Here is a 72089-nt window from a genome sequence, read left to right as displayed (position 1 = left end):
TTATCATTCGAGTTCATTATTTGGTAAAGATTTTCTTCTGTCCTTTTAAACAAAACATTACAATTGAAAGAGGCTGTACTTTTTTTTTCCTTTTTTTTGTAAAACACTTATTACTGAGAAACTTGTTTTATTTCTCTAAAATAATCATTCTGATGCCTGCATTGCAGAACAAGGAAGAAAATCAGTCAGTCAGTCAGTGTGCAGGTGGAGGTTTTCTTTCCTGTTACACGTATTATTGTTTAAAACACAAAAGTTGTCATTGAACTCACTGGCTCTTCCAGGTGTGTTTTAAACAGCAGTTTCCACTGCGTTGCGTACTGATAGTTCAGAACATAAATGGCTTTAGGGAAGAACTGCTCACCAGGAAGCTGGGACTCTGAATGACATAATGAATGCCTGATGGTGACAGCATGTGAAGTCTTGTAATATCTTAAAATCTGGAAAGGTATTAGTAATGTGCTCCAGACAGAGAAGAATACAACTATTTATTTCCGTGTTGTGTTTTTAATTATCTTGATGGCACGCCTGGCATGCAGCATCACTCTGACTCATATTTTTGATGTATTCTCAGCTTTGATATGCTTCTGTCCAAACCTCTACTAGACTGAATTCATGCAACCTTCAAACATGGTTTTTGTTTATTTTCAGCAATGGACACTTCCACAAAACTTGTGTTTTCAGAGTGTAAAACTTTTTGTTGTCCAGCTCCACTCAGCTCACATTCTCTGCTTCTTCTACCATTAATGACCTCTTTTTTGTTCTTTCATGATTTCTGATCTGCCCTTTCTTGGCAGGTTTCTCATGCCGTCATATTGTTTGTTTGTTAAATTATTGGATTTAATGTGACTCTTATGGATGTTTAGTTTTATGTATTTCTATACCTAAGGGAGTCGGTCAGTGGATGGACTCCAAGCAGATGTGGGGCAGATGGAAAGAGGGCATATCTCATCACAAGGATGCAGGCAGCTTAATCACCTTCTTGCTGCCAGCCTGTCTAAAGACTCTTCGTTTCTGAAGGGAATCTGATCCCTGGTCAGGGAGGGGTTCTTTCAACAGTCTTCTGTACGGACTCTCCACTTGCAACTGATGACTCCTCTCACTAATTTTACTTACTCTAATAAATCCTTTAACTTTTTCCAACTCATCCAGACATACATACACACACACACACACACACACACACACACACACACACACACACACACACACACACACATTTATATATATATATATATATATATATATATATATATATATATATATATATATATATATATATATATATATATATATATGTGTGTGTGTGTGTGGGTTGGTGACATCAGGAAATCATTTAGTTTTGTTTTTATTTTACACAGCGTCCCAACTATTTTATAAATTGGGGTTGTCTACTAATTTGCCCAGATTTGTATTTAGTTGTTGAAAAGTTGTTTAACCTTCCTCTTGTCTTACTTAGTACACAGAAAACAATTATACTCCAGTTTCTTTCTTATCTCTTGTTTACCATGTTAGGCTTCCTTATTCATTAAAATGTAGATTCTAATGTTTTGGTGTGAGCCTTGGGCACATTTTTGTCAGTATGCCCCTCAGTTTTAATAAAAAAAATAAATTAAAAAAAAAGGTTGAATGAACCCCATAAGAATATATTATACTGTAAATAAATGAAAGGTTGGTGTGTTACCTGACTGTTACTGAAACGTTTTAGAACACATTTCTTAAATTTGTTTAATTTATTTTTTGTCTTTTTAATAAACTATAGTAGCATCCATGGTGTTACAGGTCAGTTTTGATCCACATACAAGGGTTTTTCCAGCACATCTTTCTCCTTCAGTTTCTCTTTTTACTGACTGACATGAAACACGTCTTGATGTTGCTGATTCTTGTCAGAGCAAACCTGTGAGTAGGGATGTTATGCTCTAGCCGATCTGCTCGATCACGTGTCGAGCATACGACACGGAAGTGTTGCGAGCATTGTCTCTGAACAGGATTCACAGACATAATGAACACCATCCCACCTCTATATTTCCCTTAAGTGGTTCAGCGCAACAGACAGACAACGAGTAGATGGTTAGAAGGCGGGTTGTCTCAAAAATCTGGAAGTTTAAAAGAAAAAAAAAAAAAAGCAGAGACTGGCGAGAGAACAGAGAGGTGGACAGTATGTCACTCAGTTCTTTCGGAGACGAGGTGGGTCGTCTGATGGAAAGTTGTGGAACATCAGCTTGTTGTCTCTCCTGAACCTTGTCCATTTAAGCTAGCTCACTTTGCTCCCACATTAGCTCATATTTCTGAAGAAAACTCTGGATTTTATTCATTTAACTGTTTTAGTCAAATAATCAAGGCAGGCAAACAATTAGCAAGCTGCTCTGCTAAAAACATCATGCATGACAGGAGAGCAGCCGAAGCAGATGCTGCCATACACCCCCCTTCCCACCGCCACCTGAAAATGTCCAGGTGGCCCCTGAGGAAGGTGAGCAGCGGAGTGTTGAATTAATTGATTATTGGGGTGAAAAACATGATATAATAGAAAAAATCGTTCCGAAATAATAATAATAAATAAAAAATAGTTTGTATCTATTTTAGAACAGTTTGAATGGTTGAGAAAATGCTCAGCTGTCTGTGTAATGTAGGTTAGGTCAGTAGTTCGGGACTCATCCTCCTGCATTGCAGTAGGAACAGAGCACATTTCTTGTGCAGCAGACTGGGTGACTGCTTTCAATTCAATCAGAGAAATATTTACATTTTCTAGATATCAGAAGATCAACTAGCAAGAAACCATATAGCATCATATATGTTTTTTCACACTAATGCCTTAACTTGTGAGTCTACAGATGTGGAGATAAATTAAACTTGTATGTGTTGCTACATGAGGGAGACAATGACGTGAAGGAGTGGTAGTTAGATCAATTTCTCTTGGCATTTTTGGTGAAATCACTGAAAGCACCTTTATTTAAAACAAAATAGTGTGAGGCCACCAGAAACAATGATTGTGATGCTTTTACACATGAGATTACATCATTGGAGATACTATATAATAGAACAGCTGGATAGAATAGAAAGCTGGACTTCAGGGCTTAATAAGTTTGCAGGGAGAAAGCTTCATGTTGGGCTCTGGGTTAAAAAGGCTGAGCGAGTACAGTGACTGTGAATGGGATTGCAAGAGCTTTACTCAGCAATAGTGTACCTTTACCACTCCTTGACATCTTATTACACAAAGTTCTACCTTTTAAAATGTGATTGTTTCATTTTAAAGACGCTCCCAGCCACTGTTTGGCTGTAAATCTCCACAGTAGTTTGCTTGTGACCGTATTACATTCAGTTCATATAATACAATAAACCATGTGAGGTCCTAGTTTATGTTTCTGAGCCTATTTAATTGATTTTACTTCTGATTTTATTTATTAATTTTTGTTGCCTCTTGTGCAGTGATAATGTTCAATGATAATATTCACAATACAATAAATCATAAAAAATGAGCAGCCATTTTGCTTTTGATGTTTTAGCTGAGATTTATTTCTCCACAGATTATAAATGCATTTTATTCTTTTAGCAGTTAATTAATCTAAATTAACTTCATTGTACTTTTAGTGCTTCCCCTACCAAGTAGCCTCACTGTCATGTTTTTCTTTTCACAAATATAGGTATGATGGTCAAAATATCATTAAAATTGCAAATTTATGTGTTACAGTATCACATTTTTCAGAGTGGGGGGGGGGGGGGGGGGGGCACTTCAGTTTCTTTTCATGGGGCCCAAAATCTCTGGCAGCTTCCCTGCCTCCAACAGATTTTACCATCTTTGGGTTTGAATCTTTCAGGGGCTGCAACTTCACTAACAGTAACCTACATCAGACTCATCATATGTGTCCTTTTTTATATATATATAATTTATTTTCCATTTATACTTTACAAGACAATAACAATAACCAATGAAAAGAGAGAGAGAGAGAGAGAGAGAGAGAGAGAGAGAGAGAGAGAGAGAGAGAGAGAGAGAGAGAGAGAGGTGAGTATATTGATTAGAGGTGGTTGCTATGATTGTATTTATATACTGACCTTTTTTCTACAGGTTTTCAAATTTTGACACATCAGATGTGTCTTGACGCTCCACATGATCCAAAACTATTATCCAGAACTTGGCTCACTGAAAATGTTCTTCTAATGTTTGCATGCTGCAAATTAGATATGTACACTGTCCAAGTCGCCAGCTCTCTTAACACTGGGCATGCCCAGCTTTGTTTGGTTTGTGTGGAGGTTTACATGAAAACAAGGCAAAAGAGAATCCTCTGAAGCTCCAGTGATTGGCTGAAGAGCATGTTGTCAGTGTGTTGGATGACAGTGCATGATTTCAGTATCACCTCAGCTTCCAGTTCTACAGAAAATAACCTCTGAGTTATTTTGACTCGCATATAAAACCGGTTTCTAGGGCCACATTTTTTCACCTGTATAATATTGTTAAAATGAGGAGCATTCTGTCTCAGAGTGATGCAAAAAAACTGGTCCATGGATTTGTGACTTCCAGATTGGACAACTATAATTCCTGATTATTCTGTCCCAGAAATGTTCTAAAAAGTCTCCATCTGATCCAAAATGCTGTAGTGAGGGTTCTGATGAGAGCTAGCAGGAGAGATCATATTCATTCTCAGACTGCAGCTTTGCTTGGTTCCTAGAGGGTCTGAAATTTGAATGGGAGGCAGAACCCTCAGTTATCAGGCCCCTTTCAGCGGCTCCAGCTCCCAGATTAGGTTCGGGATGCAGACACCCTCTTGACTTTTAAGATTCGGCTTGTTTTTAGTCTCCTTTCTTATTTCCCTTTTGCTTCTTTTTGCTATTTTCCATAATTTTCTGTCCCCTCAGTTTAGGTCCAGCAAGATTACATAGATTCTGTGATTCAAAGTAAATAAATAAATGAATCAGATTATCAAGAGGAGCCTTACCCATAGGCCTCCCCTTGGCAGAGCAAATTTGTTCAGCACGATACAGCAACCAGATTATCATTTTGCTTGCTATGATGCTGGACAGGACAGGTTAAAAAAAAAAGATTCAGCTTGAAAGTTTCATTTTTGTTAAATCTTACTGTTAGAGGTGGGTTTTCCATCTCATGCTGCCATAAGCTTAGACTGCTGGAGGACATCCCACGCTGCACTGACCACTTCCTTCCATCTTTTATTCTCCATGTGTAAATGCATGACATTAATGGCGTCTTCTTCCCTCTTAGCAGGCCTCCCTGATTTAGAGCTGTGGTCCTCTCCATCCCAACTGGTTGAGGCAGATGGCCGTGCACCCTGGTTCTGGTTCTGCTGGAGGTTTTCCTTCCTGTTGCCAGCCGCCCTGTGTAGCTCAGGATGAGATATTGAATGGAAGAGAAGATTCAATCTGTTGGTTCCCTTCACTAGGCTATTATTTTTTATGAACTGACTTGGATGAGCACAGCTATTATAAATTAGACTAACTTGAATTTGTTTTAATTGGATCACATTGAATCAGCTTAAATTTAAGTTTGTAAAGTGGCCTGAGAGGACTTTTTTGTAAATTGGTGCAATATAAATAAAGATTAATTAATTTGAATTTGAAGTTCTCTCATACATGAGTGTCTTCAAGTCCTGTTGAGCCCTGTTAATTTTTTTAACTGTTTCTGCAAACACACACACACAAACAAAGTGGTATTTCATAATTACAGAAAACTGAAATAAAAAAAAATTGTCCCTTTTAACAGCTAAAATAATTTTTGAGACGTTTGTCTGGTTTTAATGAACATCCCAGTGCTGAAACTTCCTTCTCTGTAACTTATGAGCTTTTAATATCATCTGATTAGGCCCGTGTTCTGTCCTGGTTCTGTTGGAACTCAGTGCTGGTTTTGATCCAGTTTATCCCGACATCCTCTCACACAGATGAAGCACTGAGTTGAATCTTCATGTTCAACATTAACATGGTTCACAATGTGTTTATCAAACAGTAAATCTTGGGTTGGAGTCAGTCGCTACAGATCTAGTATCTCACTGGGAAAATGTGGCAACCCACAGAGGTCAGTTTTAGGACCACTTTAAATTAGTTTTTGCATGTTTTCTGTTAGACATGTTATCCAGAGATTTGGTTTTTCTGTTCCTTGTGTTGATGACACAGGTGTATTTACATTTAGAGCCTCTGAGGGTTGCATAAGGTTTCCACCTTCAGGCCAAAGAAATCCTGCGAAATATTGCCATCTGCTGGTTGATACTGATAGAGGTTCACTGTTTCAAGAGCCATGGAGATGATGTGGGTTAAAACCAACTTTTCCAGACACTTCATGGCAGCGAGTGTGAGTGCCACAGGTCTGAGATCGTTCATTGATGTAATGTTTGTTTTCTATAGACCAACAATATTACAGAGGACTTAAAGGTGCAAGGTACAGTTTCCTGTGAGAGGGAGATATTGAAGGTGTCTGTGTCTGCGTCTGCCAGCTGCTTTGCACATGCACACAATCACATACCTCTCATGTTGTTCTCCCTGTAGCAGCTCTCAAGTCTCTGGGTCCTGTTGGCAGCCCTGCCGGATTTCTGGAGCTTGTAACGGTGTTTATACACCATGATGTCTCCCGACTTGAATGCTGTTGAGGATAATAAATTGTTTTTTAAATTGATTTTGGGAGTTGCATGTGATTGCTTTTCTGTTTTCAGCTTTTATGCATTCACCTTTTGACTTGCAAACACAGAACCACGGGTGGGTCTGTAAAATTTTTGCTGGGAGGGGGCTAGGCAGGGCTTATTTGTTGGGAATAAAAATGGATTATAACAACCAGCATGGTCATCTTACATAAAAAGATAAAGCAAACTTTGTAAAAACCAAACAGCCAATTATATTTTTTAATCAACAATCATTTGCTCAGGATGACCCTGCATCACATGGCTTTAATCACTGCTGCAGTGACTCTTAAACGTCATTGATAAGGAAAAAAACTTGCTTTTAGCCAAATCAGCAGTTTAATCAGTTTTTCTACAGCTTTATTGGCTGTTTTACTTAAATCGTCACATGTGGTGGTTTAATGGTTTAATAACTACTTGGTTAGAGTAATTAAAATGTCTCAGTTTGAGTTAAAAGAGACATTCTCAAATTTAAAATGAAAAACTATCTCATTCTGGCTGGTGAATACAGCTTCATGTGCAAAAACAGTGACAGGAAACAGAAACAGGATTTTATTTTGTGTCTGTCTCCTACGTTATAATGAAAGGTATTGTCATAAACAGCCTTACGGATAAAAATAATTCCCTGTGATAATAACCAGTCAGGTCTCACGGAAAACCTTGATTAACCAAGAAACAAAACCAAAAGATTAGAAATAGTAATGTGCATGTAAAGAAAAAAAAATCTCAACCAGCACAGGAACCCAGAAAAATGTTCAATATTTCTTAAACTCCTTCCACCAACAACTGAAAGCCTTAATACAATGATCAAATACATTTACTGAAAACTGATTTATTTGTTGTCTGATAAATATGATAAAAAGCCCTTTAATAACAATCTAACAAAATGGCTTTAGATTTTATTCCTTCTAGGTGGCTCATTTTTATTATGAAAAACCTGAGAAACAACTGTTTGAATAGCTGATGGATGACTTTTAAAGAGCAAAACCTAAAATAAACTGTTATTTAACACAAACTTGTTTCCTTTGCCGTGTCAACAGAAACCCTTCTGTTACCACGGCAGCATGATGTTCATCATGTGTGTGAAATAGGTGTGAGTTTGACACATCCTGTGAAATTAGGCTATGACTGATTATCTACAGCCTTTCATTCGGATAAGACCAGATGATGTCGCTGAATGGCAGGTGTGGTGAAGAGCATTAAGAACAACACTGGTCCAAAAATATGCATGAATAATATTGTTTAAATCCTTGAAGGCATGTTATTTTGTGTTTTTCCTCACAGCTGCTGGAGAAACGGAATAAAACTGAAAAACAGAAGGAAAAGTTTGAGAATCCCACCGAATGGCAGTAGGTGGGCTTCAGGACTGATAACATTACATCCACCATCTGACGTTCCGACAGCCGACAGATTTTTTTCAAATATATTTTATATCTACAGACAGGTAAACTGGTGTTTTATTTTTAATCCTATTTGTTTATAATTAAGCTTTTTTTTTGTTATTTTGTAAAAAATAAATTTGTAATATAATATTGTCACATTTAACTAAAACAAATATTTTTTTAAAACAAAATTGTGTCATTTTATTTTCCTGTTCAACACAGAAAAATTTTTTTTATTAAAATGTTTGTCAGGCAACATGTGGTAGCAGCAGCTGGATATGATGTGGAGATAGGACCCAAACACAGAATTGACGACACCAGAGGCAGGAAGTAACAAGTCTTTATAAAGTAAAACACAGCTGATGACGACCAGATGCCTGAATAAACTGTAAAACTATGGACAGGACAAGACCAACCAGCAACTAAAACACACACGATGAACTGGCAATGAAAAAAGCTAAACCTGGAGCACATACACAGAGGGTCTGATTTCAAAAGGAGAAGCAGGTATGACAATTAAAGACCAGAAGCAGGAAACAGGAAGTAAATGTAACAGAATAAACAAGGAGAAACAACTCCTCAAAATAAAACAGGAAGCAAGACAGAAAACTAAGTAGCAACAGAACAAGAATAAAATCCCATAGATCATGACAGTTTATGCATTGCATATATATATATATATATATGTATATATTTGTTTCATTTACCGTTTTTTTCTTTGTATTGTCAGAGAGGTTGGTCTTATGTAGGCTATAACTGTCTTTGTCTATTTGTTGAAAAATGATAACGTTCAAGTAAAAATAAAGAAAAGAAAAGAAAATGAGTTCACTGGACTCCAACGGCCTTCACAGTCCTTAGATCTACCTGAGTATTGTTGCTGACCATGTCCATCCCTTCATGACCACAGTGTAGCATCTTCTGATGGCTACTTCCAACAGGATAATGTACCATGTCACAAAGCTCAGATCATCTCCACCTGTTTTCTAGAACATGACAATGAGTTCACTGGACTCCAACGGCCTCCACAGTCACCAGGTCTCAGTCCAGTAGAGCAGCTTTGGGATGTGGTGGAACGGGGGATTCTCATCATGGATGTAGCCGACAAACCTGCAGCAGCTGTGTGATGCTGTCATGTCAATATGGAGCAAAACCTCTAAGGAAGGTTTCCAATACCTGCTTCCATCTATCACACTAAGAATTAAGGCATTTCTGGAGGACAAAGGGGATTCAACCAGGTTTGAGAAGGTGTTCCTAACAAAGTTGCCAGTGAGTGTGAAACTGTATGAACCAAATTGTTGTTAGGAACAGTGGCTGAGTATATATGACTGATTTCAGGCAGCAGTAGTGGATCTACCTGAACTGGATAAAGGAAAAACCAGTTTGTGGACATTCCAGACAGCAAAACGAGACTCACGTGCGAAACAAGTTGTCATATTATGATGTAAGCATAATGAATAATGGGATCGCTTTCAGCATTACTCAGGTAGTTTCCTCAAGCTCGGAACACATGACCACAGCATATTACATAAAAGAAAATCTTATTTGTTGATCTTATGGGGCTTAAAAATACTTGACACAAAACAAACTGGATTAAAATAGCTTCTGTAAGAGTTATGAAAGGTCAGAGTAACTGGCTTGCATAGAACTGTGAAAAACATGACCTTTAACTTATTTCCATAGGCATTGCTCCAGTATACAGTTATCTCACACAGGAGTTAACCATCCAGATGTGAAGGAAAAGGTGATATACTGTCACAAAAATAAAAGCTCCTGTAAACTTAAATTTGCTCTGAAAATTGCATTAACAATAATTATAGGTGTTCTTTATAAGCCCTCCTCCCTCCTTTAAAATGGCACAAAATTAAGTGAAGAGAGTTAGCCTGTGTATGGATTGATTAGATGCCCACAGAAGTCATGTCCTTCCCCAAGTAACAAAAATCAGGCAACCAAAAAAAAAAAAAAAAAAAAAGAAAGGAGAGGAGAGGAGAGGAGAGGGAAAGGAAATAAAGAGATGAGAAGCAGCTGCTTCATCATTTTTTTGAGAAGAGGGGTGCTCAGCACCTGAACCAACACACCTGATAGCAGGCATGCTTGGGCCGAATACAGGCCACTAATGGTTCAGTTACGGCACTGGCAGGTGTTAGGCCAAAAGTGGACCAGATGTTAGTTGCCTGCCAGGCTTGGATTATGGCAAGTCTCCTGTTGGCCACGTGTGGTCCAGATGTCAGTTGTTGGCCTGGATGTGGATTACAGCAAGTATTTTGTGAGCTAGAAGTGGTAGTAATACAGGAAGCCTTCCTTATGGTAATTTCCTTGTGGGCTACATGCAATGGTCACGTGACTGAGTTTTGCCAGCAATGCTTGTTACTCAAGACTACATTTGGGCCAAATTTGGGGCTAAAAAACATTTGATATTCAAAGTTAATGCTGCCACTAAGATGTAGCGGACCTCCCTATGAAAACAGTTCAAATCTGTATCTATATTTTAGCCCTTTCCCAGGGATCAATCATGACATATATAGTATCAATGGATTTGTTGTAATCTCAGGATTGTGAAGGTGCCACTGTCATCAGACTAACTGAAAAATAAACTGCAACAGACTTTGAAAACCATAATGTTAAAATCTATTATCTCCCACCATTTTACAGAGGGTTAGATTAAAAAGAGACTGGAGAATATTCCAACTTTAACGTCATAATGAACCACGAATAAAGCAAAGCGTGATTATGATATGACCTAATGTTAGTGCATTGTGTCAGATTCAATGCCTTATAAAAGTTATATGAGCTGACCTAGAATTACTTAATTCAATGCATTATCTAGACAAAATAAAGTTTTCAGGCAAAACCATTAATCATAAAAGTTCCCAGCCTTCATGTTTTCAGATACATACAGTAGTAGATTAATCTCAGTAAGACGTTTACAGGGGAATACATTCCAACACCTTTGTTTTAAACAACACATTTTTAAAAACTCATTTCCAGCAATTTTTTTTATATCTGAAAGCGAGAAAAAAAAGTTGGCCATTTTATATTCTGTTATATTCTGTCTGCTGATTTTTTTTTTTTGTTTGTTTTTTTTTTTAAGTTAACCTTCAAATTCAGGAATCAAAATGACTTTATCTGACAGCATAAACCAAAGAGGTATTTTCAACCTTGAATCCATATTCATTTATTACACATCCCTACTAGTTGTCCCTAGTAGGGATGTGAATCCCCACCACAGAGGCCAATCCGATACATATCTCGATAGCTCAACTGATGGGTCCAAGGGGCATCCCAGTATAGAGCTGTACACGTACTGGGATGCCTCAGTGCAGTCAAGCCAGCAACAGAAGCAACCTGACGTCAGATGGACGAACATCCATCACTGATCATGACCCCGGTTGTCATGGGCTCTATTTGGATCAATGAAATCAGGTGTAACACTTACTTTTGAACATTAACAATGCAGTCACACACTGTTTTAAACTATGAAACTGAATTTTAGTTTTTATTTTAAATCCATACAACTTCATTATTTCCCCGCTCATCCTGAGAGCTTGAAAAAAGTCAGCTGAATTTATTTTTCAATGATCTTAAAAAGACCTCTTTCAGAGGAGCGATTAAACCTTTATGAGGTAGTTTAAGTTTAAGATAAACTGGTTAGTTTGTGGGAAGTTTCTGGTTATAATCGCTAATCGAAAACTGAGGTTTTGAAGGTTCTCAGCGAAATATAAAAATATTCCTGATGATCAGCTCTCAGTCAGAGAACACAGGATAACGCAAAGTAGCGTACGTAGAAAACTCACACAAGACTACAAATAAACTAAGGACCACGACAACCGGAGTGGGACGAACCGAAAAAACAGTAAATTCGACAGCTTGTACCACCGACATGTTTACTCGGGCAACGCCGCAGCAAATGACTCCTGCGTGCGGCAGGAAAAGCCAGTGTGATATGCAGCATATACACACACATGTAAATAGTTATTTTTGCTTTGCTGTATTCACTATAAAAAAATAAATGACTTTGTAAAGAGTCTGAAGTATTCAGTTTGTGTCTGTTAGATGTGCTGTGGCCACATCTATAAAATATTAGCTAATAAAAATATTGAGTAGTTATTAACTTATCACAGCTATGAAATATTAAATAATCCATCTTTTGTCGCTACATTTTAAGTCTTATCCCTGGGTGTAAATTACATTAGTTTATCAACTTTATAATATACTCCATATCACAGAACGAAGTTTATCATGTTTAACCAAGATCTGGCATCAAATACTTGTGGACACAAATTACACACCTGTAAACATTTCACCACCCTTCTTATATTTTACCTTCATATACGCTAAATCTGTGTATGTCCTCATAATTCTAAACCGTAACTCAGTCACAACAAACCCTCCAGTGACGGATTTCTCCTTCACCTTTCTACTGATGATTCCATAAAACACACAAAGCTTAAAGCAGATGATGAGATCTTTATTTTGCACATAACACACAAAAAAAATGAAAAAAAAAATGAAATGATGCATTTTCTATGGAACATTTTCTTTCTAAATGTGTAAATCATGTATACATGTATGTTCTGTCTGTCGAACTTCCAGAACATGATGCTTATTATGAAGAGATGTGTTGTGATTAGCTGGAAGGCAGCAGGTAAAGCATCCAGGCTGTTCTCCATCTCCTTCAGTATCTGCAGCAGGTGGTTGTGTCCATCCTCTCCAGTGCAGCTTCAGGCGGCCACAGATGTATTGAAATGTCTCCCTGGACATACAGAAATGCTCTATCCACTGCTCATCGGTAGAATTGAGAACAACCTTTTCCCACTAGTTATCAGCTTTGCTCCGGACCAGCCGGACGGTGAGGAGGTTCAATGAGCTGCAGCAACGTCTGAAACGCAGAACACGAGTTACAATAAACCCGCCGTCTGAAATATTTACTTATTGTAATCTGCTCAACACAGACAGTAGAAAACCGTCTGAAATGTTTACTCATAAGACACGCATAAATACGGCGCATGTTTAATAAGTTAAACTTACACGTCGTCTCCTTTGTCTGCGGCGGATCTCCTGCCGCTGGATTCTTCATCTTCTGACTTTCAGGAGCCTTCCAGCCTCGACGTGAGACGCCTGATTTTATAGTCCATCAGTAACATCTCCATCAAGCAGAGCATGAACACTACGATCTCTTCGTTCTCCACATTAGCTTGCAGCGTTGTTTTGTTTTTAGCGGGTTTTGTTTTGTTGTTATGTGGCGCTAAAGTTACACGCCACTGTCGCAGACGTATGCGTCACATCGGTCCCGCTACCGCCCCCAACTCATGTGTGAATGCAACATGAAACAGTTCCCCTGGAGAAGAGCCGTTCTTAGAACTATTAGAACTGCGTTCTTAGAACTTCTCTGTCGGAATGCGCCTTTTAAGATCCTTTTTATTTCAGTCAGATGTATTGAAACAGGAAGCATTAAAACCTGCAGGACCTCCAGGTCCAAACCCTCCAGGACCGGATTTTGACATCTGTGATTTAAGATGAGGAGAAAAAACTGAAAACAATCATAGAGATGGTAAATCTAATGGTAGTTAAGCTAATCAGAATCAGGTTTATTGCCAAGCAGGTTTGAAAGTACAAGGAATTTGTTTTGGTGCGTGTGTGCCAACAAGAGCAGACAAAAAAATTAAAACCATTAATAGGAAAATTTACAACAAAAATATAAAGAAAAGCTGCACAAGTGAGTGAAATGTAAATGTAAGTACAATCTGAACTGAGGATGTGCGACATTCAGATTGTGGCAGCATTTATACAATGTTAATATAACATGTAGTTAAGGGATCATAGATAAGAGTGTTAACAAGATAATTACTATAAATTATAATAATAGCAAGAAGAAGAAAGATGATAAAATGCTTTTTTCCTGTTCGCTTTCTAAATTACATAAATTATTATTTTTTTACAGTTTGTTGCAACGATTCTAGTTTCCTGAGAAAAAAAACGCTCTCTAATCATTTTGGTGGGATTTTACTCAGACGAGATTTATTATTACTTTTTATGTACAACCTGAGATGAATATCTGTACTTGTACATACGTCTTAACCCTTTGGTGCATAGTGTCCACTACAGTGGACACATATTTAAAGGCTGTTTTTAAATGTATGCATGGGTGTGGATCATACATTAGCAACTTCTTTGGACATTAGTGAGTTACCAGTACTCTGCCACATATAAAGAATAACTACATTTGATATAGTATATATACATACATTGTAATTACCAATTTTGCCTCAGTGATAAACAGGACAAGAAAATGATCCAGGTGTTTTTATAGGAAATTTATATTATACTAATATGACAAGATATTATTTTATAAATATTTTTTCATAGATAAAGTAGAAAAATCTGAGTAAAAGTTAAAATAAGATTAAAAAACAGAAAAGCATCAATGTGCATGTCTGTAGAAGAAAAATATTTTATTTAAAAAAATGTGGTACAGTTTTGTAATAATTCATACACCAGAGGGTTAACTAATCATTGTCTTACCCCATATTAATGCTGCATACAATTCATTAGCTGTGGATCAGCATAGAGACAGTAACTCCACCTGATTTTAAACCATGAAGTTATTTATTAACGTTTTTTAGTCTGTGTCTAATGAGAGAAGAGCAGCCGGCGTGCTGCTTCTATTTCAGATCACAGTCATTAACACAAACATTGATTGCTGAATACTTACAGCAACTTGCAGGTTGCTGACTTTTTTTCAAATTCAATAAACTCTATCTTTATTTATAAAGCACTTTCCATAGTACAAGTAGCACAAAGTGCTTTCCACTACCAAAACAGGGCATCACACATTCAAGTTAGAACAGCTTAGGAAACTTTCACATGCAATCATACTTTCTCTCTCTCTCTTTCACTAAGCACACATTGAGCCCACCCCCACCTTCCACCCCATTCTAAGCAGACTGCCCATAACACTATATGTCTATGAAAATAAGATTAACAAGTAAATGTCTTGGCATCAATGAACCAGGTGAGGAAACTATATCATAGGGATCCTAAGAAATCCATCCACATTGAAAGCCACCCCACCCATGACCACAGAGGTTATCACCACAGACACTGTCTGGATCAGAGCTGACAGGGGCCCAGACCACAACCATAAGGCTGCAGCACAGGCCCCCAGCCACCCAGGCAAGGACCAGGACTCCTATGATGGATGGATGGATGGATGGATGGATGGATGGATGGATGGATGGATGGATGGATGGATGGATGGATGGATGGATGGATGGATGGATGGATGGATGGATAATCAACCTTCAAACATTAACAATAACTAAAACAGCATTGTCTAAAAACATGGTTAAAACTGTTCATATTGAGCATCCACTTGGGTAAAATAGATAAAAAATAAAAACAGTAGAAAAAGATCAATAAATTAGTAGCAATTAGACTGAATAAATAAATAAGTGGTTGCATCTGTTTTTGTTCATAGAACAGCTGTTTTATATTTAACTGTCTGAATGAACTCCGTTAGAAAGGTACATTTTCATTTATTAAGTATTTTGTATTAAATCAGAAATTAATATCATCTCACACTGATCGCTGAATCCTGACTCCAGTTCAACTGGAATAATGTTGTGGCACAATTTATAATATTGACAAAGACTTAATTGTTTGTATCACCATTAAACATAATTTACACCCTACCAAAAACATATGCTTGTTGATGATGGTGTGGATGAAAATGTAAAAAAAAACAATAAATACATTTTATTCATCAGAATTTTAAAAACTATTTAATAAATATTTAGCTTTTATTATTTTAATCCTCGATCCTGAACAAACCATTTAAAAAATAGGCGTGCTGTAGGTGTGTTGAATTGTTACCATAATGCTTGGAAACACACCCAGGCAGTGAGGTCACTTGAGTGAGATATATAGTTAAGCTCCAGCTATGGCATGTAACATCTCTGCTCAGAGATATTACTCAGAAGTGCTCACCAGTTCATCATGAAAAACCAAATCTTTTCTCTGTATTTCGTCTGGACGCTAACCAGCACAGGTAACTTCTTTTTTACGGAATTTATGTTTTTCTTAGAAAAACCTTAAAACTAATTAAATACCCAAATTAATCCTAAATATTTGGAGACTGAGAAGATTTATTTTCATGTCACAGTAGAAGTGACAGCTGAGACTTGTGAAACTGATGCAGGGCAATGCAAATTACATAAGTTATTGTAATAATTATGTAATAAATTACAACATTAAAAAAATCTCACTCTTTATTATTCTCTTGATTGCAGCTGGAGCTTTGGACTGTACATCCTGCACAGATCAGCTGTGTTCAAGCACAACAACTAAGACATGCGGCTCAGAGACGATGTGTATAACAGCGTCCATTCGAGGTATTCTTCTACTTATGTCATATATTATTTTAGGATTAATCACTGTCAATATATTATGAGGCAATTAATGATTTCCATTAACATTAAACTGTGTTTTGACTCTGCAGCCACTTCATCTGGAACTACAAGCCAGCAAATCTACAAGGACTGTGCATCGTCCTCACTGTGTCCAAACACAGGGAATCAGACATTTTCAGTAAATGTTGGCTTTGGATATATCACAGCTTCTGCTCAGTGCTGCAACAACAGCAACTGCAACGCAGTAAATCTACCATGTAAGTGGACTCAGTGAAGACCAGAAAACATGAGGCTGATAAGAGACAGAATTTGACGCTCTGCTTTCTGTCTGCTGAGTTTAAAATGTCTCTCGATCACAGATAAAATGTGTTCTGTTGTGTTTCAGTTCCTGGTTCTCAGCAAATTAACAGCTTGGAGTGTGTTGTTTGTGACCCTTCCACCTCTGAATGCACCTCTACGATACCATGTTTGGGAGAGGAGAGCAACTGTTTCCAGGCAACTGGTGAGTTTGATGTGAAATTTTACAGCACTTCATCTCTGAACCTGATTTTCCACTTAAAAACATTAGGTTAAGGTCAGTAAAATCAATGACTGGCTACTCTTAAATATCAAATGTTTATGTCAACTTGAATTTCTGGTATTCAGATTCAAGTTAATTATTAAATGGAGTGTTACAATTTGACCCTTAACAGATCAATAATAATTCATATTTAAATGCATGGTTAGTAAGATTTCAAGTTCTTAATTATTATTTTGTGTAACCTACCAGTGGGCTGAAAGGATTTGGTTTCTTCTTCTTCATTTGTGTGTAATGACTCAGAAATGGAAATGTTACCACACCTGACGTTGTTGTCACAGGGATCTAATTTATTATAAATGGTTAAGCTTTCACACTTAAAAAGGGCGTAAATGCAACGTCTGAATCATGCATAAACCAATAAACATGCACGTTTAAAACAGTACATGTTGCCTTTGATCCTGCACGCACTTTCTCTTGAATATTCCAGTTAATGATGAAACTAATCGCAATATCATGAATCAGAAACGCCACCCGTGAGCTCCTCCCAAATATAACTGTGCAAAGTACAAAACAATAATAACAGACCCCTCCTGTCACTTTTGTTCAGTTAAGAAAAGAAAATCCTCCTGCAAAGAAAACAAGAAACCTCACAAAGTGTGAGATCAAAGTGTCGATCAGATTTATCACTCAGCTTCTGCATCAATAATAAAGTGAGGAGTGCCATCTTTGCAGCTAATGCAGCCAGCTCACAGACATGTTAGATAGAGACAAATAATACAGACTTAAGTGGATTTAAATAAGGGATTAATTGTGCAGTGTTGATGACGCAGGTTAAATCACAGGAAAGCCGAGGTTGATTAGAGAGAGACAGACACCATGAAGTAGCAGGAGTCCATAGTACAAAGTAACCAGAACCCGAACTCGATCATGTGTCTGCATTCCACTGGATCATCTATGCCTGAATGACTGCTGAAGACCAGACTTTAGTCTGGATTAGCTGAATGTTCTGGGCGATTGGAGGGTGATCCTCAGTTTCCACATACTTACACCACCATAAGCCTTCAGCTATGAAAGTCACGTTGAGAGGGAGAGCTGGTTATTTCCCTTCATGATGATGGTAAAGTGATGCTTGTACTATAAAAACTGCTGAGCCATCAGCAGGGTAAATTATTTTGAGATTAATTCATGCTCTTCTCCTACTCTGTCAGTTGAGGCTACCTTTCCACTCTGGCTCACGCAAAATTTCCCTGAAATTGGAATCTATCTTTGGAGATGAATATTTTGGAAATCATTAAAGATGAAAAACATCAGCATGTCAGATTCATCAGTCCAATGTCTTGTTTTTAAAGTTTGAATCACATCTTTAGGGCTTTTGAAAGTTCCATACATTTATATTAATGTAAAAAGTTTTGAACAAAGTTGAATATTTCTGAAATTATTGGAAGATCATTTGTAGGCACTCATTTCCGAAATGAGCTGAAGCTTTTGGTGTTTTAATGGTTTTAATATGTTTACTGTTTACTGTTTTTTACATCCAAACAAACTTCTATCAGGCTAAAAATGCACAGAAACTTTGCATCAAACCTCATTTTGTGAAAAAATTAAAACTCCTGTTGTGAATTTCACAGCTCAGGAACCACAAGGCTTTGCTGAACAGATCAGTGTGTGATTTGTTTCTCTGTGACAGAAACTGTTGACATTACAGTGAGTTAAAAAGAAGATGCTCTGTACTGTTTGTTTAGACACTGGGGTCTAAGTTAACATTGCGTCCAATGAGATAGCTGCTGGGTGCTCCTTGGCTCAGCTTCTGGAAAAGAAGCTTCAGTCGGACAGTTCTGAAAGTCAGGTTGTGAGAAAGATGTGCCATTTTTCCTACATTTTGATGTTAAAAATGATGCTTGTGCTCCAAAAGTTCTGGACAAAGCGGCAGGTTAAAACAGTTTTTGCTGGTTAATTTTTGGAATTCTTGCACTAGTTGAACCCTCCTCTCTGGCTCTGAGAGTTCATCTCCATAGCAACGCATTATAAACTCTGAATTTAACTGAATCTGAAGTCCAGCTTTGGATGTTTTTTCAGAAACCGTTGAAGATATTAAAAAATCTGAATGTCAGTTCTATAGTCCAACATCTGGGAACATAATAGTAATAATACCAAAAATAATAATAAACAATATATAGTTTCGACGGACACTATTAATTAAAGCCATAACATCAAAATGAATTTCATGTTGTTTGTTGTGTAGATGTTAAAAAATCTTGTAGTGTAGTTATGTGAATGTTTATTTGTATATGCTCATATCGATGTGTTAATGTAGGTTTTTAATTGGCATGTTTGCGCTTGGATAAATGTACTGGAACCAGGAAAGGTCGTTCCTAATGTTAGAATGGTTTAAAAGGGTTTCCAGTTTCCTAGGACGGTATGTCACTTGCCATTGAAAGCTGGATTATTGTCATTGTGATGTTTTCTATGAGTTATAGTTTCAGAGATTCAGGTTAAGTAGGTTTTTAGATTTCCACTTTTGCAGAATTCCTCTCTTGGCGATAAAGAGATCAGTAAGTGGATTTTCTGTTTGGTATGTATATTTATAGTTTGAAGCTTTCCTAGAAGACACAAAGATGGAAAGAGGGAGATTATGCAGCTCAGAATATTAGAAAGTTTTCTGTGATTGTTAAAATTTATGAACTGGTGTACAAGCTGAAAGTGCATGAAAGTAATGACCAGTTACACCCACAGTGCTCCGCATGCACGTCCGTGGCAGCAAATCCTATTTTGTACTTTTTATGTTGAGTGAGATGTGTTCTACAGATGGTTTTATATTGGATTAGCTGTAAATTGGTGTTTGTTGTCTGTGATGGGTTGGTGACCTATCCAGGTGTACTCCCACGCAACCCTGAATGGGACTAAATGGTACAGAGAAAGGGACAGACGGTCAGATGGTGTTTGTGTAATGATGACTATATCAGGAGTGAGAGGGGAGGATAAAGCTAGATTCACTGGGTGTGTGGTACATTTACTGACGTATCTAGTTTAGTTAGTAATTTATATAATTTAGAATTTTAATTCTGTTCTCTGACTTGCATTAGTTCATCTATTATCTTAGGTTGGTTGAGTAGATTATTTTTTTGGTGCTTCCAAATGGCCTTGATATTTTTTTTTTTTTTTTTGGCAGAGTTGAGTTGTTTTATTTTTCCAATAGAACTGTGATACTGAGTTGAGTGTTTGAAACCATTTTTCTGTTGGTAAGATCAGAAATATTGAAAAATAATCATTTATTTGTGGGGGAATTTTCATTTTGACTGTTGATGTATATCCTATGAGTGAAAGTGGAACATTTAAGATTATTTTGAACTGTTTTGAAAAGTGGAGAGAAATTAAGTGAGAACAACTGAGAGTCTGGAAGAAATGTTGATTTCCAGATATGTATTATTAGCAACCCTTAGTGTGAGAAGTGAAGTCTGAGCTGCTAGTTGGATTTTCTAATGATTAATGACTGACTCCTGCAACTGCTTCTCCTCCTACCAACTCCAACCAACTCCCCGATCCCTATTCTCATACTTTAGGCAGGATCTGCAAATATGTTCAATGCTAATATCGGTATCAGCCTAACTCTAATTGATCTAGTTAAAAACCCACAGCATGGCAAAGTATAAAAGCACTTTTGTCTTTAGTCATATCCATTTGTTGTTCTAACCAGTTCTTAAAAAAACTAGGATGCTGTGCAAGATGTAAATAAAACCAGAATCTAATATTTTATTCCCAGTGGAAGATAAACAACATGTCAAATGGTGAAGCTGAGACATTTTACCATGTGATGGAAAATATGAGCTGATAGTGAAACTGATGGCAGCAATACGTCTGGAAAATGTTGGAACAAAAAGCTGGAAAAGTAACTGGTACAAACCAGAAACTCCTGGAGGAGCATTTAACAGCTAATCAGGCTAATTGGCAACAGGTCAGTAACCTGACTGGGTATAGGCCAGTTCAGCAGCCGGACTCTTCTCCTGTGAAGCCATGCTGTTGTGATTGATGCAGGATGTGGTTCAACATTGTCTTGCTGAAATCTGCAAGGCCTTCCCTGAAAGAGACATCGTCTGGATGGGAGCAGATTTGCTCTAAAACCTCCATGTACTTTTCACCCTGAGAAATTTTAAATAATGACTGATGGACGGAAAACAGACAGACAGACAGACAGATCATTTTATTCATCCCCATGGGGAAATTAAGTTGTCATAGTAGTCCGGTATAGTACACAAAATACACAAAAACGCACAAAAATGCACTAAGATGAAATACTGAAGTAGAAAAACAGAATAAAATACACTTAAGGGCACTTGTGAAATTATAATAATAATAGTAAAAGCAACAGTGTAATAAAAACAGTATATAATGGTAGCAGCAACGGTATGTGCTAAAAATATTAATAATAAATATAGACATTAGGGCTGTCAAACGATTAAATTTTTAATCTGATTAATCACAGATTTCAGATTAATTAATCACGACTAATCAACATTCGCGACTATGCCTGAAATTTGCCTGTTTTTCTTTTGGGTAAACGTCAGATGTCCAATGGTCGGTAAATGTAGCATGCAATGCAGGTACTACATGCTGTTCCAAAACATCTCTACCATGTTCTAGATCATAATTCTGAATATGTGACGGTGTGAACCATGAACCACTAGTTTCCTCCTTCTCAGCTGATCCATAAACACATGCAACAAAAGAAAAATGTCGATCAGCAGATCACCGACAGCCGTCGTAATTCATGGAGTAACATGAGAGAAGAGGGAAAAAGCAGCTGTTGCACAAACGCGAACACAAACAGAGATCCTCTAGAGCTGGTACGTTGGTGCAAAATGCAGGATCAATTTTAAAAAAGAATGCGGGACCCTACCAGGGGCATGCGCCCCCGACAGCATAGCTGCTAGGATCGTCAGGACACACAAACTCCACCACCACAATAAGGTGGCGGCTCATGGAGGAGAGGGTTGTCTGAGCCGCGCTTCGTCTGGTCCCTCCCCTAGACACCGAAGACGACGACAGACGAAGCGCGGCTCAGACAACCCTTATGATGATGAAAAAACAAGGACCAAAGTTTCCCTTGCCCGGACGTGGGTCACCGGGGCCCCCCCTCTGGAGCCAGGCCTGGAGGTGGGGCACAGAGGTGAGCGCCTGGTGGCCGGGCCTTTGCCCATGGGGCCCAGTCGGGCTCAGCCCGAAAGGGAGACATGGGCCTCTCCTCCCTTGGGCTCACCACCTACAGGAGCGGCCATAGGGGTCAGGTGCATTGTGAGCTGGGCGGCTGCCAGAGGCGGGGACCCTGGCGGTCTGATCCTCGGCTGCAAAAGCTAGCTCTAGGGACGTGGAATGTCATCTCTCTGGCGAGGAAGGAGCCTGAGCTGGTGCGCGAGGTTGAGCGGTTCCGGCTAGATATAGTTGGACTCACCTCGACACATGGCTTGGGCTCTGGAACAACTGCCCTCGAGAGGGCCTGGACCCTCTTCCATTCTGGAGTTGCTCCCGGAGAGGCGCCGAGCAGGTGTAGGCCTGCTCATTGCCCCCCAACTTGGCGCCTGTACGTTGGGGTTTACCCTGGTGGACGAAAGGGTAGCCTCCCTCCGCCTTAGGGTGGGGGGACGGGTCCTGACTGTTGTTTGTGCCTATGCACCAAATAGCAGTTCAGAGTACCCACCCTTTTTGGAGTCCTTGGGGGGGTGTTGGAGAGCACTCCTTCTGGGGACTCCCTCGTTCTGCTGGGGGACTTCAGTGCTCACGTGGGCAATAACAGCGAGACCTGGAGGGGCGTGATTGGGAGGAACGGCCCCCCTGATCTGAATCCGTGTGGTGTTTTGTTGTTGGACTTCTGTGCTCGTCATGGATTGTCCATAACGAACACCTTGTTCAGACATAAGAGTGTCCACATGTGCACTTGGCACCAGGACACTCTTGGCCACAGTTCGATGATCGACTTTGTAGTTGTGTTGTCGGACTTGCAGCCGCATGTCCTGGACACTTAGGTGAAGAGAGGGGCGGAGCTGTCAATTGATCACCACCTGGTGGCGAGTTGGCTCAGATGGTGGGGGAGGATGACGGTCAGGCCTGGCAGGCCCAAACGTGTTGTGAGGGTCTGCTGGGAACGTCTGGCAGAGTCCCCTGTCAGAAGAGTTTCATCTCCCATCTCCGGCAGAGCTTCAACCATGTCCCGGGTGAGGTGGGGGACATTGAGTCCGAATGGGCTGTGTTCTGTGCCTCTATTGCCGAGGCGGCTTGCCGCAGCTGTGGCCGTAAGGCCGTCGGTGCCTGTCGTGGAGGTAACCCCCGAACTCGTTGGTGGACACCGGCAGTAAGGGATGCCGTCAAGCTGAAGAAGGAGTCCTATCGGGCCTTTTTGGCCTGTGGGACTCCAGAGGCAGCTGATGGGTATCGGCGGGCTAAGCGGAGCGTGGCTTCGGCGGTCGCTAAGGCAAAAGCTCGGGCATGGGTGGAGTTTGGAGAGGCCATGGAGAATGACTTCCGGATGGCTTCGAGGAGATTCTGGTCCACCATCCGGCGGCTCAGGAGGGGAAAGCCGTGCTCCGTCAACACTGTGTACAGTGGGGATGGGGGGCTGCTGACCTCGACTCGAGACGGTGTGAGGCGGTGGAGGGAATACTTCGAAGACCTCCTCAATCCCACTAACACGTCTTCTGATGAGGAAGCAGAGTCTGGGGTAGCTGGTGCTGGCTCGCCTATCTCTGGGGCTGAGGTGGTTAAAAATCTCCTTGGTGGCAAGGCCCCGGGGGTGGATGAGGTCCGCCCAGAGTTCCTTAAGGCTCTGGATGCTGTAGGGCTGTCTTGGTTGACACTCCTCTGCAGCATCGCGTGGACATCGGGGACAGTCCCCCTGGACTGGCAGACTGGGGTGGTGGTCCCCCTCTTCAAAAAGGGGGACCGGAGGGTGTGCTCCAACTACAGGGGGATCACACTTCTCAGCCTCCCCGGTAAGGTCTGTTCAGGGGTGCTGCAGTGGAGGGTCCGTCGGATAGTCGAACCTCGGATTGAGGAGGAGCAGTGTGGTTTTCGTCCCGGTCGTGGAACCGGTTCGGTGGCCTCAGGATTGGGTCTCTGCTCTTTGCGGATGACGTGGTTCTGTTGGCTTCATCGGGACGTGATCTTCAGCTCTCACTGGGGTGATTCGCAGCCGAGTGTGAAGTGGCTGGGATGAGAATCAGCACCTCCAAGTCCGAGACCATGGTCCTCAGCCGGAAAAGGGTGGAGTGCTCTCTCCGGGTCTGCGATGGGGTCCTGCCCCAAGTGGAGGAGTTTACATATCTCGGGGTCTTGTTCACGAGTGAGGGAAGGATGGAGCGGGAGATCGACTGGCGGATCGGTGCAGCGTCCGCAGTGATGCGGGCTCTGCATCGGTCTGTCGTGGTGAAGAGAGAGCTGAGCCAAAAGGCAAAGCTCTCGATTTACCGGTCGATCTACGTTCCTACCCTCACCTATGGTCATGAGCTGTGGGTAATGACCGAAAGAACGAGATCTCAAATACAAGCGGCCGAAATGAGTTTCCTCCACAGGGTGGCCGGGCTCTCCCTTAGAGATAGGGTGAGAAGCTCGGTGATCCGGGAGGGGCTCAGAGTAGAGCCGCTTCTCCTCCACATTGAGAGAAGCCAGATGAGGTGGCTCGGGCATCTGGTTAGGATGCCTCCTGGACGCCTCCCTGGTGAGGTGTTCCGGGCACGTCCCACCGGAAGGAGGCCCTGGGGCAGACCCAGGACACGCTGGACAGACTACATCTCTCGGCTGGCCTGGGAACGCCTCGGGATCCCTTCGGATGAGCTGGTGAGAGGGAAGTCTGGGTTTCCCTGCTTAGGCAGCTGCCCCCGCGACCCGACTCCGGATAAGCGGAAGAAAATGGATGGATGGATGGATGCAGGAAAACTGCAGGTGTGGGAATTTCTCACCGGGAAAAGAGTGTGTGTTAATACATCCACATTGTTCACAGAGGCGACGTCCATTGGTCGCTCCATTAATGCTGTTTATTCTCAAATCCATCCATAGAACCCCACCGGCTGATCTTTTACATGGCATCTCTCATTAGAGCAGCTGGTTGATTGAGTTTGTTGCTGAAGCTGCTCTTTAGCTTGTCCAGTGTTTTGTGGAGGGGGTGAGAGGGATTGCCCATCATTGCCAGCAGCTTTGCCAGCATCCTCTCCTCCACCACCTCCTCCATGGTGATCAGTTTACTGCCAACAACAGACTGTGTGTTTCTGATCCATTTGTTCAGTCTGTTGGAGTCCTTTGCCTTGATGCCCGCACCCCAGCAAAGAAGATAGCACTTGCCACAACAGACTGATAAAACATCTGCAGCATCTTGTTGCAGACATGAAAGGACCTGAGCCTCCTCAGGAAGTAAAGCCAGCTCATGCCCTTCTTGTAGATGGCCTATGTGCTGGTGGACCAGTCTAGTCTAGCCTAATCTTAAAGCTCCAGTGTGTAAGATCATCTAGTGGTGCGCTAATGTAATGCAAGCAACTGAGTAGTGCTCTACTGGAACCTCGCCGTTTAAGGGCGTTATTACAACTACGGAAGCCATGGAGAGTCATGAATGTGAAAATGTCAACATCTGACAGAAGTTCGAGTGTCCCATCACGTGGTGAGGTACAGAATGATACATAATAATGTTTTTTTATGCTGATAAGTTACAAGCATGCCCTCCATGTATTTGGTACCAAGCTACTGCTAATAGCTAATGTTATCGTGTGAAATCGTTTTTCGTGACTCAGAGATCATTTGATGAAGGGAGAGAAAGAGGAAGCAGGGGCAGTGAATCTGTTGGCGCTGCAAGAGGAAGACCCCATGGTGTAACATTACCATGTGTTTAATAACATGTATTTCAGCTGATTTATCAAGGGAGGTGGGCAACGTATTGATTCAAAATAATTATCTGAGATATTTTTGCGTTAGAATGCTTGCGGTTCTAGTGATTAAACCACGATGAGAAACTGGTATTACTTTGGTCTATTTTGTCTTATTAGGAGGACAACTAGCCCCACCCCCACTGACAAATCAGCTGAAATAAATTACGAAACACAAGGTAAAGCTCTTGGAAAATACGTCTGAAAGAAGCGCACGGTCACCTACTGGTATGACTTCTGTGAAGAGTAGCAACTGAAAACTGTTGCAACGGAGCTTTTCTGCTGTAGGCTAACTAACAAATTAGCTGTTTCTGCCCTTTTTTATAGAGCAAGTAACAGTAAATGAGCCGACTTAAACGAGAGGATGAAGTAGGTGCTGGACTACCCTGCCCTGTTTCTTACATAACGCCAAAATAAACTTCACTATTAGATTGAATTAACTTACCTATCCAGCAGAAAGCCTGCAACCTCCGCATCAGTTTTAAAGTCCCTCTCCTTCATCAGTTGCCTTCATCTGGTAAATGCTTCACCGATGTACACTCACGTTTGCTCCCGGTTATAATTTCTTTTTTCGTTTTTTGGCTATTCCACCGTCTCGTGGGGCAAAGATATGGATGGTCCTCCATTTCAATGTAAACTGGCAAGTTAAATGGTTGTCTTGGCTTGTTTACATCACCCCGCCCCCTCCCCTGGGGAACAGCGGAGATTCGCAGGTAAAATGCATAAGGCCAACAACTTTGTCCCCTTCCGTCTAGTGTATTCAAAAATGGCGATGCAACATGACAGCCTCCAGTTGGGTGTGCTGCCACCTATGTATTTATAAACAACTCATTCTAAGCTACAAGAATGCTTTCATTTAGATACGATTGTGATTAGGCTTTGGTAAAATACGTATTTATGAAAGCAATACTTGATTTTTGCTAACAAAAAGCCAAATAAGCTACACACTGTACCTTTAATAATGGTAGAGAGGGTGTCTGCTTCCTGAAGCCAAATTGGAAGCTGGTTCCACAGAGAGGGGTCTAATAACTGAATGTTCTACCTCACACATGCTGATTACTCTTGACTTAAACAACCTGAATGCAGTTCCTTTAATCCCAATAACATGTTCAAGCCTCTAAGGTCCACCAGAACAGGTAACTTTCACCAGTGTTATTTCTGTTAACGCTGATCCCTGACTGAAACTCTTGAAATAGATAATTTCTATGAAAATGTGTGCATTTTAGCATTAAATGGCAGGTTTGACATGGATCAATGATATTGTTATGTTATTCTCAAATCAGGATCCAGACATGCCATTAAAGCTTCTGTATGAGACATCACCAATAGTGTGAAGGATATGGAATTTCTCCTTAATAAGGTTTTCTTAGCAAAAAAACTCATGAAGCCATCACAGCTAAAGGCGGATACACACTACACGATCATCAGGCTAATTCTTGTCCCGATCTCTTTATTACTATCAAAGCCAGCAAGGGTCCGATTGTCAGATATTTGCAAACAACACTGTGCCTTTCCTGTGGTGTGGAGTGTGTTAAGAGTTTATTTGTTCAGTCTGATCCACTTGACAGGCCTCGGAAAGAGAGATCATAGATAATGAACATGTTAATATTTGCGACTAGAAGTGCTGTGTGGGGGTGCTATGAGAGGAGCCAAGCATGCACAGTGTGTAATGTTACATTTACTGGAACAAAAACCAATCACGAAGCGAGATGGCTCAGCTGACTGTCGTAAGAGGAAGTAATAACAAACAAAAACCTGCCCCTTGGCTAGAGATCAAGATGGTTGGATGAAAAAACAGCTTCAATTATAGTAATGCCCCGCATTTTCAGCACTAATGGTAACGGCATTATAATGATGGGAAGGGTAATCAATTGGATTACTCGTTACTAAACAAAGGAACACCGTAAGCAACATCGATATTTATAATGATGGTATTCCCATCACTAATTGTTTGCAGAAACTTTATCCATAGTCGTTTTTTTTTTTTTTTTTTTTTTTTTTTGTATGTTAGTAAGTAAGAGGCAAAAAAACAACCATTGTTGCTGCTTCCTGTTTATCCGCCTTGTTCGTTTACACTGAAGTCTTGTTTGACTATGTGAGATTTAGAATACTGGCCGTGAATAAGCACATACTCTGCTGAAGAATGTGTGGTCTGCTCTGTAGTGCACACATCATTAGATCAGAAGACAGAAATCTTGTGCAATCTGCCTTTTCTTATCATCAAGTGTGTGGTCTCTAAATCTGTAAAGATTTGAAGAATTATGTAATGTGTGCCAGCCTTAAAAGTAAAATTACAGCATGGCTCAATAGAGCTATGGCTTTAGTCAACATGGAAAAAGATGTATCCATTAATAATTAATAATAAGATTTACGTAGAGCGTTCTTATACTGTTAAACTTTCTTTTCAAAATAAGTGAAATTCTTCTGCATCATATTAAGCTAATTTTATTTTCTATTCATTTTGAGGTCTGCTTCAAAGTTCATAACTGTGAATTAATTTAATTCAATTCAGCTTTATTTTTATAACACCAATTCACATTATCAAGTAAACCACGGAGCAGCCCTCTTTCGATTATCTTTTGTTTCAGGGATTCAAAATTGCCTCATGTTGTACTCACCTAAACTGTTCGGTAAATGAAATGATTAGTCTTTCTAATAGAAAATCTAAAATGGCTGCTTTCTGCTTTATTAGTACATTATAGAAAATAATGATGAAGTTGAATCTTTAATCTTGGTAACATTACTATCTGATAGACAAATACTAGTATGAAATTTTTCTTGGCCATTGTGTAAAGTAATGTAAATTTAAGTTATTAAGAAATGATTGAACAGGGTTATGAGGAAATACTGCAACTTCTCAACTTTTGATACCATACCAGAACAAGTGGAAGAGTGAGTCTATGGACAATGCTTCTTTTATACCCAGTCGTGTTACTAAACTATTGTCAGTTAACCAAATTAGTTGTCAAATGCATCTCCAGATGTTTTTGATTTGTCTCTTATTACTTTTCCAACTTTCTATTGCCCCCGTTCAAACATTTATTAGATGTATTGCTGCCATTAAATAAAAATGAGCTAATATTTTAAATTAAAAGATAAAATATGGCATGTTCAATATTGGAAATGGAAATATGAGATTTTAAGATTTTATTTCCGTTTTGCATAGTGTCCTAACTTTTCTGGAATTTGAATTATTTGTCAGAAAGATCCTGTAACAGCTGCAGCTGGTTTTCAGTGTGATTTCAGTGTTACAAATCTACTCATGTAACATAGTCCAAGAAGAACATTTAATAAAAAAAAAACGAAAAACAAACCATTCAACGGTTAAATTTGTATTCACTTGGGAAATTAATAGAGAATGAAATATGAACTGGAAAACTTTTTATTAAAGTTTTATGATAAAAGAAAAGAGAAAAACGTTAAAAACTAGATTTTACTACCTTACCATATGCTATGTTTCTGTTCAACTGAGTATTCATTGGTATAATAAATATTTTAAATCTTAATATTAAATCAAGTTATTTTTGTTTTAACATTTGGTAAAACTGTTTGACAGTGATGAAAGGATCAACCACCTATCCTGCATGGGGATGTATAACTCAAAATGCTTGTGAAGCAGCTACAGTACTACAGACTCTACCATTAATGGATAGCATCGGTAAAATCAGCAGTGGTCCTGAATGTTGTGACAGCAGTAGGTGCAACAGTTTACCAATTACCACCGCAGCAACAGAAACCACATCAGCAAGAGAAAAAGATGAAACAACGGCAACCACAACTGCACAGACCACAACCACAGAAGAGTCTGCCACAACTACAGTTGCAAGACCAACCACGGGTGAACCAACCACAACCACAGCTCAAACAAGCACAACCATAGCTGAACCAACCACAACTACAGCTGAACCAACAACATCCACAGCTGAACCAAACACATCTACACCTGAAGCAACAACAACCACAGCTGAAGCAACCACAACCACAGCTGGGCAAACCACAACCACAGCTGAACCGACCTCAACCACAGTTGTACCAACAACAACCACAGCTGAGCCAACCACAACCACAGCTCAAACAAGCACAACCATAGCTGAACCAACCACAACTACAGCTGAACCAACAACATCCACAGCTGAACCAAACACATCTACACCTGAAGCAACAACAACCACAGCTGAAGCAACCACAACCACAGCTGGGCAAACCACAACCACAGCTGAACCGACCTCAACCACAGTTGTACCAACAACAACCACAGCTGCGCTAACCACAAACACAGCTGAACCGACCACAACGACAGCTGCTACAACCACAACTACAGCTGAATCGACCACGACCACAGCTGAGCCAAACACAACCACAACTGCTCCAACCACAATAACAGCTGAACTGACCACAACCACAGCTGAACCGTCCACAACCACAACTGCTCCAACCACAACAACAGCTGATCTGACCACAAACACAGGTGAACCGACCACAGCTGCGCCAACCACAACTACAGCTGAACCGACCACGACCACAGCTGAACCAACCACAACCACAGCTGAACCGACCACGACCACAGCTGAACCAATCACAACCACAGCTGAACAAACCAAAACCACAGCTACACCAACCACAACTACAGCTGAACCGACCACAACCACAGCTGCGCCAACCACGACCACAACTGAAACAACCACAACCACAACTGATCTGACCACAACCACAAGTGAACCGACCACAACCAAAGCTGCGCCAACCACAACTACACCTGAACCGACTACGACCACAGCTGAACCAACCACAACCACAGCTGAACCGACCACAAACACAGCTGCGCCAACCACGACCACAACTGAAACAGCCACAACCACAACTGATCTTACCACAACCAAAAGTGAACCGACCACAACCAAAGCTGCGCCAACCACAACTACACCTGAACCGACTACGACCACACCTGAACTGACTACAAACACAGCTGAACCAACCACAACCACAGCTGAACCGACCACGAACACAGCTGAGCCAACCACAACGCCAGCAGAACCAACAACTACTGCAGTTGTACCAACAACAACTACAGCTGAACTGACCACAACCACAGCTGAACCGTCCACAACCACAACTACTCCAACCACAACAACAGCTGAATCGACCACGACCACAGCTGAGCCAACAACAACTACAGCGGAAACAACCACAACCAAAGCTGAACCGACCACGACCACAGCTGAACCAACCACAACCACAGCCGATTCGACCACAACCACAGCTGAACCGTCTACAACCACAACTGCTCCGACCACAACCGCAGCTGCGCCAACCACGACCACAGCTGAGCCAACCACAACGACAGTGGAACCAACCACAACCACAGCTGAACCGACCACAACCACAGCTGCGCCAACCACAACTACAGCTGAACCGACCACGACCACAGCTGAACCGACCACAACCACAACTGAAACAACCACAACCACAACTGATCTGACCACAACCACAGGTGAACCGACCACAACCACAGCTGCTCCAACGACAACAAAAGCTGAAGCGACCACGACCAAAGCTGAACCAACCACAACCACAGCTGAAACGACCACGACCACAGCTGAGCCAACCACAACGCCTGCAGAACCAACAACTACTACAGTTGTACCAAGAACACCTACAGCTGAGCAGACCGCAACCACAGCTGAACCGTCCACAACCACAGCTGCTCCAACCACAACAACCGCTGAACCGACCACGACCACAGCTGAACCAACCACAACCACAGCTGAACCGACCACGACCACCGCTGAGCCAACCACAACGCCAGCAGAACCAACAACTACTACAGTTGTACCAACAACAACTACAGCTGAACCGACCACGACCACATCTGAACCAACCACAACCACAGCTGAACCGACCACGACCACAGTTGAGCCAACCACAACCACAGCTGGACCAACCACAACCACAGCTGGACCAACCACAACCACAGCTACACCAACAACATCTACAGGTAAATCAGCCACAACCACAGCTGGAACAACAACAACTACAGCTGATCTGACCACAACCACAGGTGAACCGACCACAACCACAGCTGAACCAACAACAACTACAGCGGAACCAACCACAACTACAGCTGAACCGACCATGACCACAGCTGAACTGACCACGACCCTAACTGAAACAACCACAACCACAGCTGAAGCGACCACAACCACAGCTGCGCCAACAACAACTACAGCTGAACTGACCACAACCACAGTTGAACCGTCCACAAACACAACTGCTCCAACCACAACAACACCTGAACCGACCGCGACCACAGCTGAGCCAACCACAACGACAGAGGAACCAACAACTACTACAGCTGAACCAACAACAACCACAGCGGAAACAACAACTACTACAGCTGAAACAAAAATAAACACAGCTGAACCAACCACAGCCACAGCTACTCCAACCACAACTACAGCTGAACCGAGCACAACTACAACTGATCCAACCACAACCACAGCTAAGCCGACCACAACCACAGCTGAAACGACCTCAACCACAGTTGTACCACCAACAACCACAGCTGAACAAACCACAATCACAGCTGAACCGACCACAACCACACCTGCGCCAACCACAACTACAGCTGAACCGACCACGACCACAGCTGAACCGATCACGACCACAGCTGAACCGACCACGACCACAACTGAAACAACCACAACCACAACTGATCTGACCACAACCACAGGTGAACCGACCACAACCACAGCTGCTCCAACGACAACAAAAGCTGAAGCGACCACGACCACAGCTGAACCAACCACAACCACAGCTGAACCGACCACGACCACAGCTGAGCCAACCACAACGCCAACAGAACCAACAACTACTACAGTTGTACCAAGAACAACTACAGCTGAGCCGACCACAACCACAGCTGAACCGTCCACAACCACAACTGCTCCAACCACAACAACAGCTGAACCAACCACGACCACAGCTGAGCCAACCACAACGACAGTGGAACCAACAACTACTACAGCTGAACCAAAAACAACTACAGTTGATCCAACAACAACTACAGCTGAACCAACAACAACCACAGCGGAAACAACAACTACTACAGCTGAAACAAAAATAAACACAGCTGAACCAACCACAGCCACAGCTACTCCAACCACAACTACAGCTGAACCGAGCACAACTACAACTGATCCAACCACAACCACAGCTAAGCCGACCACAACCACAGCTGAAACGACCTCAACCACAGTTGTACCACCAACAACCACAGCTGAACAAACCACAATCACAGCTGAACCGACCACAACCACACCTGCGCCAACCACAACTACAGCTGAACCGACCACGACCACAGCTGAACCGATCACGACCACAGCTGAACCGACCACGACCACAACTGAAACAACCACAACCACAACTGATCTGACCACAACCACAGGTGAACCGACCACAACCACAGCTGCTCCAACGACAACAAAAGCTGAAGCGACCACGACCACAGCTGAACCAACCACAACCACAGCTGAACCGACCACGACCACAGCTGAGCCAACCACAACGCCAACAGAACCAACAACTACTACAGTTGTACCAAGAACAACTACAGCTGAGCCGACCACAACCACAGCTGAACCGTCCACAACCACAACTGCTCCAACCACAACAACAGCTGAACCAACCACGACCACAGCTGAGCCAACCACAACGACAGTGGAACCAACAACTACTACAGCTGAACCAAAAACAACTACAGTTGATCCAACAACAACTACAGCTGAACCAACCACAACCACAGCTAAACCAAAAACAACTACAGTAGAACCAACAACAACTACAACTGATCTAACCACAATCACAGCTGAGCCGACCACAACCACAGCTGAAACGACCTCAACCACAGTTGTACCACCAACAACCACAGCTGAACAAACCACAACCACAGCTACACCAACAACAACTACAGGTGAATCAACCACAACCACAACTGCTCCAACCACAACAACAGCTGAACCGACCACGACCACAGCTGCTCCAACGACAACAAAAGCTGAAGCGACCACGACCACAGCTGAACCAACCACAACCACAGCTGAACCGACCACGACCACAGCTGAGCCAACCACAATGCCAACAGAACCAACAACTACTACAGTTGTACCAAGAACAACTACAGCTGAGCCGACCACAACCACAGCTGAACCGTCCACAACCACAACTGCTCCAACCACAACAGCAGCTGAACCAACCACGACCACAGCTGAGCCAACCACAACGACAGTGGAACCAACAACTACTACAGCTGAACCAAAAACAACTACAGTTGAACCAACAACAACTACAGCTGATCCAACCACAACCACAGCTGAGCCGACCACAACCACAGCTGAAACGACCTCAACCACAGTTGTACCACCAACAACCACAGCTGAACAAACCACAACCACAGCTACACCAACAACAACTACAGGTGAATCAACCACAACCACAACTTCTCCAACCACAACAACAGCTGAACCGACCACGACCACAGCTGAGCCGACCACAACAACAGAGGAACCAACAACAACCACAGCTGAACCAACCACAGCCACAGCTGCTCCAACCACAACGACAGTGGAACCAACAACTACTACAGCTGAACCAAAAACAACTACAGCTGAACCGACCCCAACTACAACTGATCCAACCACAACCACAGCTGAGCCGACCACAACCACAGCTGAAACGACCTCAACCACAGTTGTACCACCAACAACCACAGCTGAACAAACCACAACCACAGCTACACCAACAACAACTACAGGTGAATCAACCACAACCACAGCTGAAACGACCACAACCACAGCTGAACCAACAACAACTACAGCGGAACCAACCACAACCACAGCTGAACCGACCACGACCACAGCTGAACCGACCAAGACCACAACTGAAACAATCACAACCACAACTGATCTGACCACAACCACAGGTGAACAGACCTCAACCACAGCTGAACCAACAACAACTACAGTGGAACCAACCACAACCACAGCTGAACCGACCGCAACCACAGCTGCGCCAACCACAACTACAGCTGAACCGACCACGACCACAGCTGACCTGACCACGACCACAACTGAAACAACCACAACCACAACTGATCTGACCACAACAACAGGTGAACCGACCACAACCACAGCTGCTCCAACGACAACAAAAGCTGAAGCGACCACGACCACAGCTGAACCAACCACAACCACAGCTGAACCAACCACGACCACAGCTGAGCCAACCACAACGACAGTGGAACCAACAACTACTACAGCTGAACCAAAAACAACTATAGTTGAACCAAAAACAAGTACAACTGATCCAAGCACAACCACAGCTGAGCCGACCAAACCCACAGCTGAAACGACCTCAACCACAGTTGTACCACCAACAACCACAGCTGAACAAACCACAACCACAGCTACACCAACAACAACTACAGGTGAATCAACCACAACCACAGCTGAACCGACCACGACCACAGCTGAGTCAACCACAACGCCAGCAGAACCAACAACTACTACAATTGTACCAACAACAACTACAGCTGAACTGACCACAACCACAGCTGAACCGTCCACAACCACAACTGCTCCTACCACAACAACAGCTGAACCGACCAAAACCACAGCTGAACCGACCACAACGATAGTGGAACCAACCACAACTACACCTGAACCGACCACGACCACAGCTGAACCGACAACGACCACAACTGAAACAACCGCAACCACAACCACAACTGATCTGAACACAACCACAACCACAGCTGAATCAACAACAACTACAGCTGAACCGTCAACAACCACAACTGCTCCAACCACAACCACAGCTGAGCAGACCACAACCACAGTTCAACCAACCACAACCACAAATGCTCCAACCACAACAACAGCTGAACCGACCACGACCACAGCTGAACCGACCACGACCACAACTGAAACAACCACAACTGATCTGACCACAACCACAGGTGAGCCGAACACAACCACAGCTGAACCAACAACAACTACACCGGAACCAACCACAACCACAGCTGAACCGACCACAACCACAGCTGCGCCAACCACAACTACAGCTGAACCGACCACGACCACAGCTGAACCGACCACGACCACAAATGAAACAACCACAACCACAACTGATCTGACCACAACCACAGGTGAACAGACCACAACCACAGCTGCACCAACGACAACAAAAGCTGAAGCGACCACGACCACAGCTGAACCAACCACAACGACAGTGGAACCAACAACTACTACAGCTGAACCAAAAACAACTACAGTTGAACCAACAACAACTACAGCTGAACCAACCACAACTACAGCTACACCAACAACAACTACAGCTGAACCGTCCACAACCACAACTGCTCCAACCACAGCTGAGCAGACCACAACCACAGTTCAACCAACCACAACCACAGCTAAACCAACCACAACCACAGCTGAACCGACCACGACCACAGCTGAGCCAACCACAACGCCAGCAGAACCAACAACCACTACAATTGTACCAACAACAACTACAGCTGAACTGACCACAACCAGAGCTGAACCGTCCACAACCACAACTGCTCCAACCACAACAACAGCTGAACCGACCACAACCACAGCTGAGCCGACCACAACGACAGTAGAACCAACCACAACTACAGCTGAACCAACCACAACCACAGCTGAACCAACAACAACTACAGCTGAACCAACCACAACCACAGATGAACCAACAACAACCACAGCTGAACCCACCACAACCACAGTTGTACGAACAACAACTATTACTAATCTGACCACAACCACAGCTGAACCGACCACAACCACAGCTGAGCCAACCACAACTACAGCTGAACCGACCACGACCACAGCTGAACCAACCACAACTACAGCTGAACCGACCACGACCACAGCTGAACCAACCACAACCACAGCTACACCAACAACATCTACAGGTGAATCAACCACAACCACAGCTGAAACAACAACAACTACAGCTGAACCGACCACAACCACAGCTGCGCCAACCACAACTACAGCTGAAGCGACCACGACCACAGCTGAACTGACCACGACCACAACTGAAACAACCACAACCACAACTGATCTGACCACAACCACAGCTGAACCAACCACAACCACAGCTGAACCGACCACGACCACAGCTGAGCCAACCACAACGCCAACAGAACCAACAACTACTACAGTTGTACCAAGAACAACTACAGCTGAGCCGACCACAACCACAGCTGAACCGTCCACAACCACAACTGCTCCAACCACAACAACAGCTGAACCAACCACGACCACAGCTGAGCCAACCACAACGACAGTGGAACCAACAACTACTACAGCTGAACCAAAAACAACTACAGTTGAACCAACAACAACTACAGCTGAACCAACCACAACCACAGCTGAGCCGACCACAACCACAGTTCAACCAACCACAACCACAGCTGATCCGACCACAACCACAGCTGAACCAACAATAACCACAGCTGAACCGACCACGACCACGGCTGGGCCAACCACAATGCCAGCAGAACCAACAACTACTACAGTTGTACCAACAACAACTACAGCTGAACCGACCACAACCACAGCTGAACCGTCCACAACCACAACTGCTCCAACCACAACAACAGCTGAACCAACCATGACCACAGCTGAGCCAACCACAACGACAGAGGAACCAACAACTACTACAGCTGAACCAACAACAACCACAGCGGAAACAACAACTACTACAGCTGAACCAAAAATAAACACAGCTGAACCAACCACAACTACAGCTGAACCAAAAACAACCTCAGCTCAACAAACCACAACCACAGTTGAACCAACAGCAACTACAGCTGAGCCAACCACAACCACAGCTGGACCAACAACAACGACAGCTGAACCAACCACAACCATAGCTGAACCAACAACAACTACAACTGAACCGACCACAACCGCAGTTGTACCAACAACAACTGTGACTGATCTGACCACAACCACAGCTGAACCGACCACAACCACAGCTGGGCCAACCACAACTACAGCTGAACCGACCACGACCACATCTGAACCAACCACAACCACAGCTGAACCGACCACGACCACAGCTGAGCCAACCACAACGCCAACAGAACCAACAACTACTACAGTTGTACCAAGAACAACTACAGCTGAGCCGACCACAACCACAGCTGAACCGTCCACAACCACAACTGCTCCAACCACAACAACAGCTGAACCAAGCACGACCACAGCTGAGCCGACTACAACGACAGTGGAACCAACCACAACTACAGCTGAACCGACCATGACCACAGCTGAACCGACCACGACCACAACTGCAACCACCACAACCACAACTGATCTGACCACAACCACAGGTGAACCGACCACAACCACAGCTGAACCAACAACAACTACAGCGGAACCAACCACAACCACAGCTGAACCGACCACAACCACAGCTGCGCCAACCACAACTACAGCTGAACCGACCACGACCACAGCTGAACTGACCACGACCACAACTGAAACAACCACAACCACAACTGATCGGACCACAACCACAGGTAAACCGACCACAACCACAGCTGCGCCAACCACAACTACAGCTGAACCGACCACGACCACAGCTGAACCAACCACAACCACAGCTGAACCGACCACAACCACAGTTGAACCGTCCACAAACACAACTGCTCCAACCACAACAACACCTGAACCGACCGCGACCACAGCTGAGCCAACCACAACGACAGAGGAACCAACAACTACTACAGCTGAACCAACAACAACCACAGCGGAAACAACAACTACTACAGCTGAAACAAAAATAAACACAGCTGAACCAACCACAGCCACAGCTACTCCAACCACAACTACAGCTGACCCGAGCACAACTACAACTGATCCAACCACAACCACAGCTAAGCCGACCACAACCACAGCTGAAACGACCTCAACCACAGTTGTACCACCAACAACCACAGCTGAACAAACCACAATCACAGCTGAACCGACCACAACCACACCTGCGCCAACCACAACTACAGCTGAACCGACCACGACCACAGCTGAACCGATCACGACCACAGCTGAACCGACCACGACCACAACTGAAACAACCACAACCACGACTGATCTGACCACAACCACAGGTGAACCGACCACAACCACAGCTGCTCCAACGACAACAAAAGCTGAAGCGACCACGACCACAGCTGAACCAACCACAACCACAGCTGAACCGACCACGACCACAGCTGAGCCAACCACAACGCCAACCGAACCAACATCTACTACAGTTGTACCAAGAACAACTACAGCTGAGCCAACCACAACCACAGCTGAACCGTCCACAACCACAACTGCTCCAACCACAACAACAGCTGGACCAACCACAACCACAGCTACACCAACAACATCTACAGGTGAATCAACCACAACCACAGCTGAACTGACCACGACCACAACTGAAACAAGCACAACGACAACTGATCTGACCACAACCACAGGTGAACCGACCACAACCACAGCTGCTCCACCGACAACAAAAACTGAAGCGACCACGACCACAGCTGAACCAACCACAACCACAGCTGAACCGACCACGACCACAGCTGAGCCAACCACAACGCCAACAGAACCAACAACTACTACAGTTGTACCAAGAACAACTACAGCTGAGCCGACCACAAACACAGCTGTACCGTCCACGACCACAACTGCTCCAACCACAACAACAGCTGAACCAACCACGACCACAGTTGAGCCAACCACAACGACAGTGGAACCAACAACAACTACAGTTGAACCAACAACAACCACAGCTGAACCGACCACGACCACAGCTGAGCCAACCACAACGCCAACAGAACCAACAACTACTACAGTTGTACCAAGAACAACCACAGCTGAAACGACGTCAACCACAGTTGTACCACCAACAACCACAGCTGAACAAACCACAACCACAGCTACACCGACAACAACTACAGGTGAATCAACCACAACCACAACTGCTCCAACCACAACAACAGCTGAACCAACCACGACCACAGCTGAGTTGACCACAACGAGAGAGGAACCAACAACTACTACAGCTGAACCAACAACAACCACAGCGGAAACAACAACTACTACAGCTGAACCAAAAATAAAAACAGCTGAACCAACCACAGCCACAGCTGCTCCAACCACAACGACAGTGGAACCAACAACAACTACAGGTGAATCAACCACAACCACAACTGCTCCAACCACAACAACAGCTGAACCGACCACGACCACAGCTGAGCCGACCACAACTACAGCTGAACCAACCACAACCACAGCTGAACCAACAACAACTACAGCTGAACCGTCAACAACCACAACTGCTCCAACCCCAACCACAGCTGAGCAGACCACAACCACAGTTCAACCAACCACAACCACAACTGCTACAACCACAACAACAGCTGAACCGACCACGACCACAGATGAAAAGACCACGACCACAACTGAAACAACCACAACCACAACTGATCTGACCACAACCACAGGTGAACCGACCACAACCACAGCTGAACCAACAACAACTACACCGGAACCAACCACAACCACAGCTGAACCGACCATGACCACAACTGAAACAACCACAACCACAACAGATCTGACCACAACCACAGGTAAACCGACCACAACCACAGCTGCGCCAACCACAACTACAGCTGAACCGTCCACAACCACAACTGCTCCAACCACAACAACAGCTGAACCGACCACGACCACAGCTGAGCCGACCACAACGACAGAGGAAACAACAACTACTACAGCTGAACCAACAACAACTACAGCAGAAACAACAACTACTACAGCTGAACCAAAAATGAACACAGCTGAACCAACCACAGCCACAGCTGCTCCAACCACAACTACAGCTGAACCGACCACAACTACAACTGATCCAACCACAACCATAGCTGAGCTAACCACAACCACAGCTGAAACGACCTCAACCACAGTTGTACCACCAACAACCACAGCTGAACAACCGACAACCACAGCTGAACCAACAACAACTACAGCAGAACCGACCACAACCACAGCTGAACCATCCACAACCACAACTGCTCCAACCACAACAACAGCTGAACCGACCACGACCACAGCTGAGCCGACCACAACGACAGAGGAACCAACAACTACTACAGCTGAAGCAACAACAACCACAGTAGAACCAACAACTACTACAGTTGTACCAACAACAACTACAGCTGAACCGACCACAACCACAGCTGAACCATCCACAACCGCAACTGCTCCAACCACAACAACAGCTGAACCGACCACGACCACAGCTGAGCCGACCACAACGACAGAGGAACCAACAACTACTACAGCTGAACCAAAAACAACCACAGCGGAAACAACAACTACTACAGCTGTACCAAAAATAAACACAGCTGAACCAACCACAGCCAATGCTGCTCCAAACACAACTACAGCTGAACCGACCACAACTACAACTGATCCAACCACAACCACAACTTCTCCAACCACAACAACAGCTGAAGCGACCACAACCACAGCTGAACCGACCACAACGACAGTGGAACCAACCACAACTACACCTGAACCGACCACGACCACAGCTGAACCGACCACGACCACAACTGAAACAACCACAACCACAACTGATCTGACCACAACCACAGGTGAACCGACCACTACCACAGCTGCTCCAACGACAACAAAAGCTGAAGCGACCACGACCACAGCTGAACCAACCACAACCACAGCTGAACCGACCACGACCACAGCTGAGCCAACCACAACGCCAACAGAACCAACATCTACTACAGTTGTACCAAGAACAACTACAGCTGAGCCGGCCACAACCACAGCTGAACAGTCCACAACCACAACTGCTCCAACCACAACAACAGCTGAACCAACCACGACCACAGTTGAACCAACAACAACTACAGCTGAACCAACCACAACCACAGCTGAACCAACAACAACTACTGCTGAACCGTCCACAACCACAACTGCTCCAACCACAGCTGAGCAGACCACAACCACAGTTCAACCAACCACAACCACAGCTAAACCAACCACAACCACAGCTGAACCGACCACGACCACAGCTGAGCCAACCACAACGCCAGCAGAACCAACAACCACTACAATTGTACCAACAACAACTACAGCTGAACTGACCACAACCACAGCTGAACCGTCCACAACCACAACTGCTCCAACCACAACAACAGCTGAACCGACCACAACCACAGCTGAGCCGACCACAACGACAGTAGAACCAACCACAACTACAGCTGAACCAACCACAACCACAGCTGAACCAACAACAACTACAGCTGAACCAACCACAACCACAGCTGAACCAACCACAACCACAGCTAAACCAACCACAACCACAGCTGAACCGACCACGACCACAGCTGAGCCAACCACAACGCCAGCAGAACCAACAACCACTACAATTGTACCAACAACAACTACAGCTGAACTGACCACAACCACAGCTGAACCGTCCACAACCACAACTGCTCCAACCACAACAACAGCTGAACCGACCACAACCACAGCTGAGCCGACCACAACGACAGTAGAACCAACCACAACTACAGCTGAACCAACCACAACCACAGCTGAGCCGACCACAACGACAGTAGAACCAACCACAACTACAGCTGAACCAACCACAACCACAGCTGAACCAACAACAACTACAGCTGAACCAACCACAACCACAGCTGAACCAACAACAACTACAGCTGAAACGACCACAACCACAGTTTTACCAACAACAACTATGACTGATCTGACCACAACCACAGCTGAACCGACCACAACCACAGCTGCGCCAACCACAACCACAGCTGAACCTACCACGACCACTGCTGAACCAACCACAACTACAGCTGAACCGACCACGACCACAGCTGAACCAACCACAACCACAGCTGGACCAACCACAACCACAGCTACACCAACAACATCTACAGGTGAATCAACCACAACCACAGCGGAAACAACAACTACTACAGCTGAACCAAAAATAAACACAGCTGAACCAACCACAGCCACAGCTGCTCCAACCACAACTACAGCTGAACCGACCACAACTACAACTGATCCAACCACAACCATAGCTGAGCCAACCACAACCACAGCTGAAACGACCTCAACCACAGTTGTACCACCAACAACCACAGCTGAACAAACCACAACCACAGCTACACCAACAACAACTACAGGTGAATCAACCACAACCACAGCTGAACCGACCACGACCACAGCTGAGCCAACCACAACGCCAGCAGAACCAACAACTACTACAATTGTACCAACAACAACTACAGCTGAACTGACCACAACCACAGCTGAACCGTCCACAACCACAACTGCTCCAACCACAACAACAGCTGAAGCGACCACAACCACAGCTGAACCGACCACAACGACAGTGGAACCAACCACAACTACGCCTGTAACGACCACAACCACAGCTGAACCGACCGCGACCACAACTGAAACAACCACAACCACAACTGATCTGACCACAACCACAGGTGAACCGACCACAACCACAGCTGAACCAACAACAACTACACCGGAACCAACCACAACCACAGCTGAACCGACCACAACCACAGCTGCGCCAACCACAACTACAGCTGATCCGACCACGACCACAGCTGAACCGACCATGACCACAGCTGCGCCAACCACAACTCCAGCTGAACCGTCCACAACCACAACTGCTCCAACCACAACAACAGCTGAGCAGACCACAACCACAGTTCAACCAACCACAACCACAACTGCTCCAACCACAACAAGAGCTGAACCCACCACAACCACAGCTGAGCCGACCACAACGACAGTGGAACCAACAACTACTACAGCTGAAACAACCACAGCCACAGCTGAACCAACAACAACTACAGCTGAACCGACCACAACCACAACTGCTCCAACCACAACCACAGTTGTACCAACCACAACAACGACTGATCTGACCACAACCACAGCTGAACCGACCACGACCACAGCTGAATCAACCAGAACCACAGCTGAACAGACCACGACCACAGCTGCTCCAACCACAACGACAGGTGAACCGACCACAAACACAGCTGCGCCAACCACAACTACAGCTGATCCGACCACGACCACAGCTGAACCAACCACAACCACAGCTGAACCGACCACGACCACAGCTGAGCCAACCACAACGCCAGCAGAACTAACAACTACTACAGTTGTACCACCAACAACCACAGCTGAACACAACACAACCACAGCTACACCAACAACAACTACAGGTGAATCAACCACAACCACAGCTGAACCGACCACGACCACAGCTGAACCAACTACAACCACAGCTGAACCGACCACAAACACAGCTGATGAAACAACAGCCACAACTGAACCAACCACAAGCACAGCTGCGCCAACCACAACTACAGCTGAACCGAGAACGACCACAGCTGAACCGACCACGACCACAACAGAAACAACCACATCCACAAATGATCTGACCACAACCACAGCTGAACCAACAACATCCACAGCTGAACCAACCACAACCACGGCTGAACCAACAACATCCACGGCTGAACCGACCACAACCACAGCTAAACCCACCACAGCCACAGCTGCACCAACCACAATTACAGCTGAAGAAACACCAACCACAGCTGAGCCAACCACAGACACAGCTACACCAACCACAATCACAACTGATCAGACCACAACTACAGCTGAACAAACTACGACCACAGCTGAACCAACCACAGCCACAACTGAACCAACCACAGCCACAGTTGAACCAAGAACAACTACAACTGATCAGACCAGAACCACAGCTGAACCGACCACGACCACAGCTGAGCCATCCACAACCACAGCTGAAGAGAAAAGAACTACAGCAGAACCAACTACAACCACAGCTGAATCAACAAAAACTACAGCTGAACCAACCTCAAACACAGCTGAACTGACCACAACCACAGCTGTACACACCACAACCACAGCTGAACCGACCACAACCAGAGCTGAGCCAACCACAACCACGGCTGAACCAACCACAACCACAGCTGAAACCACCACAGCCACAGCTGAACCAACAACAACTACAACTGATCAGACCACAGCTGAACCAACCACAACCAAAGCTGAGCCTACCACAACCAGAGCTGTACCAACAACAAGTACCACTCATCTGACCACAACCACAGCTGAACCGACCACAACAACAGGTGAACCAACCACGACCACAGCTGAACCAACCACAACCCCAGCTGAGCCGACAACAGCCATGTCTGAACCGACCACAACCACAGCTGAACCGTCCACAAACAAAGCTGTACTGACCACAACCACAGCTGAGCCAACCACAACCACGGCTGAACCACCCACAACCACAGCTGAGCCAACCACAACCACAGCTGAACCATCCGCAACCACAAAAGAAACGACCTCTACCACAGTTGTTCCAACAACAACCACAGCTGACCCGACCACAACCACAGCTGCTCAAGCCACAACTGCAGCAGAGCCAACAACAACCACAGCTGAACCAACCACAACCACAGCTAAACCAACAACATCCACGGCTGAACCGACCACAACCACAGCTAAACCCACCACAGCCACAGCTGCACCAACCACAATAACAGCTGAAGAAACACCAACCACAGCTGAGCCAACCACAGACCAAGCTACATCAACCACAATCACAGCTGATGAAACAACAACTACAGCTGGACCAACCACAAACACAGCTGAACCGACCACAACCACAGCTGAGCCAACCATAACGCCAGCGGAACCAACAACTACTACAGTTGTACCAACCACAACTACATCACAACCAAACACAACCACAGTTGAACCAACAACAACTACAGCTGAACCAACCACAACCACATTTGAACCAACAACAACTACAAATGAACCGAAAACAACCACAACTGTTCCAACCACAACCAAAGCTGAGCCGACCACAACCACAGTTCAACAAACCACAACCAAAGCTGAACCAACAACAACTACAGCGGAACCAACCACAACCACAGCTGAACCGACCACAGCCACAGCTGCGCCAACCACAACAACAGCTGAGCCAACCACAACGACAGTGGAACCAACAACTACTACAGCTGAACCAAAAACAACTACAGTTGAACCAACAACAACTACAACTAATCCAACCACAACCACAGCTGAGCCGACCACAATCACAGCTGAAACGACCTCAACCACAGTTGTACCACCAACAACCACAGCTGAACAAACCACAACCACAGCTACACCAACAACAACTACAGGTGAATCAACCACAACCACAGCTGAACCGACCACTGCCACAGCTGAGCCAACCACAACGCCAGCAGAACCAACAACTACTACAATTGTACCAACAAAAACTACAGCTGAACTGACCACAACCACAGCTGAACCGTCCACAACCACAACTGCTCCAACCACAACAACAGCTGAAGCGACCACAACCACAGCTGAACCGACCACAACGACAGTGGAACCAACCACAACTACACCTGAACCGACCAAAACCACAGCTGAACCGACCACGACCACAACTGAAACAACCACAACCACAACTGATCTGACCACAACCACAGGTGAACCGACCACAACCACAGCTGAACCAACAACAACTACACCGGAACCAACCACAACCACAGCTGAACCGACCACAACCACAGCTGCGCCAACCACAACTACAGCTGAACCGCACACGACCACAGCTGAACCGACCACGACCACAACTGAAACAACCACAACCACAACTGATCTGACCACAACCACAGGTGAACCGACCACAACCACAGCTGCGCCAACCACAACTACAGCTGAACCGTCCACAACCACGACTGCTCCAACCACAACAACAGCTGAACCGACCACGACCACAGCTGAGCCAACCACAATGCCAGCAGAACCAACAACTACTACATTTGTAACAACAACAACTACAGCTGAAATGACCACGACCACAGCTGAACCGACCACGACCACAACTGAAACAACCACAACCACAATTGATCTGACCATGACCACAGGTGAACTGACCACAACCACAGCTGCTCCAACGACAACAAAACCTAAAGCGACCACGACCACAGCTGCGCCAACCACAACCACAGCTGAACCGACCACGACCACAGATGAGCCGACCACGACCACAGCTGAGCCAACCACAACGACAGTGGAACCAACAACTACTACAGCTGAACCAAAAACAACTACAGTTGAACCAACAACAACTACAGATGAACCAACCACAACCACAGCTGAACCAACAACAACTACAGCTGAACCGTCAACAACCACAACTGCTCCAACCACAACCACAGCTGAGCAGACCACAACCACAGTTCAACCAACCACAACCACAACTGCTCCAACCACAACAAGAGCTGAACCGACCACAACCACAGCTGAGCCGACCACAACGACAGTGGAACCAACAACTACTACAGCTGAACCAACCACAACCACAACTGCTCCAACCACAACCACAGTTGTACCAACCACAACTACGACTGATCTGACCACAACCACAGCTGCGCCAACCACAACTACAGCGGAACCGACCACGACCACAGCTGAACCAACCACAACCACATCTGAACCGGCCACGACCACAGCTGAGCCAACCACAACGCCAGCAGAACTAACAACTACTACAGTTGTACCACCAACAACCACAGCTGAACAAAACACAACCACAGCTACACCAACAACAACTACAGGTGAATCAACCACAAACACAGCTGCGCCAACCACAACTACAGCTGAACCGACCTCAACTACAACTGATCAGACCAGAACCACAGCTGAACAAACCACAACCACAGCTGAACCGACCACGACGACAGCTGAGCCAACCACAACTACAGCTGAAGAGAAAACAACTACAGCAGAACCAACCACAGCCACAACTGAACCAACCACAACCACAGCTGCGCCAACCACAATCACAGCTGATGAAACAACAACTACAGCTGAACCAACCACAACCACAGCTGAACCAACCACAGCCACAGCTGAACAAACAACAACTACAACTGATCAGACCACAACCACAGCTGAACCAACAACAACCACAGCTGAACCAACCACAAACACAGCTGAACCGACCACAACCACAGCTGAACCGTCCACGACCACAGCTGAGCCACCCACAACTACAGCTGAAGAGAAAACAACTACAGCAGAACCAACTACAACCACAGCTGAATCAACAAAAACTACAGCTGCACCAACCACAATGACAGCTGATGAAACAACAGCCACAACTGAACCAACCACAACCACAGCTGCGCCAACCACAACTACAGCTGAACCGACAACGACCACAGCTGAACCGAGCACGACCACAACTGAAACAACCACAACCACAAATGATCTGACCACAACCACAGCTGATCCGACCACAGCTGCGCCAACCACAACTACAGCTGAACCGACCACGACCACAGCTGAACCAACCACAGCTGAACCGACCACAAGCACAGTTGTACCAACAACAACTATAGCTGAACTGACCACAACCACAGCAGAACCAGCCACAGCGACAGCTGAACCAAGAACAACTACAACTGATCTGACCACAACCACAGCTGAACCGAACACAACCACAGCTGAGCCAACCACAACTACAGCTGAAACGAGCACGACCACAGCTGAGCCAACCACAACCACAGCTGAGCCAAGCACAACTACCGCTGAACCAACCACAACCACAGCTGAACCGACCACAACTACAGCGCAACCGACCACGACCACAGCTGAACCGACCACTACCACAACTGAAATAACCACAACCACAACTAATCTGACCACAACCACAGGTGAACCGACCACAACCACAGCTGAACCAACAACAACTACACCGGAACCAACCACAACCACAGCTGAACCGACCACAACCACAGCTGCGCCAACCACAACTACAGCTGAACCGACCGCGACCAAAGCTGAACCGACCACAACCACAGCTGAGCCAACCATAACGCCAGCAGAACCAACAACTACTACAGTTGTACCAACCACAACTACATCACAACCAAACACAACCACAGTTGAACCAACAACAACTACAGCTGAACCAACCACAACCACATTTGAACCAACAACAACTACAAATGAACCGAAAACAACCACAACTGTTCCAACCACAACCACAGCTGAGCCGACCACAACCACAGTTCAACAAACCACAACCAAAGCTGAACCAACAACAACTACAGCGGAACCAACCACAACCACAGCTGAACCGACCACAGCCACAGCTGCGCCAACCACAACAACAGCTGAGCCAACCACAACGACAGTGGAACCAACAACTACTACAGCTGAACCAAAAACAACTACAGTTGAACCAACAACAACTACAACTAATCCAACCACAACCACAGCTGAGCCGACCACAACCACAGCTGAAACGACCTCAACCACAGTTGTACCACCAACAACCACAGCTGAACAAACCACAACCACAGCTACACCAACAACAACTACAGGTGAATCAACCACAACCACAGCTGAAACAACCACTGCCACAGCTGAGCCAACCACAACGCCAGCAGAACCAACAACTACTACAATTGTACCAACAAAAACTACAGCTGAGCTGACCACAACCACAGCTGAACCGTCCACAACCACAACTGCTCCAACCACAACTACACCTGAACCGACCACAACCACAGCTGAACCGACCACGACCACAACTGAAACAACCACAACCACAACTGATCTCACCACAACCACAGGTGAACCGACCACAACCACGGCTGAACCAACAACAACTACACCGGAACCAACCACAACCACAGCTGAACCGACCACAACCACAGCTACGCCAACCACAACTACAGCTGAACCGACCACGACCACAGCTGAACCGACCACGACCACAACTGAAACAACCACAACCACAACTGATCTGACCACAAACACAGCTGAACCGACCACAACCACAGCTGCGCCAACCACAACTACAGCTGAACCGTCCACAACCACGACTGCTCCAACCACAACAACAGCTGAACCGACCACGACCACAGCTGAGCCAACCACAATGCCAGCAGAACCAACAACTACTACATTTGTAACAACAACAACTACAGCTGAAATGACCACGACCACAGCTGAACCGACCACGACCACAACTGAAACAACCACAACCACAATTGATCTGACCATGACCACAGGTGAACTGACCACAACCACAGCTGCTCCAACGAAAACAAAACCTGAAGCGACCACGACCACAGCTGCGCCAACCACAACCACAGCTGAACCGACCACGACCACAGATGAGCCGACCACGACCACAGCTGAGCCAACCACAACGACAGTGGAACCAACAACTACTACAGCTGAACCAAAAACAACTACAGTTGAACCAACAACAACTACAGATGAACCAACCACAACCACAGCTGAACCAACAACAACTACAGCTGAACCGTCAACAACCACAACTGCTCCAACCACAACCACAGCTAACCCGACCACGACCACAACTGAAACGACCTCTACCACAGTTGTTCCAACAACAACCACAGCTGAACAGACCACAACCACAACTGATCAGACCACAACCACAGCTGAACCGACCACGACCACAGCTAACCCGACCACGACCACAACTGAAACAACCACAACTGATCTGACCACAACCACAGCTGAACCGACCACAACCACAGCTAAACCCACCACAGCCACAGCTGCACCACCCACAATAACAGCTGAAGAAACAACAACCATAGCTGAACCAACCACAGACACAGCTACACCAACCACAATCACAGCTGATGAAACAACAACTACAGATGAACCAACCACAACCACAGCTGAACCAACCACAGCCACAACTGAACCAACCACAGCCACAGCTGGACAAACAACAACTACAACTGATCAGACAACAACCTCAGCTGAACCAACAACAACCCCAGCTGAACCAACCAGAACCACAGCTGAAACAACCACAGCCATAACTGAACCAACCACAGCCACAGCTGAACAAACAACAACTACAACTGATCAGACCACAAACACAGCTGAGCCGAACACAGCCACAGCTGCACCAATCACAATCACAGCTGAAGAAACAACAACCATAGCTGAACCAACCACAGACACAGCTGAACTGACCACAACCACAGCTGTACACACCACAACCACAGCTGAACCGACCACAACCAGAGCTGAGCCAACCACAACCACGGCTGAACCAACCACAACCACAGCTGAACCAACCACAGCCACAGCTGAACCAACAACAACTACAATTGATCAGACCACAACCACAGCTCAACCAACCACAACCAAAGCTGAGCCTACAATAACCAGAGCTGAACCAACAACAAGTACCACTGATCTCACCACAACCACAGCTGAACCGACCACAACAACAGGTGAACCAACCACGACCACAGCTGAACCAACCACAACCCCAGCTGAGCCGACAACAGTCACGGCTGAACCGACCACAACCACAGCTGAACCGTCCACAAACAAAGCTGTACTGACCACAACCACAGCTGAGCCAACCACAACCACGGCTGAACCACCCACAACCACAGCTGAGCCAACCACAACCACAGCTGAACCAACCACAACCACAAAAGAAACGACCTCTACCACAGTTGTTCCAACAACAACCACAGCTGAACCGACCACAACCACAGCTGCTCAAGCCACAACTACAGCAGAACCAACAACAACCACAGCTGAACCAACCACATCCACAGCTCAAACAACCACAGCTGAACCCACCACGACCACAGCTGGACCAACTACAACCAAATCTGAACCAACCACAACCACAGCTGCACCAACAACATCCACAGCTGAGCCAACCACAGCCACAGCTGAACCGACCACAACCACAGCTGAACCAACTACGACCACAGCTGAGCCATGCACAACCACAGCTGAAGAGAAAACAACTACAGCAGAACCAACTACAACCACAGCTGAATCAACAAAAACTACAGCTGAACCAACCTCAAACACAGCTGAACTGACCACAACCACAGCTGTACACACCACAACCACAGCTGAACCGACCACAACTACAGCTGAGCACACCACAACCACGGCTGTACCAACCACAACCACAGCTGAACCAACAACAGCCACAGCTGAACCAACAACAACTACAACTGATCAGACCACAACCACAGCTGAACCAACCACAACCAAAGCTGAGCCTACCACAACCAGAGCTCTACCAACAACAAGTACCACTGATCTGACCACAACCACAGCTGAACCGACCACAACAACAGGTGAACCAACCACGACCACAGCTGAACCAATCACAACCCCAGCTGAGCCGGCAACAGCCATGTCTGAACCGACCACAACCACAGCTGAACCGTCCACAAACAAAGCTGTACTGACCACAACCACAGCTGAGCCAACCACAACCACGGCTGAACCACCCACAACCACAGCTGAGCCAACCACAACCACAGCTGAACCAACCACAACCACAAAAGAAACGACCTCTACCACAGTTGTTCCAACAACAACCACAGCTGAACTGACCACAACCACAGCTGCTCAAGCCACAACTACAGCAGAACCAACAACAACCACAGCTGAACCAACCACAACCACAGCTGAACCAACAACATCCACGGCTGAACCGACCACAACGACAGCTAAACCCACCACAGCCACAGCTGCACCAACCACAATAACAGCTGAAGAAACACCAACCACAGCTGAGCCAACCACAGACACAGCTACACCAACCACAATCACAGCTGATGAAACAACAACTACAGCTGAACCAACCACAACCACAGCTGAACCAACCACAGCCACAACTGAACCAACCACAGCCACAGCTGAACAAACAACAACTACAACTGATCAGACCACAACCACAGCTGAACCAACAACAACCACAGCTGAACCAACCACAAACACAGCTGACCCGACCACAACCACAGCTGAACCGACCACGACCACAGCTGAGCCAACCACAACTACAGCTGAAGAGAAAACAACTACAGGAGAACCAACTACAACCACAGCTAAATCAACAAAAACTACAGCTGCACCAACCACAATGACAGCTGATGAAACAACAGCCACAACTGAACCAACCACAACCACAGCTGAACCAAACACAACCACAAAAGAAACGACCTCTACCACAGTTGTTCCAACAACAACCACGGCTGAACTGACCACAACCACAGCTGCTCAAGCCACAACTACAGCAGAACCAACAACAACCATAGCTGAACTAACCACAACCACAGCTGAACCAACAACATCCACGGCTGAACCGACCACAACGACAACTAAACCCACCACAGCCACAGCTGCACCAACCACAATAACAGCTGAAGAAACACCAACCACAGCTGAGCCAACCACAGACACAGCTACAACAACCACAATCACAGCTGATGAAACAACAACTACAGCTGAACCAACCACAACCACAGCTGAACCAACCACAGCCACAACTGAACCAACCACAGCCACAGCTGAACAAACAACAACTACAACTGATCAGACCACAACCACAGCTGAACCAACAACAACCACAACTGAAACAACCACAACCACAACTGATCTGACCACAACCACAGGTGAACCAACCACAACCACAGCTAAACCAACAACAACTACACCGGAACAAACCACAACCACCGCTGAACCGACCACAACCACAGCTGCGCCAACCACAACTACAGCTGAACCGACCACGACCACAGCTGAACCGACCACGACCACAACTGAAAAAACAAACACAACTGATCTGACCACAACCACAGGTGAACCGACCACAACCACAGCTGCGCCAACCACAACTACAGCTGAACCGTCCACAACCACGACTGCTCCAACCACAACAACAGCTGAACCGACCACGACCACAGCTGAGCCAACCACAATGCCAGCAGAACCAACAACTACTACATTTGTAACAACAACAACTACAGCTGAAATGACCACGACCACAGCTGAACCGACCACGACCACAACTGAAACAACCACAACCACAATTGATCTGACCATGACCACAGGTGAACTGACCACAACCACAGCTGCTCCAACGAAAACAAAACCTGAAGCGACCACGACCACAGCTGCGCCAACCACAACCACAGCTGAACCGACCACGACCACAGATGAGCCGACCACGACCACAGCTGAGCCAACCACAACGACAGTGGAACCAACAACTACTACAGCTGAACCAAAAACAACTACAGTTGAACCAACAACAACTACAGATGAACCAACCACAACCACAGCTGAACCAACAACAACTACAGCTGAACCGTCAACAACCACAACTGCTCCAACCACAACCACAGCTAACCCGACCACGACCACAACTGAAACGACCTCTACCACAGTTGTTCCAACAACAACCACAGCTGAACAGACCACAACCACAACTGATCAGACCACAACCACAGCTGAACCGACCACGACCACAGCTAACCCGACCACGACCACAACTGAAACAACCACAACCACAAATGATCTGACCACAACCACAGCTGATCCGACCACGGCTGAACCACCCACAACCACATCTGAGCCAACCACAACCACAGCTGAACCAACCACAACCACAAAAGAAACGACCTCTACCACAGTTGTTCCAACAACAACCACAGCTGACCCGACCACAACCACAGCTGCTCAAGCCACAACTACAGCAGAACCAACAACAACCACAGCTGAACCAACCACAACCACAGCTGAACCAACAACATCCACGGCTGAACCGACCACAACCACAGCTAAACCCACCACAGCCACAGCTGCACCAACCACAATAACAGCTGAAGAAACACCAACCACAGCTGAGCCAACCACAGACACAGCTACACCAACCACAATCACAGCTGATGAAACAACAACTACAGCTGAACCACCCACAACCACTGCTGAACCAACCACAGCCACAGCTGAACAAACAACAACTGCAACTGATCAGACCACAACCACAGCTGAACCAACAACAACCACAGCTGAACCAACCACAAACACAGCTGAACCGACCACAACCACAGCTGAACCGACCACGACCACAGCTGAGCCAACCACAACTACAGCTGAAGAGAAAACAACTACAGCAGAACCAACTACAACCACAGCTGAATCAAGAAAAACTACAGCTGCACCAACCACAATGACAGCTGATGAAACAACAGCCACAACTGAACCAACCACAACCACAGCTGGGCCAACCACAACTACAGCTGAACCGACAACGACCACAGCTGAACCGACCACGACCACAACTGAAACAACCACAACCACAAATGATCTGACCACAACCACAGCTGATCCGACCACAGCTGCGCCAACCACAACTACAGCTGAACCGACCACGACCACAGCTGAACCAACCACAGCTGAACCGACCACAAGCACAGTTGTACCAACAACAACTATAGCTGATCTGACCCCAACCACAGCGGAACAAGCCACAGTGACAGCTGAACCAAGAACAACTACAACTGATCTGACCACAACCACAGCTGACCCGAACACAACCACAGCCGTGCCAACCACAACCACAGCTGAGCCAAGCACAACTACAGCTGGTCTGACCCCAAACACAGCTGAGCCGAACACAGCCACAGCTGCACCAACCACAATCACAGCTGAAGAAACAACAACCATAGCTGAACCAACCACAGACACAGCTACACCAATTACAATCACAGCTGATGAAACAACAACTACAGCTGAACAAACCACGACCACAGCTGAACCAACCACAGCCACAGCTGAACCGACCACAACCACAGCTGAACCGACCACGACCACAGCTGAGCCATCCACAACCACAGCTGAAGAGAAAACAACTACAGCAGAACCAACTACAACCACAGCTGAATCAACAAAAACTACAGCTGAACCAACCTCAAACACAGCTGAACTGACCACAACCACAGCTGAACCGAACACAACCAGAGCTGAGCCAACCACAACCACGGCTGAACCAACCACAACCACAGCTGAAACAACCACAGCCACAGCTGAACCAGCAACAACTACAACTGATCAGACCACAACCACAGCTGAACCAACCACAACCAAAGCTGAGCCTACCACAACCAGAGCTGTACCAACAACAAGTACCACTGATCTGACCACAACCACAGCTGAACCGACCACAACAACAGGTCAATCAACCACGACCACAGCTGAACCAACCACAACCCCAGCTGAGCCGGCAACAGCCATGTCTGAACCGACCACAACCACAGCTGAACCGTCCACAAACAAAGCTGTACTGACCACGACCACAGCTGAGCCAACCACAACCACGGCTGAACCACACACAACCACAGCTGAGCCAACCACAACCACAGCTGAACCAACCACAACCACAAAAGAAACGACCTCTACCACAGTTGTTCCAACAACAACCACAGCTCAACCAACCACAAGCACAGTTGAATCAACAACAACTACAGCTGAACCAACCACAACCACAGTTGAACCGACCACAACGACAGCTGCTCCAGCCACAACTGCAGCAGAGCCAACGACAACCACAGCTGAACCAACCACATCCACAGCTCAAACAACCACAACCCCAGCTGAACCGACCACGACCACAGCTGAGCCAACCACAACTACAGCTGAAGAGAAAACAACTACAGCAGAACAAACTACAACCACAGCTGAATCAACAAAAACTACAGCTACACCAACCACAATGACATCTGATGAAACAACAGCCACAACTGAACCAACCACAAGCACAGCTGCGCCAACCACAACTACAGCTGAACCGATAACGACCACAGCTGAACCGACCACGACCACAACTGAAACAACCACAACCACAAATGATCTGACCACAACCACAGCTGAACCAAGAACATCCACAGCTGAACCAACCACAACCACGGCTGAACCAACAACATCCACGGCTGAACCGACCACAACCACAGCTAAACCCACTACAGCCACAGCTGCACCAACCACAATAACAGCTGAAGAAACACCAACCACAGCTGAGCCAACCACAGACACAGCTACACCAACCACAATCACAACTGATCAGACCACAACTACAGCTGAACAAACCACGACCACAGCTGAACCAACCACAGCCACAACTGAACCAACCACAGCCACAGTTGAACCAAGAACAACTACAACTGATCAGACCACAACCACAGCTGAACTAACAACAACCACAGCTGAACCAACCACAATGACAGCTGATGAAACAACAGCCACAACTGAACCAACCACAACCACAGCTGCGCCAACCACAACTACAGCTGAACCGACAACGACCACAGCTGAACCGACCACGACCACAACTGAAACAACCACAACCACAAATGATCTGACCACAACCACAGCTGATCCGACCACAGCTGCGCCAACGGCAACTACAGCTGAACCGACCACGACCACAGCTGAACCAACCACAACCACAGCTGAACCGACCACGACCACAGCTGAGCCAACCACAACGCCAGCAGAACCAACAACTGCTACAGTTGTAACAACAACAACTACAGCTGAACCGACCACAACCACAGCTGAACCGTCCACAACCACAACTGCTCCAACCACAACAACAGCTGAACCGACCACGACCACAGCTGAGCCAACCACAACGACAGTAGAACCAACAACCACTACAGCAGAACCAAAAACAACCACAGCTCAACCAACCACAAGCACAGTTGAATCAACAACAACTACAGCTGAACCAACCACAACCACAGTTGAACCGACCACAACCACAGCTGCTCCAGCCACAACTGCAGCAGAGCCAACGACAACCACAGCTGAACCAACCACATCCACAGCTCAAACAACCACAACCCCAGCTGAACCGACCACGACCACAGCTACACCAACCACAATGACATCTGATGAAACAACAGCCACAACTGAACCAACCACAAGCACAGCTGCGCCAACCACAACTACAGCTGAACCGACCACAACCACAGCTAAACCCACCACAGCCACAGCTGCACCAACCACAATAACAGCTGAAGAAACACCGACCACAGCTGAGCCAACCACAGACACAGCTACAACAACCACAATCACAACTGATCAGACCACAACTACAGCTGAACAAACCACGACCACAGCTGAACCAACCACAGCCACAACTGAACCAACCACAGCCACAGTTCAACCAAGAACAACTACAACTGATCAGACCAGAACCACAGCTGAACTAACAACAACCACAGCTGAACCAACCACAAACACAGCTGAACCGACCACAACCACAGCTGAACCGACCACGACCACAGCTGAGCCATCCACAAACACAGCTGAAGAGAAAAGAACTACAGCAGAACCAACTACAACCACAGCTGTACACTCCACAACCACAGCTGAACCGACCACAACCAGAGCTGAGCCAACCACAACCACGGCTGAACCAACCACAACCACAGCTGAAACAACCACAGCCACAGCTGAACCAACAACAACTACAACTGATCAGACCACAGCTGAACCAAGCACAACCAAAGCTGAGCCTACCACAACCAGAGCTGTACCAACAACAAGTACCACTGATCTGACCACAACCACAGCTGAACCGACCAGAACAACAGGTGAACCAACCACGACCACAGCTGAACCAACCACAACCCCAGCTGAGCCGACAACAGCCATGTCTGAACCGACCACAACCACAGCTGAACCGTCCACAAACAAAGCTGTACTGACCACAACCACAGCTGAGCCAACCACAACCACGGCTGAACCACCCACAACCACAGCTGAGCCAACCACAACCACAGCAGAACCAACCACAACCACAAAAGAAACAACCTCTACCACAGTTGTTCCAACAACAACCACAGCTGACCCGACCACAACCACAGCTGCTCAAGCCACAACTACAGCAGAACCAACAACAACCACAGCTGAACCAACCACAACCACAGCTGAACCAACAACATCCACGGCTGAACCGACAACAACGACAGCTGAACCAACCACAGCCACAACTGAACCAACCACAGCCACAGTTGAACCAAGAACAACTACAACTGATCAGACCAGAACCACAGCTGAACTAACAACAACCACAGCTGAACCAACCACAATGACAGCTGATGAAACAACAGCCACAACTGAACCAACCACAACAACAGCTGCGCCAACCACAACTACAGCTGAACCGACAACGACCACAGCTGAACCGACCACGACCACAACTGAAACAACCACAACCACAAATGATCTGACCACAACCACAGCTGATCCGACCACAGCTGCGCCAACTGCAACTACAGCTGAACCGACCACGACCACAGCTGAACCAACCACAACCACAGCTGAACCGACCACGACCACAGCTGAGCCAACCACAACGCCAGCAGAACCAACAACTGCTACAGTTGTACCAACAACAACTACAGCTGAACCGACCACAACCACAGCTGAACCGTCCACAACCACAACTGCTCCAACCACAACAACAGCTGAACCGACCACGACCACAGCTGAGCCAACCACAACGACAGTACAACCAACAACCACTACAGCAGAACCAAAAACAACCACAGCTCAACCAACCACAAGCACAGTTGAATCAACAACAACTACAGCTGAACCAACCACAACCACAGTTGAACCGACCACAACCACAGCTGCTCCAGCCACAACTGCAGCAGAGCCAACGACAACCACAGCTGAACCAACCACATCCACAGCTCAAACAACCACAACCCCAGCTGAACCGACCACGACCACAGCTACACCAACCACAATGACATCTGATGAAACAACAGCCACAACTGAACCAACCACAAGCACAGCTGCGCCAACCACAACTACAGCTGAACCGACCACAACCACAGCTAAACCCACCACAGCCACAGCTGCACCAAGCACAATAACGGCTGAAGAAACACCAACCACAGCTGAGCCAACCACAGACACAGCTACACTAACCACAATCACAACTGATCAGACCACAACTACAGCTGAACAAACCACGACCACAGCTGAACCAACCACAGCCACAACTGAACCAACCACAGCCACAGTTCAACCAAGAACAACTACAACTGATCAGACCAGAACCACAGCTGAACTAACAACAACCACAGCTGAACCAACCACAAACACAGCTGAACCGACCACAACCACAGCTGAACCGACCACGACCACAGCTGAGCCATCCACAACCACAGCTGAAGAGAAAAGAACTACAGCAGAACCAACTACAACCACAGCTGTACACTCCACAACCACAGCTGAACCGACCACAACCAGAGCTGAGCCAACCACAACCACGGCTGAACCAACCACAACCACAGCTGAAACAACCACAGCCACAGCTGAACCAACAACAACTACAACTGATCAGACCACAGCTGAACCAAGCACAACCCCAGCTGAGCCGACAACAGCCATGTCTGAACCGACCACAACCACAGCTGAACCGTCCACAAACAAAGCTGTACTGACCACAACCACAGCTGAGCCAACCACAACCACGGCTGAACCACCCACAACCACAGCTGAGCCAACCACAGCCACAGCAGAACCAACCACAACCACAAAAGAAACAACCTCTACCACAGTTGTTCCAACAACAACCACAGCTGACCCGACCACAACCACAGCTGCTCAAGCCACAACTACAGCAGAACCAACAACAACCACAGCTGAACCAACCACAACCACAGCTGAACCAACAACACCCACGGCTGAACCAACCACAACCACAGCTAAACCCACCACAGCCACAGCTGCACCAACCACAGACACAGCTACACCAACCACAATCACAGCTGATGAAACAACAACTACAGCTGAACCAACCACAACCACAGCTGAACAAACAACAACTACAACTGATCAGACCACAACCACAGCTGAACCAACAACAACCACAGCTGAACTAACCACAAACACAGCTGAACCGACCACAACCACAGCTGAACCGACCACGACCACAGCTGAGCCAACCACAACTACAGCTGAAGAGAAAACAACTACAGCAGAACCAACTACAACCACAGCTGAATCAACAAAAACTACAGCTGCACCAACCACAATGACAGCTGATGAAACAACAGCCACAACTGAACCAACCACAACCACAGCTGCGCCAACCACAACTACAGCTGAACCGACCACGACCACAACTGAAACAACCACAACCACAAATGATCTGACCACAACCACAGCTGATCCGACCACAGCTGCGCCAACCACAACTACAGCTGAACCGACCACGACCACAGCTGAACCAACCACAGCTGAACCGACCACAAGCACAGTTGTACCAACAACAACTATAGCTGAACTGACCACAACCACAGCGGAACAAGCCACAGTCACAGCTGAACCAAGAACAACTACAACTGATCTGACCACAACCACAGCTGACCCGAACACAACCACAGCCGCGCCAACCACAACCACAACTGAAACGAGCACGACCACAGCTGAGTCAACCACAACCACAGCTGAGCCAAGCACAACTACAGCTGAACCAACCACAACCACAGCTGGTCTGACCCCAAACACAGCTGAGCCGAACACAGCCACAGCTGCACCAACCACAATCACAGCTGAAGAAACAACAACCATAGCTGAACCAACCACAGACACAGCTACACCAATTACAATCACAGCTGATGAAACAACAACCACAGCTGTACACACCACAACCACAGCTGAACCGACCACAACCAGAGCTGAGCCAACCACAACCACGGCTGAACCAACCACAACCACAGCTGAAACAACCACAGCCACAGCTGAACCAACAACAACTACAACTGATCAGACCACAGCTGAACCAACCACAACCACAGCTGAACCAACCACAACCACAAAAGAAACGACCTCTACCACAGTTGTTCCAACAACAACCACAGCTGAACCGACCACAACCACAGCTGCTCAAGCCACAACTACAGCAGAACCAACAACAACCACAGCTGAACCAACCACAACCACAGCTGAACCAACAACATCCACGGCTGAACCGACCACAACCACAGCTAAACCCACCACAGCCACAGCTGCACCAACCACAATAACAGCTGAAGAGACACCAACCACAGCTGAGCCAACCACAGACACAGCTACACCAACCACAATGACAGCTGATGAAACAACAGCCACAACTGAACCGACCACAACCACAGCTGCGCCAACCACAACTACAGCTGAACCGACAACGGCCACAGCTGAACCGACCACGACCACAACTGAAACAACCACAACCACAAATGATCTGACCACAACCACAGCTGATCCGACCACAGCTGCGCCAACCACAACTACAGCAGAACCAACAACAACCACAGCTGAACCAACCACAACCACAGCTGAACCAACAACATCCACGGCTGAACCGACAACAACGACAGCTGAACCAACCACAGCCACAACTGAACCAACCACAGCCACAGTTGAACCAAGAACAACTACAACTGATCAGACCAGAACCACAGCTGAACTAACAACAACCACAGCTGAACCAACCACAATGACAGCTGATGAAACAACAGCCACAACTGAACCAACCACAACCACAGCTGCGCCAACCACAACTACAGCTGAACCGACCACGACCACAGCTGAACCGACCACGACCACAACTGAAACAACCACAACCACAAATGATCTGACCACAACCACAGCTGATCCGACCACAGCTGCGCCAACTGCAACTACAGCTGAACCGACCACGACCACAGCTGAACCAACCACAACCACAGCTGAACCGACCACGACCACAGCTGAGCCAACCACAACGCCAGCAGAACCAACAACTGCTACAGTTGTACCAACAACAACTACAGCTGAACCGACCACAACCACAGCTGAACCGTCCACAACCACAACTGCTCCAACCACAACAACAGCTGAACCGACCACGACCACAGCTGAGCCAACCACAACGACAGTAGAACCAACAACCACTACAGCAGAACCAAAAACAACCACAGCTCAACCAACCACAAGCACAGTTGAATCAACAACAACTACAGCTGAACCAACCACAACCACAGTTGAACCGACCACAACCACAGCTGCTCCAGCCACAACTGCAGCAGAGCCAACGACAACCACAGCTGAACCAACCACATCCACAGCTCAAACAACCACAACCCCAGCTGAACCGACCACGACCACAGCTACACCATCCACAATGACATCTGATGAAACAACAGCCACAACTGAACCAACCACAAGCACAGCTGCGCCAACCACAACTACAGCTGAACCGACCACAACCACAGCTAAACCCACCACAGCCACAGCTGCACCAACCACAATAACAGCTGAAGAAACACCAACCACAGCTGAGCCAACCACAGACACAGCTACACCAACCACAATCACAACTGATCAGACCACAACTACAGCTGAACAAACCAGGACCACAGCTGAACCAACCACAGCCACAACTGAACCAACCACAGCCACAGTTCAACCAAGAACAACTACAACTGATCAGACCAGAACCACAGCTGAACTAACAACAACCACAGCTGAACCAACCACAAACACAGCTGAACCGACCACAACCACAGCTGAACCGACCACGACCACAGCTGAGCCATCCACAACCACAGCTGAAGAGAAAAGAACTACAGCAGAACCAACTACAACCACAGCTGTACACTCCACAACCACAGCTGAACCGACCACAACCAGAGCTGAGCCAACCACAACCACGGCTGAACCAACCACAACCACAGCTGAAACAACCACAGCCACAGCTGAACCAACAACAACTACAACTGATCAGACCACAGCTGAACCAAGCACAACCAAAGCTGAGCCTACCACAACCAGAGCTGTACCAACAACAAGTACCACTGATCTCACCACAACCACAGCTGAACCGACCAGAACAACAGGTGAACCAACCACGACCACAGCTGAACCAACCACAACCCCAGCTGAGCCGACAACAGCCATGTCTGAACCGACCACAACCACAGCTGAACCGTCCACAAACAAAGCTGTACTGACCACAACCACAGCTGAGCCAACCACAACCACGGCTGAACCACCCACAACCACAGCTGAGCCAACCACAACCACAGCAGAACCAACCACAACCACAAAAGAAACAACCTCTACCACAGTTGTTCCAACAACAACCACAGCTGACCCGACCACAACCACAGCTGCTCAAGCCACAACTACAGCAGAACCAACAACAACCACAGCTGAACCAACCACAACCACAGCTGAACCAACAACATCCACGGCTAAACCGACAACAACGACAGCTGAACCAACCACAGCCACAACTGAACCAACCACAGCCACAGTTGAACCAAGAACAACTACAACTGATCAGACCAGAACCACAGCTGAACTAACAACAACCACAGCTGAACCAACCACAATGACAGCTGATGAAACAACAGCCACAACTGAACCAACCACAACCACAGCTGAGCCAACCACAACTACAGCTGAACCGACAACGACCACAGCTGAACCGACCACGACCACAACTGAAACAACCACAACCACAAATGATCTGACCACAACCACAGCTGATCCGACCACAGCTGCGCCAACTGCAACTACAGCTGAACCGACCACGACCACAGCTGAACCAACCACAATCACAGCTGAAGAAACAACAACCATAGCTGAACCAACCACAGACACAGCTACACCAATTACAATCACAGCTGATGAAACAACAACCACAGCTGTACACACAACAACCACAGCTGAACCGACCACAACCAGAGCTGAGCCAACCACAACCACGGCTGAACCGACCACAACCACAGCTGAAACAACCACAGCCACAGCTGAACCAACAACAACTACAACTGATCAGACCACAGCTGAACCAACCACAACCACAGCTGAACCAACCACAACCACAAAAGAAACTACCTCTACCACAGTTGTTCCAACAACAACCACAGCTGAAACGACCACAACCACAGCTGCTCAAGCCACAACTACATCAGAACCAACAACAACCACAGCTGAACCAACCACAACCACAGCTGAACCAACAACATCCACGGCTGAACCGACCACAACCACAGCTAAACCCACCACAGCCACAGCTAAACCCACCACAGCCACAGTTGCACCAACCACAATAACAGCTGAAGAGACACCAACCACAAGTGAGCCAACCACAGACACAGCTACACCAACCACAATCACAGCTGATGAAACAACAACCACAGCTGAACCAACCACAACCACAGCTGAACCAACCACAGCCACAGCTGAACAAACAACAACTACAACTGATCAAACCACAACCACAGCTGAACCAACAACAACCACAGCTGAACCAACCACAAACACAGCTGAACCGACCACAACCACAGCTGAACCGACCACGACCACAGCTGAGCCAACCACAACTACAGCTGAAGAGAAAACAACTACAGCAGAACCAACTACAACCACAGCTCAATCAACAAAAACTACAGCTGCACCAACCACAATGACAGCTGATGAAACAACAGCCACAACTGAACCAACCACAACCACAGCTGCGCCAACCACGACTACAGCTGAACCGACAACGACCACAGCTGAACCGACCACGACCACAACAGAAACAACCACAACCACAAATGATCTGACCACAACCACAGCTGATCCGACCACAGCTGCGCCAACCACAACTACAGCTGAACCGACCACGACCACAGCTGAACCAACCACAGCTGAACCGACCACAAGCACAGTTGTACCAACAACAACTATAGCTGAACTGACCACAACCACAGCGGAACAAGCCACAGTGACAGCTGAACCAAGAACAACTACAACTGATCTGACCACAACCACAGCTGACCCGAACACAACCACAGCCGCGCCAACCACAACCACAGCTGAAACGAGCACGACCACAGCTGAGCCAAGCACAACTACAGCTGAACCAACCACAACCACAGCTGGTCTGACCCCAAACACAGCTGAGCCGAACACAGCCACAGCTGCACCAACCACAATCACAGCTGAAGAAACAACAACCATAGCTGAACCAACCACAGACACAGCTACACCAATTACAATCACAGCTGATGAAACAACAACCACAGCTGTACACACCACAACCACAGCTGAACCGACCACAACCAGAGCTCAGCCAACCACAACCACGGCTGAACCAACCACAACCACAGCTGAAACAACGACAGCCACAGCTGAACCAACAACAACTACAACTGATCAGACCACAGCTGAACCAACCACAACCACAGCTGAGCCAACCACAACCACAGCTGAACCAACCACAACCACAAAAGAAACGACCTCTACCACAGTTGTTCCAACAACAACCACAGCTGAACCGACCACAACCACAGCTGCTCAAGCCACAACTACAGCAGAACCAACAACAACCACAGCTGAACCAACCACAACCACAGCTGAACCAACAACATCCACGGCTGAACCGACCACAACCACAGCTAAACCCACCACAGCCACAGCTGCACCAACCACAATAACAGCTGAAGAGACACCAACCACAGCTGAGCCAACCACAGACACAGCTACACCAACCACAATGACAGCTGATGAAACAACAGCCACAACTGAACCAACCACAACCACAGCTGCGCCAACCACAACTACAGCTGAACCGACAACGGCCACAGCTGAACCGACCACGACCACAACTGAAACAACCACAACCACAAATGATCTGACCACAACCACAGCTGATCCGACCACAGCTGTGCCAACCACAACTACAGCTGAACCGACCACAACCACAGCTGAACCGACCACGACCACAGCTGAGCCAACCACAACGCCAGCAGAACCAACAACTGCTACAGTTGTACCAACAACAACTACAGCTGAACCGACCATAACCACAGCTGAACCGTCCACAACCACAACTGCTCCAACCACAACAACAGCTGAACCAACCACGACCACAGCTGAGCCAACCACAACGACAGTAGAACCAACAACTACTACAGCTGACCCAAAAACAACCACAGCTCAACCAACCACAAGCACAGTTGAATCAAGAACAACTACAGCTGAACCAACCACAACCACAGTTGAACCGACCACAACCACAGCTGCTCCAGCCACAACTACAGCAGAGCCAACAACAACCACAGCTGAACCAACCACATCCACAGCTCAAACAACCACAACCCCAGCTGAGCCGACAACAGCCAAGGCTGAACCGACCACAGACACAGCTGAACCGACGACAACCACAGCTGAAACAACCACAGCCACAGCTGAACCAACAACAACTACCACTGATCAGACCACAATCACAGCTGAACCAACCACAACCAAAGCTGAGCCTACCACAACCAGAGCTGTACCAACAACAAGTACCACTGATCTGACCACAACCACAGCTGAACCGACCACAACAACGGGTGAACCAACCACGACCGCAGCTGAACCAACCACAACCCCAGCTGAGCCGACAACAGCCATGTCTGAACCGACCACAACCACAGCTGAACCGTCCACAAACAAAGTTGTACTGACCACAACCACAGCTGAGCCAACCACAACCACGGCTGAACCACCCACAACCACAGCTGAGCCAACCACAACCACAGCTGAACCAACCACAACCACAAAAGAAACAACCACTACCACAGTTGTTCCAACAACAACCACAGCTGAAACGACCACAACCACAGCTGCTCAAGCCACATCTACAGCAGAACCAACAACAACCACAGCTGAACCAACCACAACCACAGCTGAACCAACAACATCCACGGCTGAACCGACCACAACCACAGCTAAACCCACCACAGTCACAGCTGCACCAACCACAATAACAGCTGAAGAAACACCAACCACAGCTGAACCAACCACAGACACAGCTACACCAACCACAATCACAGCTGATGAAACAACAACTAATGCTGAACCAACCACAACCACAGCTGAACAAACAACAACTACAACTGATCAGACCACAACCACAGCTGAACCAACCACAACCACAAATGAAGCAACCTCTACCACAGTTGTTCCAACAACAACCACAGCTGAACCGACCACAACCACAGCTGCTCAAGCCACAACTACAGCAGAACCAACAACAACCACAGCTGCACCAACCACATCCACAGCTCAAACAACCACAACCACAGCTGAACCCACCACGACCACAGCTGAACCAACTACAACCAAATCTGAACCAACCACAACCACAGCTGCACCAACAACATCCACAGCTGAGCCAACCACAACCACAGCTGAACCAACCACAAACACAGCTGAACCGACCACAACCACAACTGAAACAACCACAACCAAAGCTGAGCCTACCACAAGTACCGCTGATCTGACCACAACCACAGCTGCGCCAACCACAACAACAGGTAAACCGACCACGACCACAGCTGAATCAACCACAACCCCAGCTGAGCCGACAACAACCACGGCTGGACCAACCACAACTACAGCTGAACCAACAACAAATAAAACTAATCTGACCACAACCACAGCTGAACCGTCCACAAACAAAGCTGTACTGACCACAACCACGGCTGAACCAGCCACAACCACAGCTGAGCCAACCACAACCACAGCTGAAGAGAAAACAACTACAGCAGAACCAACCACAACCACAGCTGAATCAACCACAACCACAACTGAAACAACCTCAACCACAGTTGTTCCAACAACAACCACAGCCACAGCTCAACCAACCACCACCACAAATGAAAAGAACTCAACCACAGTTGTTCCAACAACAACCACAGCTGAACCAACCACAGCCACAGCTGCACCAACCACAATCACAGCTGAAGCAACCTCTACCACAGTTGTTCCAACAACAACCACAGCTGAACCGACCACAACCACAGCTGCTCAAGCCACAACTACAGCAGAACCAACAACAACCACAGCTGCACCAACCACATCCACAGCTCAAACAACCACAACCACAGCTGAACCCACCACGACCACAGCTGAACCAACTACAACCAAATCTGAACCAACCACAACCACAGCTGCACCAACAACATCCACAGCTGAGCCAACCACAACCACAGCTGAACCAACCACAAACACAGCTGAACCGACCACAACCACAACTGAAACAACCACAACCAAAGCTGAGCCTACCACAAGTACCGCTGATCTGACCACAACCACAGCTGCGCCAACCACAACAACAGGTAAACCGACCACGACCACAGCTGAATCAACCACAACCCCAGCTGAGCCAACAACAACCACGGCTGGACCAACCACAACTACAGCTGAACCAACAACAAATAAAACTAATCTGACCACAACCACAGCTGAACCGTCCACAAACAAAGCTGTACTGACCACAACCACGGCTGAACCAGCCACAACCACAGCTGAGCCAACCACAACCACAGCTGAAGAGAAAACAACTACAGCAGAACCAACCACAACCACAGCTGAATCAACCACAACCACAACTGAAACAACCTCAACCACAGTTGTTCCAACAACAACCACAGCCACAGCTCAACCAACCACCACCACAAATGAAAAGAACTCAACCACAGTTGTTCCAACAACAACCACAGCTGAACCAACCACAGCCACAGCTGCACCAACCACAATCACAGCTGAAGAAACAACAACTACAGCTGAACCAACCACAACCACAGCTGCACCAACAACATCCACAGCTGAACCGACCACAACCACAGCTAAACCCACCACAACCACAGCTGAACCAACCACAACTACAACTGAATCAACCACAACCGCAGCTCAACCAACCACAAGCACAGCTCAACCAACCACAGACACAGCTGCACCAACCACAATCATAGCTGAAGAGAAAACAACTGCAGCAGAACCAACCAAAACCACAGCTGAATCAACAAAAACCACAGCTGAACCAATCACAACCACAGCTGAACCAACCACAACCACAACTGAAACAACCTCGACCACAGTTGTTCCAACAACAACCACAGCCACAGCTCAACCAACCACAGCTGCACCAACCACAGACACAGCTGCACCAACCACAATCACAGCTGAAGAGAAAACAACTGCAGCAGAACCAACCAAAACCACAGCTGAATCAACCACAACCACAGCTGAAACAACCTCAACCACAGTTGTTCCAACAACAACCACAGCTGAACCAACCACAGCCACAGCTGCAGCAACCACAATCATAGCTGAAGAAACAACAACTACAGCTGAACCAACCACAGCCACAGCTGCAGCAACCACAATCACAGCTGAAGAAACAACAACTACAGCTGAACCAACCACAGCCACAGCTGTACTGACCACAACCACAGCTGAACCGACCACAACCACAGCTGTACGGACCACAACCACAGCTGCACCAACCACAACCACAGCTGAAGAAACAACAACCACAGCTGAACCATCCACAACCACAGCTGCACCTACAACATCCACAGTTGTACCGACCAACACCACAGCTGACACGACCACAACTGCAATTGAGTCAACCTCAATTACAATTGAACTTACTACAACCACAGCTGAACCACCCACAACTACAACTGCACAGGCCACAACTATACCAACACTGAACACAGTGTCCGCTGAACAGACAAGTACAGCTGCACCAACCACAACTAAAGCTGAACCCATCACAAATACAACTGAACTTATAACAACTAAAACTCCTGAGACCGCAACTTCGGCTGACCCAACCACAAAGACAGCAGAACCATTCACAACTACAACTAAACCACGTACTGCTAAACCGACCACAACTACAGCTGATCCAACAAATTCAACTGCACAGACCAAAAATACAGTAGGACAAACAATTAGCCCTGCACTAACCGAACAGATCACAACTACAGCTGAACAAACCAAAACTGCACAAACAACTATATCTTCACCAACCACAACTTCAGCAATACCAACCAGAAGGACCACGGTACCAAACATAACAAGCACTGCACTAACCACAATAACCATTGTGCCAAACACTGCTACAGATGAACCAACCGCAATTACAACTGCACCAACCACAACTACAGATTCAACCAATGCTCCACCAACTCCAGCAATGTCTGCACCAACTACAGTGACCACTGCACCAATGGCAGCTGTACAAACCACAATAACCACTGCATCCCTCCCAACAACTGCACTATCTTCAACGATTGCTCCATTAATCACAATAATCAACTCAACCACAAAAACAGCTTCACCCATTACAACGACTCTTGCACCAGCCACAATAGTTTCAGCAAAAACTACTGCTGAAGTAACCACAAAGACTACTGTACCATCCCCAACAGCTACACCAACAGCCACAACAGTTACCGGTACTACACTAAGAACTACAACAACCGCCACACCAACTACTACTACTACTACAAAACAAACCACTGTAACAATTGTTGCAGCAACAACTACAACTATACTAACCGCAAAGCCAACTGTACCATTCCCAACAACTGATACAACAAAAACAGCAACTACACAAACTACAATGATAACAACAATAACCACAAGAACTTCTAAACCAATACCAACTACCATACTACCACAAACCACAAGAACTACTGCACCAACAACTCCTACTCTTACTACACCAACAACCACAACAAACAGTACACAGACAACTACTATTACTATACCAACAACTACAACAACTACAGCAACAACAACTACTACAACTACACCAACAGCCACAACTACAACAACTACTACTAAACCGACATCTATAAAAACAACTACTACGGCACCAACAACACAACCAGCAACAACTGCAAGCGGTGCATGTCGTGTTAATATTGGGTTCCTCCACCTTGTGCTTGCATTGCTTATTTTCATCTTTTAGCTCCACATGGGTGTAGCAGGAACACTTCATCTGCTTTAAAGTATTCAGACTTCACAGGGAAATTTAAAGGCTTTGGCATTCTATTACTTTTACTTGCCATTTGTAGTTTTATTTTAAGTTGTAATTAATAAAATGATTAAGTTATGTTAAATGTTTATTTATTAGTATAACAATATGTCAATATTTAATTTAAGTTTTGATGTCATGAAAATACTACTATACTTGTTTGCTATTATCAATTAAATGTTTTAATTAATGTAAATAGTCTAATTTAAGCTGACTTTGGTATGTTTTTATTAACAAATATTTGTGGCTGGGTTTGAAATGAAACTTGTGAAATGTATCTTTTAACGTCTGTATATTTTGGGGTTATT

General features: G+C 46.1%; 1 protein-coding gene across 1 annotated transcript; it reads left to right on the top strand.

Annotated features, from left to right (window-relative positions):
• Positions 1-38343: 38343 nt before the first annotated feature.
• Positions 38344-71750, top strand: LOC121654631 (mucin-2-like; the record flags this gene model as incomplete). The annotated part of the gene is made up of 10 exons (XM_042008848.1): positions 38344-38428; positions 42455-42537; positions 42799-42874; positions 48695-48757; positions 54215-54327; positions 56075-56156; positions 57056-57186; positions 58499-58580; positions 65966-66048; positions 71308-71750. Coding segments are annotated over 10 exons (1206 nt in total), but the record flags the coding sequence as incomplete, so codon positions are not given.
• Between the last annotated feature and the right edge of the window lie 339 nt (positions 71751-72089).

Source organism: Melanotaenia boesemani, chromosome 15, assembly GCF_017639745.1.
Source record: "Melanotaenia boesemani isolate fMelBoe1 chromosome 15, fMelBoe1.pri, whole genome shotgun sequence".
In the NCBI taxonomy this organism is placed as follows: Eukaryota; Metazoa; Chordata; class Actinopteri; order Atheriniformes; family Melanotaeniidae; genus Melanotaenia; species Melanotaenia boesemani.
This window is presented reverse-complemented; position numbering and strand designations above follow the sequence as displayed.